Below are 69,971 nucleotides of genomic sequence, written 5' to 3' on the forward strand. Positions count from 1 at the left end.
AGGCAAGCTAAGGCAAGGCAAGGCAAGGAAAGCAAAGGCAAAGCCAGGCAAGCCAGGCCAGGCCAGGCAAGGAAAAGCAAAGCAAGGCAAGGAAAGGCCAGGCCAGGCCAGGCCAGGGCAGGCAACACAAGGCAAGGCCAGTCAAAGCCAGGCCAGACCAGGGCAGGCAACACAAGGCAAGGCCAGTCAAAGCAAGGCAAGGGAAGGCAAAGCAAGACAAGGCCAGGCAGACAATGCCAGGCCAGTTCATACAAAAAAAGGCAAGGCCATGCCAGGCCAGACATGGCAAGGCCAGACCAGGCAAAGGCAATCAATGCACGGCCAGGGCAGGCCAGGAAATGCCAGGCAAGGCAAAGAAATGAAAGGCAAGGCCAACGAAGTGCAGGCCAGGCCAAAAAATGCAAGGCCGGGAAAGGCAAGGCCAGGCCAGGCAGGGCAAGGCAATGCAATGTAGGCAAGGCAAGGTAACGAAAGACAAGGCAAGGCAAGGCAAAACCAGGCCAGGCCAGGCCAGACAGGGCAAGGCCAGTCAAACCAAGGCAAGGCAATGTAAGGCAAACCAAGGTCAGGCCAGTCCAGAACAGTGCAGGCCATGCTAGCTATGCAATGGAAGGCCAGGCAAGGCAATGCCAGGGAAGGCAAGGACAGGCAAGGCAAGGCAAGGCAAGGCAAGGCAAGGCAAGGCCATTCCAGGCAAGTCAAAGCCATTCCAGGCAAGGCTAGGAAAAGAAAGGCAAGGCAAGGAAATAGAAGGCAAGGCAAGGCAACGCAAAACTAGTCCAGGCAAGGCACGGACAGGACAGGCAAGGACAGGCAAGGCAAGGCAATTCAAAGCAAGGCAAGCCTAGGCCAGTGAAGGACAGGCAAGGCAAGGGAAGCAAGGCAAGGCAAGGCAAAACAAGGCCAGGCCCGGCAAGGGCAAGCAAGGCCAGGCCAGGCCAGGCAAGGGCAGGCAACACCAGGACTGCCAAAACAAGGCCAGATAATGCAAGGGCAAGTCAGCACAGGCCAGGCAAGGAATGGTCAGGTAGGCCAGGCAAGGCATGCCCAGGCCAGGTCAGGCCAGGCCAAGCTAGTCCAGACCAGGCCAGGGCAGGGAAGGCAAGACAAGGCAAGGCAAGCAAAAGCAAGGCAAGCAAAGGCAAGGTTCTCAAAGCAAGGCAAGGGAAGGGAAGTCCAGGACAGGCAATGCAAGGCCTAGTAAAGCCAGGCAAAACCAGGCCAGGCAAGGCCAGGCCGGGCAAGGCCAGTCTAGTCCAGTCCAGGCCACGTCACACAAGGCCAGTCCAGGCCAGGCCAAGCAAGACAAGGCAATGCAAGGCAAGTCCAGTCAATGACAGGTAAGGCCAGGTTGGGAAAGCAAGTCAAGGCCAGGACAGCCCACGAAACGCCAAGCCACGCCATGATAGGAAATGCAAGCCCAGGCCAGGCAAGAGCAGGTAAGGGCAGGCAAGGCCAGGTGAGGACATGCAAGTCCAGGCAAGGCCAGGGCAGGCAAAGGCAGGCAGGGCAAGGCCAGGCCAGGGCAGGCCAGGCAAGGCAATGCCAGGTAGGCCAGGCAAGGAAGGCCCAGGCCAGGCCAGGCCATGGCAGGGCAGGCAAGGCATGGCAAAGTAAGGCAAGGCAAGGCAAGCAAATGCAAGGCTAGGCAAGGCAAGGCAAGGCCAGGCCAGTCAGGGCCAGGCAAGGCAAGCAAGGGAAGGGCAGGCCAGTCAACGCCAGGCAAGGCAAGGCCTGGCCAGGAGAAGCCAGGCCACGCGAGGCAAGGCCAGTCAAGGCAAGGCAAGGTAAGGCAATGCAAGGTAAGTCTAGGACAGGCAATGCAAGGCCAGGTAAGGCCAGGAAAGGTCAGGCAAGGCCAGGCAAGGCCAGGCAGACTAGGCCAGCCCAGTTCATGCAAAACCAGGCCAGACCAGGCCAGGCCAGGCAAGGCCAGGCAAGAAATGGCAAGGTCAGGCAATGCAAGTCCAGGCCAGGCTAGGCTAGGCCAGGCCAGGCAAGGCCAGGCAAGGCAAGGCCTTGAAAATCACGGCAAGGCAAGGCAAGGCCAGGCCAGGCCAGACTAGGCAAGGCAATGTAATGCAAGGCAAGGCCAGGGGAGGGCAGGCCAGGCAAGAAATACAAGGCCGGGAAAGGCAAGGCCAGGCCAGGCAATGAAAGGCATGGCAATGCAAGGCAAGGCCAACGGAGGGCAGGCCAAAACAAGAAATGCAAGCCCAGGAAAGGCCAGGCCAGGCCACGCCAGGCAGGGCAAGGCTGTGAAATCGAAGGTAACGCAAGGTAAGGTAAGGCAAGGCAAGGCAAGGCAAAGCAAGGCAAGGCAAAGCCAGGCAAGCCAGAAAAGGCAAGACCAGGCAAACCAAGGCGAGGCAATTTAAGGCAAAGCCAGTCCAGGCCAGGCAAGGCCAGGTCAGTCCAGGCCAGGACAAGCCATGTCAGGCCATGCAAGGAAAGGCCAGCCAAGGCAAGGCCAGAAAAGGCAAGGACATGCAAGGCAAGGCAAGGAAAGGCAAAGCAAGGCAGGTCAAGGCAAAACACAGCCAAGCCAGCACAGGCCAGGCAAGGCAAATACCAGGCAATCCAGGCCAGGCACGGCAAGGCAAGGCAAGGCCATTCCAGGCAAGGAAAGGCAAGGAAAAGCCAGGCCAGGACAGTCATGCCAAGGCCATGAGAAAAAAAGCAAGGCAACGTAAAGCAAACCAAGGCCAGGGCAGGAAAGGTCAGGCCAAGAAAGGCCAGGCCAGTCCAGGGCAGGGCAGGCCATGCCAGGCCATGCAAGGAAAGGACAGGCAAGGCAAGGCCAGAAAAGGCTAGGCCAGGCAAGGCAAGGCAAGGCACGGAAGGTCAAGGAAAAACAAGGCTAGGACAGCAAGGAAATGCAATGCAAGTACAGGGCAATCCAAGCAAGGCAAGGCAAGGCAAAGCAAGGCAAAGCAATGCAAGGCAAGGTAAGGCAAGGTAAGGCAAGGCAAGGCAAGGCAAGGCAAGGCAAGGCAAAGCAAGGCAAGGCCAGGCCAAGCAAGGCATGGCAAGTCCAGGCCATAAAATGCAAGTCAAGTCAAGTCAAGCCAAGTCAAGGCAAGGCAAGGCAAGGCAAGGCAAAACCAGGCCACGACAGGCAAGGACAGGCCAGATTAGGCAAGGCAAGGCAAGGCATGGCAAGGTATGGCAAAGCAAGGCAAGGCAAATCAAGGCCTGGCAAGGCCAGGCAAGGCAAGGCATGGCAAGGTATGGCAAAGCAAGGCAAGGCAAATCAAGGCCTGGCAAGGCCAGGCAAGGCAAGGCAGGCAAGGCCAGGCAAGGAAAGGCAGGCAAGGCAATGCAAGGCAAGTCAAGGCCAGGCCAGGCAAGGCTAGGCAATGCAATGGAAGGCAAGGCAAGGCAAAGCTAGGCAAGACAAGTCCAGGAAAGGCCAGGCCAGGCCAGGCCAGGTAAGGCCAGGCAAGGCAAGGAATTGCCAGGCCAGGGAACGCAAGACAAGGCCATGCCATGCCAGGGCAGGCCAATCCAGGCAAGGCCAGGAAAATGAAGGAAAGGCAAGATAAGGCAAGTCAAATCAATGCAAGGCAAGGTAATGCAAGGCATGGCAAGGCAAGGCAGGGTAGAGCAGAGCAGGGCAGGTCAGGGCAGGTCAGGGAAAGGTAAAGGCAAGGCCGGAGAAGCCAAGGCAAGTCAATGCAAGTCAAGTCGGCAAGGCAAGGCAGGGCAAGGCAAGGCAAGGAAAGGCTAGAGAAGGCAAGGCACGGTCAGGACGGATAAGGCATGTCAGGTCATGTCAGGTCAAGGCCTGGCCAGGGCAGGCCAAGGCAGTCCAGGCCAGTCCAGGCAAGGAAAGTTATGACAAGGTCAGGACAGGCCATTAAAGGCAAAACAAGGCAAGGGAAGTTAAAGAAAGGCCAGGCAAGGCAAGTCAAGGGAAAACAAGGCCAGGGCAGGTAAGGCCAGGCAAGGCCAGGGAAGACAAGGCCAGGTAAGGCAAGGACAGGCCAGGCAAGGCGAGGTCAAGCAAAGCCAGGCCAGGCAATTCCAAGCAAGGCCAGGCTAGACCAGTGCAGGCCTGGCAAGGCCAGCCCATGCCGTGCAAGGCAAGCCCAGGGCAATCCGGGCAAGGCAAGGCAAGGCAATGCAATGCAAGGCAAGTCAAGGCCAGGCCAGGCAAGGCTAGGCAATGCAAGGCAAGGAAAGGCCAGGCAAGGCAAGCCAAGAGAAGGGAAGACAAGGCAAAACCAGGCCAGTCCAGGCAAAGCCAGGTCAGGCAAGGACAAGAAAGACAAGGCAAAGCAAGAGAAGGCAAGTCGAGGCAAGGGAAGGGAAGACAAGGCAAAACCAGGCCAGGCCAGGCAAGGCAAGAAAAGGCCAGGCCAGGGAAGACAAGGCAAAGCAAGGCCAGGCCAGGCAAGTTATGGCAAATCATTGCAAGGGAAAGCAAGGAAAGGCAAGGCAAAACAAGGGCAGGACAGACAAGCCCAAGCAAGGCTAGACAAGTCAGGGCAGGCCTGGCCAGACTAGCCCATTCCAGGCATCCCAAGCCCAAAGCAATCCAGGTAGGCTAGGCAATGCAAGGCAAGGCAAGGCAATGCAAGGCAAGGTAAGGCAAGGCAAGGCAAGGCAAGGCAAGGCCAGGCCACGAAAGACAAGGCAAGGCAAGGCAAGGCAAGGCAAGGCAAGGCAAGGCAAAGCTAGGCAAGGCAAGACAAAGCTAGGCAATGCAAGGCCAGGCCAGGCCAGTCCAGGCAAGGCAAGGCCAGGGAGGGCCAGGCATGGCCAGCCCAGGGAAGGCAAGGCAAGACCATGCCAGGCCAGGTCAGGCCAGGCCAGTCCAGGCAAGGCAAGGCCAGGAAAATGAAGGCAAGGCAAGACAATTCAAGTCAAGTCAACACAAGGCAAGGAAATGCAAGGCAGGGCAGAGAAGGGAAGGGCAGGTCAAGGCAGATCAAGGCAAGGCAGGACAAGTCAAGGCAAGCCAACGCAAGTCAAGTCAAGGCAAGGCAAGGCAAGGCAAGGAACAGTCAGGATGGATATGCTAGTCAGGTCATATCAGGTTAGGCCTGGCCAGGCTGGGCCAGGGCAGTCCAGGAGAGGCGAGTTAAGACAAGGTCAGGCCAGGTCACTAAAGGCAAAATAAGGCAAGGCAAAGCAAGGCAAGGCAAGGGAAGTTAAGGAAAGGCCAGACAAGGCAAGTCAGGGAAAAACAAAGCCAGGCCAGGCAAGGCCAGGCAAGGCAAGGCAAGGCAAGGCAAGGCAAAACAAGGCCAGGCCAGGCAAGGCAAGGCCAGGCCATGCAGGGACAGGAAACACAAGGCAAGGCAAGACAAGGCAAGTCAAGGCAAGACAAAGCAAGGCAAGAGAAGGCAAGGAAAGGCCAGGCCAGGGAAGACAAGGCAAAGCAAGGCCAGGCCAGGCAATGTATGGCAAGTCAATGCAAGGCAAGACAAGGCAAGGCAAGGCAGGGCAGGGCAGGGCAAGGCAAGGCAAGGCCATGCAAGGAAAGGCCATGCAAGACAAGGCAAGGCAAGGCAAGGCAAGCCCAGGGCAATCCAAGCCAGTCAAGGCAACTCAAGGAAATGCACGGCAAGTCAAGACCATTCCAGGCAAGGCTAAGAAATGCATGGCAAGGGAAGGGAAGGCAAGGCAAGGCAAGGCAAGGCAAAACCAGGCCAGGCCAAGCAAGGACAGGCCGGGCACAGACAGGCAAGGCAAGGCAAAGCGAGGCAAGACAAGTCTAGGCCAGGCGAGGACAGGCAAGGCAAGGAAAGCAAGGCAAGTCAATTGAAAAGAAGGCCAGGCCAGGAAAGGGCAAGCAAGGCCAGGGCAGGCGAGGCAAGGCCAGGCAGGACCAGGACTGCCCATACAAGGCCAGATGAGCCAAGGCCAGGCCAGGCCAGGCCAGGCAATGAAATGTCAGGGAGGCCAGGCAAGGCAAGGCAAAACCAGGCCACACCAGGCAAAACAAGGCCACGTTAGGAAAGGCAAGGGAAGGCAACTCCAGGCCAGGGAAGGCCAGGGAAGGCAAGTCAGGCAAGGCAAGGCAAGGCAAGGCAAGGCAAGGCAAGGCAAGGGAAGGCCAGGCCAGGCCGGGCCAGGCCAAGCAAAACATGGCAAGGCCAGGCCATGAAAGGCAAGGCAAGGCAAGTCAAAGCCAGGAAAGGAAAGGTCATGCTAGGCCATGCCATTTAAGGGCCAGGACAGTCCGGGCAAGGCAAGGCCAGGAAATTGAAGGCAAGGCAAGATAAGTCAATGCAAAGCAAGGAAATGCAAGGCATGGCAAGGCAACACAGGGCAGGGCAGAGCTGGGCAGGGCAGGGTAGGGCAGGGCAGAGCAGGGCAGGGCAGGGTAGGGCAGGGTAGGGCAGATGGAGGAAAGGCAGGAGTTAAGGGGTGTCAATGCAAGTCAAGTTAAGGCAAGTCAAGGCAAAGCAAGGAAAGAGAAGGCAAGGCACGGTGGGGACGGATAAGGCATGTCAGGTCATATCAGGTCAAGGCCTGGCCAGGCCAGGCCAAGGCAGTCCAGGCCAGGCAAGGCAAGGGAAGTTAAGGTCAGGCCAGGCCATTAAAGGCAAAACAAGGGAAGGTAAGGCAAGGCAAGTTAAGGAAAGGCCAGGTAAAGCAAGTGAAGTCAAAACAAGGCCAGGCCAGGCAAGGCCAGGGAAGGCAAGGCAAGGTAAGGCAAGGCCAGGCACGGCAATGCAAAACAAGGCCAGGCCATGCAAAACAAGGCCATGCCAGACAAGGCAAGGCAAGTCAAGTCTAGGCCAGGCAAGGCCAGGTAAGGCAAGGCCAGGCATGGCAAGGCAAGGCAAGGCCATTCCAGGTAACTCAAGGCCATTCCAGACAAGCCTAGGAAATGCAAGGGAGGGAAGAGAAGGGAAGAGAAGGGAAGGGAAGGGAAGGCAAAACCAGGCCAGGCAAGGAGAGGCAAGGCAAGGCAAGGGAAGGTAAGGAGAGGCAAGGCAAGGCAAGGGAAGGTAAGGCGAGGCAAGGCAAGTCTAAGCTAGGCAAGGACAGGCAAGGCAAGGAAAGCAAGGCAAGACAAGGGAAAACAAGACCAGGGCAGGCAAGAGCAAGCAAGGCCAGGCCAGGCCAGCCAAGGCCAGGCCAGACCAGGACTGCCAATACAAGACCAGATAAGGCAAGGGCAGGCCAGCAGAGGCCAGGCAAGGAATGGGCAGATAGGCCAGAAAAGGCAAGACCAGGAAAGGCCCAGCCAGGCAAGGAAATGGCAGGTAGGCCAGGCAAGACAAGACAAGGCCAGGCCAAGCTAGTCCAGAGCAGGCTAGGGCAGGGCAAGCAAGGAATGGCAAGGCAAGGCAAGGCAAGGCAAACAAAGGCAAGGCTAGGAAATGCAAGGCAAGGCAAGGCCTGTCCAGGACAGGCAATGCAGCCCAGGCAAGGCCAGGTAAGACCAGGACTGCCAATGCAAGGACAGATAAGGCAAGGCCAGGCCAGGCCAGGCCAGGCCAGGCAGTACAAGGCCAGGTAATGCCAGGAAAGGTCAGGTCAAGCAAGAGAAGGCAAGGCCAGGACAGCCCATGGAAGGCCAGTCCAGGCCATGACAGGAAATGCAAGGCCAGGCCAGGATAGGAAAAGCTAGGGAAGGCCAGGCAAGGAAAGGCAGGGCAAGGCAAGGAAAAGCAAGGCAAGGCAAGGCAAGGCTAGGCCAGAGAAGGCAAGGCAAGGCCAGAGAAGGCAAGGCAAGGCCAGAGAAGGCAAGGCCAGGCCAGGCCAGGCAAGATAAGGCAAGCTAAGGCAAGGCAAGGCAAGGCAAGCAAAGGCAATTCCAGGCAAGCCAGGCCAGGTCAGGAAAGGAAAAGCAAGGCAAGGCAAGGCAAGGCAAGGCAAGGCTAGGCAAGGCAAGGCTAGGCCAGGCCAGGCAAGGCCAGGGAAGGCAAGGCCAGGCCAGGCCAGGCAAGACAAGGCTAAGCCAGGCAAGGCAAGGCAATGCAAGGCAAGTCCAGGACAAGGAATGCAAGACAAGGTGAGGCCAGGTAAGGCCAGGTGAGGAAAAGCAAATCCAGGAAAGGCCAGGCCAGGCAAGGGAAGGCAGGGCAAGGCCAGGCCAGGCCAGGCCAGGGAAGACCAGGCCAGCCCAGGCCAGGATAAGGCATGCCAGGCAAAGGAAGGCAAGTCAGGCAAGGTAAGGCAAGCGAAGGCAAGGCAAGGCAAGGCAAGGCAAGGCAATCAAAGGCAAAGCAGGCAAGTGAGGCCAGGCCAGGAAAGGCCAAGCAAGGCAAGGAAAGGCCAGGCCAGGCAATGCAAGGGAAAGCCAGGCCAGGCCAGGCCAGGGAAGACCAGGGCAGGCCAGGCCAGGCCAGGCCAGGCAAGGCAAGGCAAGTCCAAGACAGGAAATGAAAGACAAGGTGGGGCCAGGCAAGGCCAGGCCAGGCCAGACCAGGCAAGGCAAGGCCTGGAAAATGAAGGCAAGGTAAGGCAAGGCCAGGACAGGCCAGGCAAGGTAATGCAATGAAATGCAAAGTCAGGGGAGGGCAGGCCAGGCTAAGAAATGCAGGGCCGGGAAAGGCAAGGCCAGGCCAGGCAATGAAAGGCATGGCAATGCTATGCAAGGCAAGGCCAAATGAGGGCAGGCCAGACCAAGAAATGCAAGCTCAGGAAAGTCAGGGCCCAGCAAGGCCAGGCAAGGCAAGCCCAGTTCAATCCAGGCAATGCAAGGCAAGACAAGGCCAGGGCAGGCAAGGCTAGGCAATGAAAGACAATGCAAGGCAAAGGCAAGGAAAAACCAGGCAAGGCCAGGAAATGCAGGAGAGGAAAGACAAGGCAAAGCACGCAAGGAAAGGCCAGGCCAGGGAAGGCAAGGCAATGCAAGGCCAGGACAGGAAAGGTATGGCAAGTCAAAACAAGGCAAGGGCAGGCAAGGACAAGCAAAGCAAGGCCAGGCCAGTCCAGGCAACACAAGCCCAAAGCAATCCAGGGCAGGCAAGGCAATGCAAGGTAACTCAAAGCAAGGCAAGGCAAGGCAACACAAGGCAATTCAAGGCCAGGCAAGGCAAGGTTAGGCAATGCAAGGCAATGCAAGGCAATGCAATGTAAGGGAAGGCATGGCAATGCAAGGCAAGGCATGCAAGGGAAAAACACGGCAGGACAGGAAAGGCCAGGCCAGGAGCGTCAAGGCAAGACAAAGCAAGGCCAGCTAAGACATTGCAATGCAATGAAAGGCCAGGCCACAGGAAAAAAGGCCAGGCCAGGGGAAAGAAGGCCAGGTCAAGAAATGGAAGGCTGGGAAAGGCAAGGCCAGGCCAGGCAATGAAAGGCACGCCAATGCAATGGAAGGCAAGGAAAGGTAAGGCAAGACAAGGCAAGGCAAAGCCAGGCCAGGCCAGTCCAGACAGGGCAAGGCCAGGCAAACCAAGGCAAGGCAATGTAAGTCAAAGCAAGGCCAGGCCAGTCCAGGCCAGGGCAGGCCATGCCAGGCCATGCAAGGAAAGGCCAGGCAAGGCAAGGCCATGGAAGACAAGGCCAGGCAGGGCCAGGCAAGGCAAGGCAAGGCAATGCAAGGCAAGGCCATTCCAGGCAAGTGAAGGCCATTCCAGGCAAGTGAATGCCATTCCAGGCAAGGCTAGGAAATGCAAGGCAAGGGAAAGCAAGGCAAGGCAAGGCAAGGCAAAACCGGGCCAGACCGGGCAAGGACAGGATAGGCAAGGACAGGCAAGGCAAGGACAGGCAAGGCAAGGCAAGTCTAGGCCAGGAAGGACAGGCAAAGCAAGGAAAGCAAGGAGAGTCAAGGGAAAACAATGCCAGGCCATGCAAGGGCAAGCAAGGCCAGGCCAGGCAAGGCAAGGCAAGACCAGGACTGCCAATACAAGGACACATAAGGCAAGGCCAGGCCAGCACAGGCCAGGCAACAAATGACCAAGCCAGGCCAGGAAGGCAAGCCAGGGCAAGGCCAGGCCAGGCCTGGCCAGGCAAGGAAATGACAGGTAGGCCAGGCAAGTCAAGCCCAGGCCAGGCCAGGCCAGGCCAGGCCAAGTTAGTCCAGACCAGGCCAGGGAAGGGCAGGGCAGGCAAGGCACGACTAAGCAAGGCAAGGCAAGGCAAGCAAAGGCAAGGCTAGGCAAGACAAGGCAAGGCAAGTCCAGGACAGGCAATGCAAGGCCAGGTAAGGACAGGCCAGGGAAGGCAAGGTAAGGCCAGGAAAATGAAGGCAAGGGAAGGCAAGGCATGTCAACTCAAGTCAAGTCAATGCAAGGCAAGGCAATGCAAGTCATGGCATGGCAAGGAAAGGCAGGGCAGAGCAGGGAAGGGCAGGTCAGGGCAGATCAAGGCAAGGCAGGACAAGTCAAAGCAAGTCAACGCAAACCAAGACAAGTGAAGTCAACGCAAGGCAAGGCAAGGCCAGGCAAGTCAAGTCATCAAGGCAAGGCAAGGCAAGACAAGGCAAGGCACGGTCAGGATGTATAAGGCATGTCAGGTGATGTCAGGCCAAGGCCTAGCCAGGCCAGGCCATGGCAGTCCAGGCCAGACCAGGCAAGGCAAGTTAAGACAAGGTCAGGCCAGGCTATTAAGGCAAAACAAAGCAAGGCAAGGCAAGGAAAGGAAATGCAAGGCAAAGCAGGTTAAGGAAGGGCCAGGCAAGGCAAGTGAAGTCAAAATAAGGCCAGGCCAGGCAAGGCCAGAGAAAGCAACACCAGGTAAGGCAAGGCCAGGCACAGCAAGGTAAGGCAAAGCAAGACCAGGCAAGGCAAGGCAAGGTAAGGCAAGGCAAGTCCAGGACAGGCAATGGAAGGCCAGGGATGTCCAGGCAAAACCAGGGAAGGTAAGGCCAGGTCAGGCAAGGCCAGTCAAGGCCAGGTCAGCCCATGAAAGGCCAAGCCAGGCCATGATAGGAAATGCAAGGCCAGGCCAGGCCAGGCAAAGCCAGGGAAGGAGAGATGAGGTGAGGCAAGGCAAGGCAAGGCAAGGCAAGGCAAGGCAAAGCAAGGCAAGGCCCTTCCAGGACAGGCAATGCAGGCCAGGTAAGGCAAGGCCAGGCTAGCCCAGGCCAGGCAAGTCTAGGCAAGGCCAAGCCATGCAAGGCCAGGGAAGGCCAGGCAAGACCAGGACTGCCAATGCAAGGACAGATAAGGCAAGTCAAGTCCAGGACAGGCCATGAGAAGCAGTGCAAGTCCAGGTAAGGCCTTGCCTTTCCTTGCCTGGCCTTGCCTTGCATTGCCTTTCCTTGTTTTGCCTTGATTTGCCTTGCCTGCCTTGCCTTGCCTGTCTTAGACATGCTTTGCCTTGTCTTGCCTTGCCTTGCCTTGCTTGGTCTGGCCTGGCCTTGCCTGGAATGACCTGGTTTTGCCTTGCCTTGCCTTGCCATGCCTTGTCTTGCCTTATCTTGCCTTGCCGTCCACTGCATTGCCTTTCCCTGCCTGGCCTGGTCTGGCCTTGCCTTTCCCGGGCTTGCATTTCTTGTCCTGGCCTCCCCTACCCTGGCCTTGCCTTGCATTGCCTAGCCTTGCCTCGCCTGGCCTTGACTTGCCTTGCATTGCCTTGCCTGGTCTGGATTGCTTTGGGCTTGTGTTGCCTGGACTGGGCTGGCCTGTCCAGGCCTGGCCTTGCTTGGCCTGCCCTGGTCTTGCTTGGCCTTGCCTGTCCTGGCCTTGTCTTGCCTTGCCTTCATTTTCCTGGCTTTGCCTTGCCTGGAGCGGCCTGGCATGGCATGGCATGGCATTGCCTTGCCTGGACTGGCCAGGCCTGCCCTGGCCTTGCTTTGCCTGGCTTTGCCTTACCTTGCCTTGAATTGCCTTGCCTTGCCTTTCATGCTCTGGCCTTGCCATGCCTTGCTTGGCCTGGCCTTCCCTTGTCCTACATGGCCTTGCCTTGCATTGCCTGGCCTAGACTTGCCTTGACTTGACTTGCCTTGCCTTCATTTTCCTGGCCTTTCCTTGCCTTGCCTTGCCTGGCCTGGCCATGCCACGCCTAACCTTGCCTGGTCTTGCATGGCCTGGCCTGGCCTTGCCTTGCCTTGCCTTGCCTTAGATTGCCTTACCTTGCCTGACCTGGCTTGCCTTGCTTTTCGTGGCTTATCCTGGCCTGGGCTGCCCTGGAGTTCCCAAAACTGGCTTGGTCTAGCCTGGCCTTGACCTGCCTGATCTTTTCTGGCTTGGCCTTGCGTGGACTTGCATGTCTTCACCTGGACATCCCTCTCCTTACCTGCCCTTGCCTGGCCTGGGCTTGCCTTGCATTGCCTTACCTGGCCTTGCCTTCCCTGGCATTGCCTTGCCTGGCCTTTCATTGCATGGCCTGGCATGGCCTGCCCAGGCATGGACTGGCCTGGCCTTGCCTGGCCTGACCTTGGTTTGCCTTACATTGCCTTGCCTTTCATTGCATTGCCTTGCCCTGCCTGGCCTGGCCTGGCCTTGCCTTTCCTGGCTTTGCATTTCTTGGCCTGGCCTTCTTTCCCCTGGCCTGGCCTTTCATTGCACTGCAATGTCATGGCTGGCCTTGCCTTGCCTTACCTTGCCTTGCCTTGCCTTGCACTGACTTGCCATACCTTGCCTGGCCTGGCCTTGCTTTGTGTGGTCTTCCCTGGCATGGCCTTTCCTTGCCTGGCCTTGCTTTCCTGCTGCGTTTCCTGTTCTTGCCTTGCATTGCCTTCCTTGACCTGCCTTGTCTTGCCTTGCCTTGCCTGTCTTTGCCTGGCCTGGTATTGCCTCTCCTGTCCTGGTATTGCCTTGCCTTGCATTCCCTTGCCTTGCCTTGCCTTGCCTTGCCTTGCATTGCTTTGCCTGGCCTTGCATTGCCTAGCATTGCCTAGCCTTGCCTCGCATGGCCTTGACTTGCCTTGCATTTCCTTGCCTGGCCTGGATTGCTTTGGGCTTGTGTTGCCCAGCATGGGCTGGCCTTCCCTGCCTTTGCCTAATCCTGGCCTGTCGTTGCATTTCCCGGCATGGCCTGGCCTAGCCTTGGCTTTCCCAGCCTTGCATTTCTTGGCCTGGCCTTCCCTCCCCTGGCCTTGCCTTGCCTTGCCTTGATTTTCCAAACCTTGCCTTGCCTAGCCTGGCCTGGAGTGGACAGGCCTGGCCTTTCCTGGCCTGGCCTTGATTCTTTGCATTGCCTGGGCTTGGTTCTTTACATTGCCTTACCTTGTTTTGCCCAGCCTTGCCTTGCCTGGCCTGGCCTGGCTTTGCCTTGTCTCGCCTTGCCTTGCCTTACCTTGCCTTGCTTTTCATTGCATTGCCTTGCACTGGCCTGGGCCTGGCCTGGCCTTGCCTTTCTTGGGCTTTCATTTCTTGGTCTGGCCTGCCCTCCGTTGGCCTTGCCTTGCATTTCATTGCCATGCCTTTCATTGCCTGGCTTGGCCTTGCATTTCATGGGCTTGCATTTCTTGGCCTGGCCTGCCCTCCCCTGCCCTTGTCTTGCATTGCATTGCCTTGCCTTGCATTGACTTGCCTTGCCTTCATTTTCCTGGCTTGGCCTTGCCTGTACCGGCCTTGCCTGGCCTAGCATGAGCTGGCTTGGCCTCCCCTGTCCTAATCTGGCATTGCCTAGCCTTGACTTGCCTTTCTTGATTTTGCCTGGCCTAGCCTTGCCTTGTTTGGCTTTGCCTTGCCTTGCCTTGCTTTGCCTTGCATTGCCTTTCCTTTCACAGCCTGGCCTTGCCATGCCACGCTTGGCCTGGCCTTGCCTTGCCTTGCTTTCCCTGCCTTGCATTGCCTTGCCTGACATTGACTTGACTTGCCCTGTCATGCCTTGCCTTGCCTTGCCTTCATTTCCTTGGCCTTGCCTTACCTGGACCGGCCTGGCCTGGCATGGTATTGCCTTGCCTTGCCTTCCCTGCACTGGCCATGCCTAGTTTTGCCTGGCCTTGCCTGGCATGGCCTGGCATGGCCTGGTCTTGCCTTGCCTTTCTTGATTTTGCCTGGCCTAGCCTTGCCTTGTTTGGCTTTGCCTTGCCTTGCCTTGCTTTGCCTTGCATTGCCTTTCCTTTCATGGCCTGGCCTTGCCATGCCCCGCTTGGCCTGGCCTTGCATTGCCTTGCTTGGCCTGGCCTTGCCTTGCCTTGCTTGGCCTGGCCTTGCCTTGCCTTGCTTTCCCTGCCTTGCATTGCCTTGCCTGACATTGACTTGACTTGCCCTGTCATGCCTTGCCTTGCCTTGCCTTCATTTCCTTGGCCTTGCCTTACCTGGACCGGCCATGCCTAGTTTTGCCTGGCCTTGCCTGGCATGGCCTGGCATGGCCTGGTCTTGCCTTGCCTCGCTTTGCTTTGCCTTGCCTCGCCTTGCCGTGCCTTGCCTTTCATGGCTTGGCCTTGCCATACCTTGCCTTCCCATGCCTTGCATTGCCCTTCCCTGGCCTGGCCTTGCCTGGCTTTTCCTTGTTTTGCCTTACTTTGCCTTGCCTTGCCTTTCAGGGCCTGGCCTTGTGTTGCCTTTCCGGGCCTGGCCTAACCATGCATTGCTTGGCCTGGCCTTGCCTTGCATTTCCTGGCCTTGTCTTGCATTGCCTTGCCTTGCCTCGCCTTGACTCTCCTTGCTTTTCCTTGCCTAGGCTTCCCTTCCCTTGCCTTGCCTTGCCTGGTCTGGCCTGTCCTTGCATGGTGCGGCATGGTTTTGCCTTGCCTTGCCTTGCCTTTCTTTGCATTTCCTAGCCTTGCCTGGAATGTCCTTGCCTTGACTTACATCGCCTTGCCTTACATCGCCTTGCCTTGCCTTGCCTGGCCTGGATTACTCTGAACTTGCCTTGCCTGGCCTGGGCTGTCCTGTCCTTGATTTGCCTTGACCTGCCCTGCCTTGCCTTGCCTTGATTGCCCTGGCCTGATTTGGACTGGCTTGGCCTGGCCTGGCCTGGCCTGGCCTTTCCTGGGCTTTCATTTCTTGGTCTGGCCTGCCCTCTTTTGGCCTTGCCTTGCCTGGTCTTGCCTTTTCTGGCCTTGCCTTGCCTGGCCTTTTCATGCATTGCCTGGCATGGCCTGCCCTGGCCTGGACTCGCCTGGCCTTTCCTGGCCTGGCCTTGCTTTGCTTTACATTGCCTTCCCTTTTTTTGCCTGGCTTTGCCTTGCCTGTCCTGGCCTCGCCTTTCCTTGTCTTGCCTTACCTTGCCCTGCCTTCCATTGCATTGCCTTGCCCTACCTGGCCTGGCCTGGCCTTGCCTTGCCTGGGCTTGCATTTCTTGGTCTGGCCTGCCCTCTTTTGTCTTTGCCTTGGGTTCCATTGCCATGCCTTTAATTTCTTGGCCTGGCCTTGCCTTTCCTGGTCTTGCATTTCTTGGCCTGGCCTGCCCTCCCCTGGCCTTGCCTTGCACTGCATTGCCTTACCTGGCCAGGCTTGGCCTGGCCTGGCTTTGCCTTACCTTGCCTTGATTTTCCCAGCCTTGCCTTGCCTGGCCTGGCCTTGCCCTGCCTGGCCTGGCTTGGCCTGAACTGGACTTGTTTTGTATGAATTGGTCTGGCCTAGTCTGCCGAGCCTTACTTCGCCTTGCATTGCCTGTCCTAGACTCACCTTGAATTGCCTTTCCTTGCTTTGCCTTGACTCGCCTTGCTTTGCATTGCCTTGCCTGGCCTAGACTGCCCTGGCCTGGCTGTGCCTTCCCTGTCCTGGCCTCACTGGCTTTGCCTTGCCTTGTTTTGCGTTGCCTTCTTTTCCTTGCCTGGCCTGGCCTGGCTTTGCGTTTGCTTGCCTTGCCTTAGCTTGCCTTAGCTTGCCTTACCTTGCCTGACATGCCTTGCCTTTCCCGGCCTTGCATTTCTTGGCCTGGCCTGCCTTCCCCTGGTCTTGCCTTGCCTTGCATTTTCTGGCCTGGCCTGGCCTGGCCTGGCCTTACCTTGCCTTGATTTTCCAGGCCTTGCCTTGCCTGGGCATGCCCAGCCTTGCCTGGCCTGGCCTGGCCTGGCCTTGCATTGCCCGGCCTTGCCTGGCCTGGCCGGGCCTGGCAAGGCCTGGTTTTGCATGAACTGGACTGGTCTAGTCTGCCTGGTCTTGCCTGACCTTACCTGGCCTTGCATTGCCTGTGCTGGGCTTACCTTGCATTGCCTTGCCTTGACTGGCCTTGTCTTGCCTTACCTGGCCTGGCCTGGCCTTGTTTTGCCTTACCTGGCCTGGCCTGGCCTGGCGTGTCCTGGCCTGGCTTGGCTTGTCCTTGCCTTGCCTGGCTTTGCCTTTGCTTCCCTTGCCTTGCCTTGTTTTTCTTTGCCTTGCCTGGCCTGGCTTGCCTGGCTTTGCCTTTGCTTGCCTTGCCTTGCCTTGTTTTTCTTTGCCTTTGCTTGCCTTGCCTTGCCTTGTTTTTCTTTGCCTTGCCTGGCCTGGCTTGCCTGGCTTTACCTTTGCTTCCCTTGCCTTGCCTTGCCTTAGCTTGCCTGACCTGCCTTACCTTGCCTGACCTGACTTGCCTTGCCTGGCATGGCATTTCCTGGCCTGGACTTCCCTGGACTGGCCTGGCCTTGTCTTGCCCTCTCTGCCCCCCCCGGCCTGGTCTTGCCTGGCTTGGGCTTGCCTTGCCTTGCTTTACCTTGCCTTACCTCACCTGCATTGCCTTTCCTTGCCTGGCCTTCCCTGGCTTTGCCTATCCTGGCCTGGGCTTGCATTTCCTATCATGGCCAGTCTTGGCCTTTCATGGGCTATCTGGGCCTTGACTGGCCTTGCCCTACCTGGCCTTACCTGGCCTTAGATGGCCTTACCTGTCCTTACCTGTCCTTGCATTGCCTGTTCTGGCATGTCCTGGACTGGACTTGCCTCGCCTGGTCTGGCCTTGCCTTGTCTTACCTGGCCTGGCCTGGCCTTACCTGGCCTGGCCTAGACTGGCCTGGCCTGACCTGGCCTGGACTGGACTGGCCTTTCCCGGCCTGGCTTTGCCTGGCCTGGTTTTGCCTGGCCTTACCGAGCCTTGCATTGCCTGTGCTGGACTTGCCTTACCGAGCCTTGCATTGCCTGTGCTGGACTTGCCTTACCTTTGCTTTCCTTGCCTTACTTAGCCTTGCCTTTGCTTTCCTTGCCTTGACTTGCCTTGTCTTTGCTTTCCCTGCCTTGCCTTGCGTTGTCTTGCTTTGCCATGCCTTGTCTTCCCTGCCCTGGCCTGGTATGGACTAGCTTGCCCTTGCCTGGCCTTGCCTTGCCTGGCCTACCTGGCGTTTCCTTGCCTGGCCTGGCCTGGCCTTGACTGGGCTTGCCTTGCCTGGCCTACCTGGCCATTCCTTGCCTGGTCTGTGCTGGCCTGGCCTTGCCTTATGTGTCCTTGTATTGGCCTTGCCTGGCTTGACCTGGCCTTGCTTGCCCTTTCCTGGCCTGGCCTTCTTTTCAATTGACTTGCCTTGCTTTCCTTGCCTTGCCTGTCCTTGCCTGTCCTAGACTTGCCTTGCCTTGCCATGCTTTTCCTTGCCTTTCCTTGCCTGGCCTAGACTTGCCTTGCCTTGCCATGCTTTTCCTTGCCTTTCCTTGCCTGGCCTTGCCTGTCCTGTCCTTTCCTGGCCTGGCCTGGTTTTGCCCTGCATTACCTTGCTTTGCTTTCCTTTCCTTTCCCTTCCATTGCCTTGCCTTGCATTTCCTAGCCTTGCTTAAAATGGCCTTGACTTGCCTAGAATGGCCTTGACTTGCCTGGAATGACCTTGCATTGCCTAGCCTTGCCTTTCCTTGCCTTCCCTGGCCTTGCCTTGCCTGGCCTTTCCTTGCATGGCCTGGCATGGTCTGCCGTGGCCTGGAATGGCCTGGCCTTGCTTTGACTTACATTGCCTTGCCTTGGTTTGCCTGGCCTTGCCCTGTGTGTCCTGGCCTGGCCTGGCTTTGCCTTGCATTGCCTTGTCTTGCCTTGCATTCCCTTACCTTCCATCGCATTGCCTTACCTTTCATTGCCTGGCTTTGCCTTTGCTTGTCTTGCTTTGCCTTGTCTTACCTTGCCTTACCTTTCCTGACCTGCCTTGCCTTGCTTGTCATGGCTTATACTGGCCTGGGCTGGTCTGGACTTCCCTGGACTGGCCTTGCCTGGCCTTGCCCTGCCTTCCCTTGCCTGGCCTGGCCTTGCCCAGACTTGCTTGTCCTCACTTGGCTTTACCTGGCCTTACCTGCCCTTGCTTGGGGCAGGCCTGGGCTTCCTTGCCTTGCCTTACCTGGCCTTGCCTTGCCTGCATTGCCTGTCCTGGACGGGCCTTGCCTTGCCTTGCCTTACCTTGCCTTGCCTGGCCTTCTCAGACTTCCATTTGCTATCATGGCCTGCCTTGGCCTTTCATGGGCTGGTCTTGCCTTGACTGGCCTTGCCCGACCTGGACTAACCTGGCCTTACCTGTGTTTGCATTGCCTGTCCTGGCCTGGACTGGACTGGACTTGCCTTACCTTGCCTGACCTTCCTTGGCTTTGCTTATCCTGGCATGGCCTGGTCTTTCCTGACCTGGCTTTCCTGGCCTTCCCTGGACTTGCACTGCCTGTCTTGGCCTGTCCTTGACTGGACTTGCCTTATCTGTCCTTGCAATGGCAGTCCTGGTCTTACCTGGCCTTGCCTGTCCTTGCCTGTCCTGGTCTGGCATGTCTTTGCCTGGCCTGCGGTGGCCTGGCATTGCCTTACCTGGCCTGCACTTTCTGTCCTGGACGTGCCTTGCCTTGCTTTGCCTTGCCTTTCCTTGCCTTGCGTTGCCTTTCCTTGCCTGGCCTTGCCTGGATTGCCCTGGGATTGCCTTGCCTGGCCTTGCATTTCCTATCATGGCCTGGCATGGCTTTTTGTGGCCTGGCATGACCTGTCCTGGCCTCTCCTTCCCTGGCCTCTCCTTCCCTGGCCTCTCCTTCCCTGGCCTTGCCTTGCCTTGCCTTGCCTGGCCTTGCCTGGATTACCCTGGGATTGCCTTGCCTGGCCTGGCATGGGCTGCCATGGCCTGGCCTTTCCTGGCCTGGCCTTGGTTTGCTTTACATTGCCTTGCATTGTTTTGTCTGGCCTTGCCTTTGCTGGCCTGGCCTGGCTTGGCTTTTCTTTGCCTTGCCTTGTCTTGCCTTACCTTGCCTTGCCTTCCATTGCATTGCCTTGCTCTGCCTGGCCTAGCCTGGCCTGGCCTTGCCTTTCTTGGGCTTGCATTTCTTGGTCTGGCTTACCCTTCGTTGCATTGGCCTGGAATTGCAATGCCATGCCTTTCATTGCCTGGCCTGGCCTTGCCTTTCCCAGTCTTGCATTTCTTGGCCTGGCCTGCTCTCCCCTGGCCTTGCTTTGCATTGCATTGCCATGAATTTCATTGCCTGGCCTGGCCTGGCCTGGCTTGGCCTTGCCTTACCTCGCCTTGATTTTCCAGGCCTTGCATTGCCTGGCCTGGCCTTGCCTTGTGTGGCCTGGAATGGTTTTGCATGAACTGTGCTGTCCGAGGCTGCCTGGCCTTGCCTGGCTTTACCTGGCCTTGCCTTGCATTGCCTTGCCTTGCATTCCCTTCTTTGCCTTGCTTTCCCTTGCCTTGCATTGCCTTGCCTTGCCTTGCCTTGCATTGCCTTGCCTTGCCTTGCATTGCCTTGCCTTGTCTTGCCTTGCCTTGCCTTGTATTGCCTTGCCATACCTATCCTGTCCTTAGCTTGCCTTGCCTTGCCTGTCCTTGTATTGCCTAGACTAGCCTGGAATGGCCTTGCCTTGCCTTGCATCTCCTTGCCTTGTCTTTACTGGCCTCGATTGCCCTGGACTTGCGTTGCCTGGCCTGGGCTGCCCTGGCCTTGCCCTGCCTCTCCTGGCCTTGCCTTTTCTGGCCTTGCCTTGCCTGGCCTTTCTTTGCATGGTCTGGCATGGCTTGCCCTGGCCTGGACTTGCCTGGCATTTCCTTGCCTGGCCTTGATTTGCTTTACATTGCCTTGGCCTGTTTTGCCTGTCCTTGTCTTGCCTAGCCTGGCCTGGCATTGCCTTACCTTACCTTGCCTTGCCTTGCCTTGCCTTGCCTTGCCTGCCTTGCCTTGCCTTGCCTTGCCTGGCCTTGCCTGGCCTTGCCTGGCCTTGCCTGGATTGCCCTGGGCTTGCCTTGTCTGTCCTGGCATGGCCTGCCGTGGCCTGGACTGGCCTCACCTTTCCTGGCCTGGCCTTGGTTTGCTTTACATTGCCTTGCCTCGTTTTGCCTGGCCTTGCCTTGCATGGCACGTTATGGCCTTGCCTTGCCTTGCCTTGTCTTGCCTTGCCTTCCATTGTCTTGCCTTGCCCTGCCTGGCCTTGCCTTTCCTGGCCCTGCATATCTTGGCCTGGCCTATCCTCTCCTGGCCTTGCCTTACATTGCATTGCCTTGCCTGGCCTGGCCTGGAATGTCCTGACCTTACCTTGCGTTGTTTTTTTACACCTTGCGTTGTTTTTTTACACCTTGCCTTGCTTGACCTTGCCTAGCCTTGATTGGTCTGGCCTGGCCTGGCCTTGCATTGTCTGGCCGTGCCTGGCCTGGCCTTGCCTGGCTTGGTTTTGCCTTGCCTTGTCTTGACTTACCTTACCTTGCCTTCCATTGCATAGCCTTGCCCTGTCTGGCCTGGCCTGGCCTTGCCTTGCCCGGCCTTCTTTCCCCTGGCCTGGTCTTTCATTGCATTGCAATGTCTTGCCTGGCCTTGCCTTGCCTGGCCTTGCCTTGCCTGGCCTTGCCTTGCCTTGCCTGGCCTTGCCTCGCACTGACTTGCCATACCTTGCCTTGCTTGGCGTGGCCTTGCCTGGCCTTGCCTTGCCTTGCCTTGATTTGTCTTGCCTTGTCTTGCCTTGCCTTTTGCCTTGCTTTGTAGTGCCTTGCCTTGCCTTGTCTTGCCTTGTCTTGCCTTGCCTGGCCTGGCCTGACCCTGCCTTGCCTTGCATTGCCTTGCCTCGCCTTGCCTTGCCTGGCCTGGCCTGACCCTGCCTTGCCTTTCATTGCCTTGCCTTGCCTTTCATTGCCTTGCCTTGCCTTGCATTGCCTTGCCTTGCCTTTCCTGGTCTGGCCTGTCCCTGCCTGGCTTGTCCTTGCCTGGCGTGGCTTGGTTTTGTCTTGCCTTTCCTGGCCTTGCCTTGCCTTGCATTGCCTAGCCTTGCCCAGAATGGCCTTGCATTGCCTTTCATCGCTTTCCCTTGCCTTGCATTACCTTGCCTTCCCTTTCCTGGCCTGGATTGCCCTTGACTTGCCTTGCCTGGCCTGGGCTGGCCTGGCCTTGTTTTGCCTTGACCTGCCTTTCCTTGCCTTCCGTTGCCTTGCATTGCCTTGCCTTTTCTGGCATTGCCTTACCTGGCCTTGCCTGTCCTTTCCTGGCCTGGCATTGTTTTGCCTTGAGTTGTCGTGCCTGGGCTTTCCTTAACTTGCCTTGCTGTTCTTGGCTTTGTTTTGCCTTTAATGGCCTGTCCTTGTCTTCTGGGCTTTGCCGTGCCTAGCCTTTCCCTGCATGGCTAGCATGGCCTACCCTGTCCTGGAGTGGCCTGGCTTTGCCTGACCTAGCCTTGGTTTGACTTGCATTGCCTTGCCTTGGTTTGCCTGGCCTTGCTCTGTCTGGCCTGGCCTTGCTCTGTCTGGCCTGGCTTTGCCTTGCCTTGCCTTGTCTTGCCTTACCTTGCCTTGCCTTCCATTGCATTGCCTTGTCCTGCCTGGCCTGGCCCAGCCTTGCCTTTCCCGGCCATGCATTTCTTAGCCTGGCCATCTTTCCCCTGGCCTGGCCTTTCATTTCATTGCAATGTCTTGGCTGGCATTGCCTTGCCTGGCCTTACCTTGCCTTGCACTGACTTGCCATACTTCTCCTGGCCTGGCCTTGCTTTGCCTGCAATTCCCTTGCATGGCATTTCCTTGCCTTACCTTGCCTTGCTTTGCCTTGCCTTGCCTTGCCCTGACTGGCCTTGCCTTGCGTCACCTGCCCTGGCCTGCCCTACCTGGACTGGCCTTGCCTGGACTTGCATGTCCTCACCTGGCCTTATGTGGCCTGACCTGCCTATGCCTGGCCTGGGCTTGCCCTGCCTTGCCTTGCCTTGCCTTGCCTGGCCTGCATTGCCTGTCCTGGACTGGCCTTGCCTTGCCCTGCCGTGCCTTGCCATGCCTTGCCTTGCATTGCCTTGACTTTCCTTGCCTGGTCTCTGGGTTCAGCAGTAGCAGTCATGTTTCTCCTTCGTGGTAGCTGGTGCAGCGCTGGTTTTTGATTTCCAGCCTGGGAACAGTGTTGGTGATATCGATGTTTTCAGTTGTTGCTAAGTGATGTTTACCCTGACCAAGGACTTTGTGAGGCTCATGCTCTGCCAGGGAGGAGGGGAAGCCATGAGGAAGCAGAGATGGGGCGCCTGACCCGGGCTAGCCAGGGAGGTATTCCATACCACAGCACGTCATGCCCAGGGTGGGGGGTGACTGGGAGTTACCCGGAAGGACACGGGCTTCCGGGTGGGACTCGTTTCTTGGCCGGTGGTATCGTATTCTCTTCCCTTGTTATTTTCTCTTATCATTGTTGTACTTGGTGGTAGCGGTGGTGATTTGTGTTGTACATTGGTTGCTGGACTGTTCTTGTCTCAACCCGTGGGAGTTGCACTCTTTCGATCCTCCTCCCCGTTCCGCCAGGAGCTGGGAAGGGGAGAGCCTTGGGGGGGGGGGGGGGGGGGGGGGGGGGGCTCGATTGTTGTCAGCCCAGCACCACTCACTGGGAGTGAGTGAACAAGTTGCCTGACAGGGTTTAAACCACGACAAACATCTTTGTTGCTGACATGGACAGTGGGATTGAGTGCTCCCTCAGCAAGTTTGCCGATGACACCAAGCTGTGTGGTTCGGTTGATACCCTGGAGGGAAGGAATGCCACCCAGAGGGACCTCGACACACTTGTGAGGTGGGCTGATGGCAACCTCATGAAGTTTAACCATGCCAAGTGCAAGGTCCTATACCTGGGTCGCAGCAGTCCCAGGCACAGCTATAGGTTGGGTAGTGAAGGGATTCAGAGCAGCCCTGCGGAGAAGGACTTGGGGGTGTTGCTCAATGAGAAAATGAACATGAGCCAGCTTCAGTGTGCGCTCGCAGCCCAGAAACCAACTGTATCCTGGGCTGCATCAAAAGGAGCGTGACCAGCAGGTCAAAGGAGGTGATCCTGCCCCTCTACTCTGCTCTTGTGAGACCTCACCTGGAGCATTGTGTGCAGTTCTGGTGTCCTCAACATAAAAAGGACATGGAACTGTTGGAACAAGTCCAGAGGAGGCCACGAGGATGATCAGGGGACTGGAGCACCTCCCGTTTGAAGACAGGCTGAGGAAGTTGGGGCTGTTCAGCCTGGAGGAGAGAAGGCTGCGGGGAGACCTCAGGACAGCCTTCCATTATCTGAAGGGGGCCTATAGGGATGCTGGGGAGGGACTCTTCATTAGGGACTGTATTGATAGGACAAGGGGTAACGGGTTAAAGCTAAAACAGGAGAGGTTTAGACTGGATCTAAAGAGGAAATTCTTTCCTGTTAGGGTGGTGAGGCACTGGAATGGGTTGCCCAGTGTCGTGGTTTAAACGCAGTCAGGTAACTTGTTCACTCACCCCCCCCCCCCCCCCCCCCTTCTTTCCTTCCCCCTACTCTCGGAGGGACGGAGAGGAGAATAGAAAAGAATGCAACTCCCACGGGTTGAGATAAGAACAGTTTAGTAACTAAGGTATAACACAAATCACTACTGCTACCACCAATGATAATAATGATAAAGGAAATAACAAGGGAACAGAATACAACACCTCACCACCAGCTGACCGATAACTCCCCCCCCAAGCCCGACCAAGCTCCGACCAATACCTCCTCCAACCCTGCAGTCTCCCAGCCCTTCCGGCTAACTCCCAGTTACATCCTGGGCATGACGTGCTGTGGTATGGAATACCTCTTTGGTCAGTTTGGGTCAGGTGTCCTGTCTCTGCTTCCTCCCAGCTTCCCCTCCTCCCTGGCAGAGCATGAGGCTCACAAAGTCCTTGGCCAAACCAAAACATCACTATCAGTTCTGTACCCAAGCCGAAAGTCAAAACACTGCACTGCACCAGCTACCAAGAAGGAGAAACATGACTGCTACTGATGAACCCAGGACACCCAGGGAGGTTGTGAATGCTCCATCCCTGGCAGTGTTCAAGGCCAGGTTGGATGAGGCCTTGGGTGATATGGTTTAGTGTGAGGTGTCCCTGTCCATGGCAGGGGGTTTGGAACTTGATGATCTTAAGGTCCTTTCCAACCATAACTATTCTATGATTCTATGAGGATTTGTCTAAGAGGCTGTGGAGCCCCCACCCATGGACATGTTCAGAAGCTGCCTGAATGAGGCCAGGAGCAACCTGATGCGGCCATGGCTAGCATGACCATGACTAGTCACTGATGTGACTATGACCAGCAGGACATAGTTATTGCTCAGAAAGGACATCTAGGAGGTCTCTGTTCCTATGACTGGCAAATTATACACATAAACACATATGTATGTGTGTATGTATATCAAAACACAATATTAAATGCATCCTAAACAATATATTTATATATAGCACAGTATATTCTTGTGTTAAATGTCAACTCCAACACACACGATACTAGTTTTCCTTGCCTCAGTTTAGTTGGGGTCTCAGTGATTCGTTGGGTGGGGAGGGCCCAGCTGCTATGGGCTTTTCCCAGGAAGGATGGAAACCCAAGATCTAAATGGATGAACTGATTTTTTAATGCAGTTATGGAGCAATGGGATATCGTGCGTGAGCCAAGTGAGTGAAATGCAAATTCTTCAACAGGTCTGTGTTTGGAACCAGGCTGCTGAGTTAAATCACAGTCAAATTGGGCTTTGCCACCTCTTTTCAGGCAGCTGTAGAACTTCACCCTTTCAGTTTTCCTCCTCAAGTTCTGCCTTTCTCAAAGCCTTTAAGAGGAGCTCTAAGGAGTTTTCTAATTTATACCCACAGTGGTTTGTTAAAAACAAAGGCAAGAATGTTATCAGTAGAGTTTGCTGCAGGAGAGTTGCACTTTGGTTTGAGGCAATGGGGATTAAAGAAACCCAAAGCAAACATGGAAACACAGCAGGACCCTGAAACAACTGGATAATCGAAGGTAATGAAAAAACCCAACCGAAAGTCTTTATTTCCTATGCAAGAAGTCATTCCTGGCACAAACTGCAGCTCCCCCATATCTTGGTTGCTATAAAATCGCAATGCCACCAGGGAAAACAGTCACCACAGGGTTTCCCCACACACCCAAAACTTCCCTATTTCTTTAGCAGCTCATCACTCCAAGGTGTGAGATGTCCCTGATCCAACTGTGTTAACAAGCTCCTCTGGGAATGGATTTGGAGCTGATGGGCTGATAGGAAGGAGAAGGCTTGGCTGAGTCCTGGATGGGGATTTTCCACCTGTGGTCACCTGAGCTGAGGCATCTCCAGTGGGAAAAACACTCTTTAATCCAGGGGAAAATAACCCAAACAGGGATCTGACCCTGGCCAGCACTAAGAAATAAATCTTTATTCTTTTTTTAAACTTTATTCTTTATTTATATTCTTTATCCTTTGCATTTTATTTTTTATTATAGATATATTTATTATATATATTATATATATATTCTTATTCTTTATTTTTATTCTTTGTTCCTACTGTTTACTAAAGTTACCAGCCTGACGCTGACTCTTACTATTGCCAGCAGGACATGACAGTATCCACATATGCCTGCTCTTTAGATGCCCATTTCCCCTTCAAAGCTGCATTTCATCTACCTCTGAACAAAATCCACTCCTTTTCCTATGTGATTTTTGTTCCTTCTTGGTACCATTGCTCTCTGTGGTCACCTCCAAGAGGTGCAAAATGGTCACAGGAGTCCCTTTAGGTATCAAAAGGCAGAAGATTTGAATAACCGTCTAGAAAATCATGGATCAGGATTTCTTATACAACACCACCATCTAATGGACGTTTCTGGAATAGTCACTCCTTTCATTTAAGATAAAACCACCTTTTTCTTACGTGCTGGGAAGCTTTGGGTAGCCAAGTGGCTTGTTCTCAGAAAACTGAGAAATAATAGATAAATAAACTAAGACCATCATGTTGCCTCTACAGTTGGCTGATCCTATGTAGACAGTTTATTTCCTGACCCTCTTAAGGCAATGTCAGATGGTTTAACAGCTTCAAAGTCCCCTCACATTTAGAAATGATGCTTTAAACCCCACTTTTCCTAGTGCAGTTTTTGGCTGAGGCTTCAGGTTGTATGAAATGTAGATTATTGTAGAATCATAGAGTGGTTTGGGTTGGAAAGGAGCTTGGTTCCAACCCCCTGTCATGTTCAGCGACACTACACACTAGACCATGTCACCCAAGACTGTCTAACCTGTCTTGAACACTGCTAGGGATGGGGCAGCCACAGCTTCTCTGGGCACCCTGTGCCAGTGCCTCAGCACCCTCACAGGGAAGAGCTTCTTTGTTATCTGTAACCTGAACTCCCCCTGTTTCAGTTTGAACCCATCACCCCTTGTCCTGTCACGCCAGTCCCTGATGAAGAGTCCCTCTCCAGCATCCTTGTAGCCCCCTTCAGACACTGGAAGCTGCTGTGAGGTCTCCACACAGCTTCTTTTCTCCAGACTGAACTGCCCTAACGTTCTCAGCCTGGCTCCATATGGGAGGTGCTCCAGCCCCTGATCATCCTTGTGGCCTCCTCTGCACTTTATCTATGTCCTTCTGATGTTGAGGATATCAAATTCACTCTGCCTTTTAAATGTTTTCTTTCATTAAATAGCCTGTGCTATCCATACACAATTTGAAGTGCTAATTCCTGGTGTTTTATGATTCCCTTCTCCATCAGTTGTTTCCTATAGATCCACAGATCCCTCTCAGACAGTGTCCCCTTTGCACATCTTTACTCCTGACAAAGCCATTTCAGATTTTATAGTGAAAGCAAACAAAAAAAACATCAGATCTCAAATCAGGTAAGGTCTCAACCTTTATCCCATGGAGGTGAAGGATTTAATTCCTTGTTGTTGATGTATGTAAATCACACCCATCACCACCTAAATAATCCCAGGGGAGCAGCTGGGCTTATTTAGGTGCTCTCTGATGCTGAATTGAATGGGTGAGGATGCCTATACAGTAACCAAGTTCCTGGGTTACTGGTGGATCCATCCTGGTAACCTGCATGGGGTAGGAAACTCACCTTTTGTTGCAGAACATTAAGTTCTAGGCAGGAATAACCAGGGTCATTCCCTACTAGGGCTTTCTGGGAGTAAAGAGGTGACTTCTGTCCTTTCCTGGAAGGCCCTGCAGCCCCCTCTCATCTTTGGGAGCACAGTAATGGAAGCATTTCTGATTGAAAAGTAAAGGCATTTGCATCAAAATGAAAAAGAAGTTGTGCTTTTATTTTTCATTCTAAGTAACAGCATGAACTGAGATAAAGGAGAGCTGGATTGTACCTACACAGAGGGTTGAACACTTCCAAGAGTGCTTCTCAAGAGGTAATCTTGTTTTTGAATACGGATATGACACACTACATACTGCTATGTACTAAACCACCTCTGGGGATTTTTGAAGGCTGGATAAAACTCTTAAAGGGGCTGATATTGTTCAAATAAGACCTTCTGGTGCCATTAATTTTAAAACCTGTCGGGTGTATCCTGACCTGGCTCTTGGGAGCCCTTTGGGCTGACCCTTGCCTGGTCTGACAGCTCCCTGGCGGTTAATGTGTAATCCCCTGACTTGTTTTACCCCTGGCTCTGTGAATACCACAAAGGACAAGGCTCTGGAAGGATGGGTAGATGCTGCATGGGAGAAGACAGGCAGCATTACCCTTCTAGCTGGAGCCTGGAGAAGCTGGGAGTATTAAAACCCATTTCAAGTGGATCTGAGAGCAAAGAGGAAGAAATCCCTGATATGAAAACCCTGCTTTGTCCTGTGGCATCCACAGTATCCACAGGCCTTGTAGCAAACCTTCCCTCCTCTGCTTTATTTCAGGGCAGCAGAAACCATCCCCTTGAGGAATCAGAGGGATGCTGGTGCTGTGAGCATGGGGCTCTTTTGCTTCCTATTTTAAACGATCCTTTTCTTCACTCATTAGACAGTTTGTGCTGTAAGACTCTTGAAAGAGCAGGTAACCAAGCAGTGTGTTATGACTTTATATATCTGGCACCTTCCCCTTGCTCCTGTACTGAGATCTTGAGGATAACATCCACTATGATGGCTTTGGACTGCCAGACTGGAAATCGAGATGAGTTCTTAGGCAGAAGCTCTTCTCTGTGAAGGTGCTGAGGCGCTGGCACAGGGTGCCCAGAGAAGCTGTGGCTGCCCCATTCCTGGCAGTGTTCAAGGTCAGGTTCGATGGGGCTTGGAGCAAGCTTCTCCAGTGGAATGTGTCCCTGCCACGGGAAGGGTTGGCGCGGGATGAGCTTTAAGGTCCCTTCCAACACAAACCTGTCTGGGATTCTATGGTTCCATGAGAGCAAGGTAACTGCTACCTAACCAGGAGGTTATGCTGCAAGGTTTGCTTGGCTGTAGGATCATAACAGCATCTGGATGTTCTCCTATCCATAATGTCAAGAGTTACATCTTGGATAATACTAGCAACAGTCTGCTTGGTGAGTCCTAGGGCAGCTTGTTGAAAGCTTGGCCAAAAAGCAAGATCTTACCAATTGGAGTAGGAAAGCCACAAATGGAGGTCCTTTCCCCAGGAATACAGGGATAAATGTTCAGTTAACTCTTCAGCAGAGTGTGGGCCCACAACCTGCATGGATAATATCTAAACAAAGTGAGCAAGGTATGGGTTTTTAGTTTAATTTTTCTCCATTCCAGTGAGCATGCTCAAGCTGCAGGGAGATGTGATCGCTGGGAGGAAGTTGTCATGTATAGCACAAGCTGCACCCTTAGACACATCCCAGGTTTCATATCTGCCCTTGGATCACGTCAGACCAAGCACTTGGTTTGTCAAGCAAGAAAAAGCAAGGGTGAGCCTTTGTTAATTGTGAGCTTCAGGTCAATTCTCCCCTGGCAGGAGATGTGTGTGTCTGGGCAGGTGGATGCTGCCTCAGGGGGAGGATTGAGCCGCAGACCCAAACAGTTGGATTTTCATTACTTGGGTCACATCTTCCAGCTCCGTGGTGATGGCTCAGGAGCTGCTTTGCCTCCGGCATCTCTATGTGAGCAGTGAAAAGCAGCTCTAAATCCCCATTAATAACACCAGGAGACACATGTGTTGCTCACAGGACATCTGAACTGAGGAGTCTGGCTCTGGAGGGGGAGCTCACCCCTTCAGCAAAAGGTCATCAAATAATGATGACTCTTAAGCATGGCTCTGCTTGTCAGATACCAGCCACGCGCACTCCTGCTTTGCTCTCTGGTGTAACTCTGTCAAGTGATGATTAATGTTAGGCAGGAAAAATCAATGAAGATTTATTCTGCCTGTTGTAAGCTGTGATTTTAGGAGCTGCTGGTTTCTCCCAGGCAGAATTTATCTTTGATCAAGCCTGAATGTATCTTTTGTCTCCATGTTAGGCATCGTGTCTAAAGCAAAGTGAGGTGAGAAATCCTGGCTCTGCACCATCCTACCCTAAGGAAAGCCACATTTGCTCTCAAAGAGCTCCTCCTGGGTCACAGAGAACAGCCATTTATTCCTCATGTACTCACCCTGGACTGGCAGCACCCAAAAGATGAGAAGTAATTCCTTTTTCCCAGCAGTTACTCAGGAATTCAAGGACTTCCATGTGTGAATGGCTTGAGAGGAACTATGAGGAACCCTGCAGTTTATTTATTCTGGTGTTGCCCTCCCTCCTTGCCTTAAAATACCTACTTGCTTCCAAGTGTGTTGGTGGTGGTTGTGGTGTTCAGCCAAGACTGGCCTTGGGAACTTGGTGTTTTCCTCTCTCGAAAAGAATTTACCTCCTATTGACTTATATATATGTATGTGTGTGTATATATATGTATATATACACACTTCATATTGACTTAAAGTGATGTAACTGACTGATAGACAAAACGTGACATTCTTAATATTATTGAGGGATTTGGGCCTATTCAGAATTTTCAATTTAAAGACATAAAGCAGGTAATCTGCTTTTAGGTTCACTATGGTTGAAGATAATTATATGTTCCCCTCTGGGGCTTCACAAACAGGGAAAACCTGTGGGTGATGTGCTTTGCCTTATTCCTTGCCATCTATGTGTTCAAGGTAGTGAGCACCACGGTCTTCATCCTCATTTCCTACTTGTCAGTCCTTTCCACTGTCATGCGGATGCGGTCTGTGGCTGGTCAACGTAAAGCTTTCTCCACCTGTGCTTCTCACCTCATCTCCATTGCTTTGTACTACGGCAGCTCCCTCTTCATGTACCTGCACCCTAGGTCCCGGCAGTCCTCAAAGTATGACGAGGTGGTCTCCATGCTGTACTCTGTGGTTGTCCCCATGATGAACCTGCTCATCTACAGCCTAAGAAATGCGGATATGAAGAATGCCATGAGGAAAGCAAAAAGTAGAGTCCTCTGCTCTTTGTCCATTCATGGTTCCTAGTCAGCTGAAAGGAGAGGGCTACCCTGCCCTGGTGAGGAGAAGCAGGCTGGATTTTGCACCTTCAAGGATGGCTGGATATTGCACATTGAAGAGGATGGCTGGATATAGCACCTTCAAGGATGCGTGGATATTTACCTTCAAGGACGGGTGGATATAGCACCTTCACAAAGCAGGAACCTAAACATACTTGGAAGCATGACAGCTGGAAAACATGCTTCTCCTTAAACCAAGGCTACATTCTGTGCTGGCATGGACAGGACTTTCTCTGTCTGCAGCATGAAACCTGACAGTGACTGTGTACTGGAAGGAAAGTTGTTGTCCAAAGTGATTGTTACTTAAATAGTACTTGAAGTTAATATATTTTATTATTTAAATGCTATTAAACATAACAATAAACTTCAGGCTTCAAAGAGCAAAAGGGAGAAGGTGATGGATTTGCCCTGCTGGCATCAAACCAACTGGTATCTGAGCTCATGTTTTATATTAGCAAATGATTTCTGGTGTTATTTCTGTTTTTAAGGAAATATTAACTGGTATTTCCAGGTATTTCAACTCCAGCCCACAAGGTTTGGTCACGTGAAATGACAGAGGGGATATTGAGGTGAGCTCTTAGGCAGAAGCTCTTCCCTGTGAGGGTGCTGAGGCGCTGGCACAGGGTGCCCAGAGAAGCTGAGGCTGTCGCATCCTTGCCAGTTTTCAAGGCCAGGTTGGACACAGGGGCTTGGAGCGAGCTTCTCTAGTGGAAGGGGTCCCAGCCCATAGCAGGGGTTGGAGCTGGATGAGCTTTAAGGTCCCTTCCAACACAAACTAGGATGCGATTGTAAGAAATAAAGCTTTGACAGTCTGTTGGTCAACAAAGCCCTTGTGCTAAATGGGGACATGTCATATCTGAGCCTCTGCTCTGCTGCAAATTTAAGTAGGGGGGTAAAGAGCCTGAGTGCTTTTAGGAGGGAGGATCAGGGGTCTTCCTCCCTCCTGAAAAGCCAAGGTGCTGCTGGCCTGGGTATCCTGACAAAGCTCATAGGACTGTCTGCTTCTGGGACTTCAAGCTGCATTATTCACCCTGCACAAGTGCACCCACGTATTCTTAGTGCCTGGTTTTGAATTCATGTAGTTCTTTTCAATAATCTTTGAATTATATATTGTTCTTTTCTAAATTTGGTTGAGGGTTATTTCTCCCTCTGTTATATTGATTTTCCCATGTCACAAGCCTTGGTTTTCGCCCAGTACCCAATGGGGAAGAAAGACATTCAAAACCACTCAGAAATCCTTTTCTACCCTCCTCCAGTGCATCTCCTGGACTGTCAGTCTGGTGCCTTCCAGCAGAAAAACAGGTTGACATTGAAAACATCTAAAGCCATCTACATTCTACTCTTTCTTGCTTCCCCACATTTTCATACCTTGGTTTTCTCTTCTATCTGCTCCATCCTTTGTCATTTCTAAATGTCTGGGACAAGGTTATCATTTAATATTTCTACTAAGGGTTTTATCATGTCTCTTCATCTAGGAGAAATATTCGGGACACACCAACACTCAGAATTCTTCAGATGAAGACTGGGAAATCTGACTTCATCCTGATAGATCCTCAAAGCAGCCACGTTTTGAGCCAATGCTTTTGACCAAAGTGGTGTACATTCACTAGTCAACTGTATGGAAATAAATGTATGTGATGGAAAGGACTCCTCATGACCAGCACAAACCATCCACACAGATGATACTTTGTTGTGCTTGTTTTCAGCTCCCTCCAATGCAATATTAGATGAACCCTGTGGATGTAAAGGGCTTCCTCAGGGAAACACTGAAAGGAAGAGGTATGTGATAGATGGGGAAATACAAAGCAAACTGTCCTGGGCCTGTCTTCCTGGATAGGTCTCTACAGGAGAACTGGTCTTGGAGGTGTTGATGCAGCCAGAAGGAGTCTGGGGAGAGAGGAATTGAGAGGTTGTTTTGCTGATCAAGTCAAACTAATTATCCGATGGGGGAGGGTCCTTTGGGAGAACAGTTTGCACAATACAAGCCTCTGAGGTAATGCCTCCTGTGAGATAAAACCCCTCCAGCAGCCAGCCTGGAGCATCCTGCTCCCAAGCATCTCTCCTTCAACCCATCGCATGGTCTCCAGGAGGAGCTGCAGGCACTGCATCCACCACTACCTTCCTCTTTAACCAAGCAGGTACAAAAGGGTTTGATGGGTGGTGGGTCCAGTTTGACCCTGGTCATGCTACCTCTCCCATGCTTTGATGGCATGTTGAATTTCACTGTTCTTCAGGGACTGTATTGATAGGGCAAGGGGTGATGGGTTTAAACTAAAACAGAGGAATTCAGGTTTGAGTTAAGGGAGTTCTTCCCTGTGAGGGTGCTGAGGCACTGGCACAGGGTGCCCAGAGAAGCTGTGGCTGCCCCATCCTTGTCAGTGTTCATGGCCAGTTTGGACACAGCGGCTTGGAGCAAGTTGCTCCAGTGGAAGGCATCCCTGCCCATGGCAGGGCTTGGAGCTGGGTGAGCTTTAACCTGCCTTCAACCCAAAATATTGTCTTATATCCGATGATGTGAATAAAAGTGCCCTAGTATGGGGTAGGTTTGCTTCAAAAACACCAACCTTCCTGACCCCATCTACAACTGATTTAGCGATATTTTAGCATGAGAATATCCAAGCTAAAGCCTTAAAAATTTGATTGATATATGGTATATTTTGTATTTTACACTCTTAGATGGATATTTGGGTTGGTCATAGGAAGCTCACTGCAATCCCAGCAAAGCTCTGCTAGAGCTAAGACCACTGTATTCCCTTAACTTTATGCAGGGTGGGGGTTCTTGGCAGGAGGCTGGGACTGGATGAGTTTTAAGGTCCCTTCAACCCAAAGCATTCTATGATAGTATGTGGTTTGAATAAACGTGCGCTAGTACGGGGTAGCTTTGCTTCAAAAACCCACGTTCCTGACCCCATCTACAACAGATTTAGGGGTATTTTAGCACTGATGTAGCCATTCATAGATTGATATTCCATCAAGTAATTCATCTGCAGAGGAATTGAATTGTGGAGAATATCCAAGCTAAAGCCTTAAAATTTTGGTTTATATATGATATATTTTACACCCTTAGATGCATATTTGAGTTGGTCACAGGCAGCTCACTGCAATCACAGGAAAGCTCTGCTAGAGCTAAGACCACTGCTTTCCCTTAACATTATGCAGGGTGGGAGTCCCTCAAAAGCAGATAAACTTAGAACTTAAAGCAAATTTCAAGTACATGGCTTTGTGTTGTGATGAAAAGGATGCAGCACAAGTAATGAATCTACAGAAGAGCACTGATCCACTCTGAAAAATACAGAAAAAGAGAGAAAAAAAGGTCCTTAAAATTCCCAGAAATCAGAAAAGGCAAAATGTTTTCTGTTTTCCACATTTGTGGACGTACTAATTTGATTTTATTGCATTACATTTGGATAGACATGATGTTTCCCAGTGTTTCATTAGTGCAGTGTATATCAATCATCGTAGAATTATTCTCTTTTAATTTCAGGTTGTGTAATGAGCTCATTCACCTCTTTGACTTCAGATCTTGGGCTACACACAGAAATACACCATTACAAATACACCATTTTCCATTGCATTTACTTTGTGGATTAAACTCTAACTAAACTTCCACATTATTTATCTCTAAGGGATGTATTTCACTGATTCCTTTCATTTCAATCCAAATCCATCAACTTGTTGAAATGACAGATACAGGAAACCTCACTGTTCTCTCCAGCTTCATCCTCTTGGGTTTCTCTGATGCCCCAGAGCTACAAACCACCATCTTCACAGTCTTCTTATCCCTCTATGTTTTAATGGTGCTGGGGAACCTGACGATGATCCTACTGATCAACACTGACCCCCACCTCCACATCCCCATGTACTTCTTCCTGAGCCACTTATCTTGCATGGATTTTTGCCTTTCCTCCGCTATCATCCCAAAAGCTCTGGAGACCTTCCTGCTGGGGAGAAGCCACATCTCCTTTTGGGGTTGCTTTGCCCAGATGTATGTTTTCATGGCTCTGGCTGTCTGTGAGTGCTTCCTGCTTGGGGTAATGGCTTATGACCGATACACGGCTGTGTGCAAGCCCCTGCTCTACACCACTACCATGACCAGGGCACGTTGCTATGGCATGATGGTGCTGGTGTACACCATCGGGTTCCTCACCTCCCTGGTGCACATCATGCTGGCAGGGAGGTTGTCCTTCTGTCAGGCCAGGAGCATCAACCACTTCTTCTGTGAGCTGCCCACCCTCCTGCAGCTCTCCTGCTCAGACACAAGCACAAATGAGGTCTTGCAGGTTTACAACACTGTGTTTATTGCCATGGTCTCTCTCCTGATGATCCTGGTGTCCTACACCTACATCCTCCACACTGTCCTGCAGATCCCTTTGGCCACGAGGAGGCTGAAGGTCTTCTCTACCTGTGCTTCCCACTTGGCTGCCATCACCATCTTCTACGCACCTGCGATCCTCGCCTATGTCCAGCCTCATGAGGCATCCTCATGGGATCAGGCAAAGCTGGTGTCGCTGTGTTACTCCATCCTCACCCCAACCCTTAACCCCCTCATCTACAGCCTGAGGAACAAGGAGGTGAAGGCGGCTCTGAGGAAGCTGTGGGAGCGAAAGCTGCTGCCACATCTATGCAGGGTTTGAAAGCACATTTGGAGCCCTTCAGTACTGTGGAGGTAAGGAAGGAATATGTGGAATATGTGATTATGGAATTGAGCATTACTGGCCATTTTTGGTCATTATAGCTCACTACTGGTCATTATTACAGCAAGTGCAGGGTATGGAGAACCAGCACAACGAATGGTTCTCTTCAAACAGCTTCAGATTGTTTTAAGCGAGGCCTGAGCCTTCAGTAATCCGTCCAAATAAGTATCAGGTATTTAATAACAGGCCTGAGACAGCACCATGTGTTTTGTGTCTAAATTGTGCTAAATGAAAGTAGAGCCCACAAAAAGGAGGCTCAGGCTTGAGGTAAGCCACTGACCACTGTCTCCATTGCCTACTTTATAAGCATTTCCTCAATGATGAACTGGTGGAAGGTCAAGAGGATTTGATACAGCTCTGGTGTCCCCAACACAATGAGGACATGGAGCTTCTAGAGCAAGTCCAGAGATGCAACAAGGATGCTCAGGAGCTGGAGCACCTCCCATATGGGGCCAAGCTGAGAACATTGGGGCTGTGCAGCCTGGAGAAGAGAAGCTGCTTAGAGTCCACAGAGCAGCTTCCAGTGTCTGAAGGGGACTACAAGAAACCTGCAGGAGGGCTTTGGCCAAGGGCCTGTAGAGACAGGCCAAGGGGAATGGCTTGAACCTGCCCGAGGGGAGACTGAGCTGAGCTCTTAGGCAGAAGCTCTTCCCTGTGAGGGTGCTCAGGCACTGACACAGGGTGCCCAGAGAAGCTGTGGCTGCCCCATCCCTGCCAGTGTTCAAGGCCAGGTTGGACACAGGGGCTTGGAGCAAGCTGCTCCAGTGAAAGGTGTCCCTGCCTGTGGCAGAGGTTGGAGCTGGAGGAGCTTTAAGTTCCCTTCCAACACAAACCAGGCTGGGATTCTGTGAAATAAAGCTGTGACAGTCTGTTGGTCAACAAAGCCTTTGTGCTAAATGGGGACGAGTCATATCTGAGCCTCTGCTCTGCTGAGAATTGAAGTAAAGGTGTAAAGAGCCTGAGTGCAGATGAGAGGGAGGATCAGGGGTCTTCCTCTCCCCTGAACACCCAAAGTGCTGCTTGACTGGCTATCTTGACGAAGCTGATGGAGCAAGTGTTATACTCAGTTGTCCGCTTCTGGGACCTCAAGCTGCATTATTCACCCTGCACAAGCACACCCAGGTATTCTCAGTGCCTCTTTCTGGATTCATGTAGTTCTTTTCAATAATCTTTGAATTATATTATTCTTCTTTTCTAAATTAGGTTGAGGGTTATTTCTCCCTCTGCTATACTGATTTTCCCACTTCACAAGCCTTCGGTTTAGCCCAGTACCCAGTGTGGAAGAAAGACATTCAAAACCAGACAGAAATCCTTTTCTTCCCTCCTCCAGTGCATCTCCTGGACTGTCAGTCTGGTGCCTTCCAGCAGAAAAACAGGTTGACATTGAAGACATCTAAAGCCATCTACATTCTTCTCTTTCTTGCTTCCCCACATTTTCATACCTTGGTTTTCTCTTCTATCTGCCCCATCCTTTGACTTTTCTAAATGTCTGGGACAAGGTTATCATTCAATATTTCCACACAGAGGATGCTTTGTTATGCTTGTTTTCAGCTCCCTTCAATGCAATATTAGATGATCTCTGGTGATGTAAAGGGCTTCCTCAGGGAAACACTGAAAGTAAGAGGTATGTGATAGATGGGGAAATACAAAGCAAACTCTCCTGGGCCTGTCTTCCTGGGTAGGTCTCTGCAGGAGAACTGGTCTTGGAGGTTTTGATGCAGCCAGAAGGAGTTTGGGGAACAAATGGTTTTCTTCAAAAAGCTTCAGGTGATTTTAAACGTGGACTGAGTCTTCAATAATTCGTCCAAATAAGTATCAGTTATTTAATAGCAGGACTGAGACAGCACCATGGTGTTTTGTGTTTAAATTGTGCTAAATGAAAGTAGTTCCCACAAAAAGGAGGCTCAGCCTTGAGGTAAGGCAGTGACCACTGTCTCCATTTCCTGGTTCATAATTGTTCATCCCAAACAAGCTTGAAGTCCTGAGGGAAGGACCAAAGGTTCAATACAGCTCTGGTATCCCCTGCAGTTCTGATACAGTTTTGGTGTGTATAGAATCCTAGAATCATAAAATAGTTAGGGTTGGAATGGACCTTAAGATCATCCAGTTCCAACCCCCTGCCATGGGCAGGGACACCTTACGCTAAATCATATCACCCAAGGCTTTGTCCAACCTGGCCTTGAACACTGCCAGGGATGGAGCATTCACAGCTTCCTTGGGCAACCCATTCCAGTGCCTCACTACCCTCACAGTGAAGAACTTCTTCCTTAGATCCAATCTAAACTTCCCCTGTTACAGTTTTAAAACGTTACCCCTTGTCCTATCACTACAGTCCCCAATGAAGAGTCCCTCCCCAGCATCCCCATAGGCCCCCTTCAGATACTGGAAGGCTGCTCTGAGGTCTCCACGCAGCTTCTCTTCTCCAGGTTTAACAGCCACAACTTTCTCAGCCTGTCTTCATACAGGAGGTCCTCCAGCCTCTGAACATCCTCGTGGCCTCCTCTGGACTTGTTCCAACAGTTCCATGTCCTTTTTATGTTGAGGACACAAGAACTGCACACAATGCTCCAGGTCAAGTCTCACAAGAGCCCATCCCTGGCGGTTTTCAAGGCCAGGATGGACACAGGGGCTTGGAGCAAACTGCTCTAGTGGAAGGGGTCCCTGCCCATGGCAGGGGTTGGAAGTTGAGAGCTTTTAGGTCCCTTCCAACATAAACCAGTCTGGGATTATATGATACCTGATATGAACATCCAATACATTTATCCCGTGTAAGTGAGCTGGAGCAGTGCTAAGGACTTGTGATAGGCACACATAGGTTAGCATGTGGCCAGAAGTGTGTCCCAACTAAAATCTTCCTGGGATGTGTGGTCCTTACATCTTTTCCTTTCTGGATGCTCAGTACCAGGTCTGTGCTTTGTGGATTTGACCATGTCACATCCCCTTCTGTATGTCATCACATTATTGAGGGGGAGGATGCTCTAAATGAAACAGTAGATGGAGGGGTTTTAACATTTAATCCAAACACACCATTTCTGTTTAATGAACTGTACAATTGCTGGAAGAACATGTACATGTATAATGACAAAATGAATAAATCTGTGGTATAAATAAGTACCTTTGGAAACCGTGGTCTTCCGCAAAGAACTGTGATGAATAATGAATGAATGCAATGGCAACCAGTCAAAATCTAATTTAAGTTGGTGTGAAGTGAAATGCTCACTTTATAAGCTTTTAATCAAAGTTTCTGATGGAGTTTTCATGAAAAATAAAGACATTTGGACAATTCCCTCAAGAAAAGAGAACACAACATGTGAAGCAACTTATTCAGATAGAATAAGAGAGGGACTCTTCATCAGGGCCTGTAGGGACAGGCCAAGGGGAATGGCTTTAACCTGCCCGAGGGGAGACTGAGATGAGCTCTTAGGCAGAAGCTCTTCCCTGTGAGGGTGCTGAGGCACTGGCACAGGGTGCCCAGAGAAGCTGTGGCTGCCCCATCCCTGGCAGTGTTCAAGGGCAGGTTGGACACAGGGGCTTGGAGCAAGCTGCTCCAGTGGAAGGTGTTGGTGTTGGAGCTGGAGGAGGAGCTTTAAGCTCCCTTCCAACACAAACCATTCCATGATTCCATGATTTTGCATAACTGAGGAGGGGTGATTCTCATTAACACAATAAAGGAGCCCTTTGCTCCTTTCTGCTCCATTCTTTCATCCTCTGCACACAGGAATACACCAGAGGAGGCTGAATGCAGAGCTGCCACTGTGTTTAGGGCATTGGGTGGTGGAAAACCCAGTTCCCCTCTCCTTGAGACATCAGGGAGTGCAGCCACAGTAATTGCCATGGCCAGCATCACTTGGATCCTTCTCACACATCCTCTGCCATAGGCTCAGGCTCTATTTAAGCTCAGTCCTGGCACTGGGCCCACTTCCAGGGCTGTGCTTTAACTGGGCTTGCTCCTGGTCTTTAACAACCATGAACATGACTCTCAGTTTCCCCTGGGCTATCAGTGGAAGTTGCTGCTGTGCTCAGGCACACGGGGACTGTGCTCTGCTTTGTGGCCACTTTCAGCTCCCAGCTTGCCTTCCCATTGGGAATAACTGGTCCTGGCTGCTCCCTTGAGGCACCTTGCATCATGCAAACAGCACAAACAGCTCTTAATGAGAGGCAAGACCCTCTGGTGTCCAAGCTAGGGACAAGGCAAGCTCTAATGGAAACTAAGCGTTATAAACATCTCCCTCTCCTTGTCTGTGTCTGTCTCTTAGGGAAAATGACCCCTGTTCAACTGCGTGCTCCAGATAGATTTTGGTTTACTCTACATCAGGCATCCAAATGCAAACTCCTACATCCGAGGGGGAAAAAAGAAGTTACAATTCTAGGTATAGCCTACAGTGGGTATGCTTAGTCATGTTTTCCATGTCCAACTAACAGAAAAGATGCTGGGAGTCTTTTTTATTTTTAGCTATGAAGAACACGTCAGCAGCTGCTCAAACTTCGACTGTAACGGACAGCGCGGTTACCCCAGCTCCAAGCACAGCAGCCACACCACCCCCAGCAACAAGTACAGTTGCTACTCAAACCACAGTGATAATTACTGCAGCCAAACCAGAGGACCAATTCGTACCAATATCGGTTGCCCCTGTACACAAGAGAACATCAAAAAGGAGGCAAGAAGGGTGAAGTGAGATGAAGAAACAATGAATTCACCACCCACTCTAGCATCTGATCAGGAGTCATCATCACATGACAAAGAAGAAGAAGAAGAGGTAACTTCTCGACCTCGAACCTCAACCGAGCTGCGGAATATGCGAAAAGATTTTACCCGTCAACCAGGGGAGCACATCATCACCTGGTTACTCCGATGCTGGGACAATGGGGCCGATGGTCACGAACTAGAAGGTACAGAAGCCAAGCAGCTGGGATCACTTGCTAGAGAAGGGGGAATTGACAAAGCAATTGCAAGAGAGAAAAAGTCCCTCAGCCTTTGGAGGAGGCTCTTGGCAGCTGTGAAAGAAAGGTTTCCGTACAAGGACGATGTTACGAGTCGTTCGGCCAAGTGGACTACTATAGACAAAGGCATCCAGTCTCTGAGGGAATCGGCCATCGTAGAGATGATCTATCACATCAAGCCGAATAACGGGGATACACCTATAGATCCAGATGAAGTTGAATGTACACGACCCATGTGGCGAAAACTTACACGGAATGCACCGTCATCATATGCCCATTCATTGGCAACAGTGACCTGGAATGACATAGTACCACTAACAGTGGATGAAATGGTTCATAAACTCCGAGAGTTCGAAGACAATCTCACTCCTTCCATCATCTCAGCTGTGAAAAAACTGTCCCAGGACCTCGACAAATTGAGGGACGATGTATCTGATTTATCCAGCTCCTCACGTGTACCAACACACGTCTCAGCTATTAACAAAAGACGTCCTATTATTCAAGAGAGGAGATACAGAAGGTATACGCCACGGGGTACCCTATGGTTTTACCTGCTGGATCACGGAGAAGACATGACAAAGTGGGATGGAAAACCTACTTCAGCTTTGGAGGAACGGGTGAGTGAACTGAAGAGGGGAGCAAGGGCCAAGACTGATCGTCCCATGAGAGCTACGGCTTCAGTCTCTGGTGAGCAGTTTCCCAGATGGAGTGGAAGAGCTGATTTTACTCCAGCTCCTGTGATAACGAAGAATAATCCCTTTCAACACGACTTAAGTGTCCAATGTTGTGACGACCATTAGAGGGGCCCTGCCTCCAGCCAGGTGGAGGTAGGGGACAATCGGATTTGCTGGACTGTGTGGATCAGATGGCCTGGCACATCAGTCCCACACAAGTATAAGGCTCTAGTAGATACCGGTGCACAGTGTACCCTGATGCCATCAAGCTGTCAAGGGGTGGAACCCATCTATATTTCTGGAGTAACAGGAGGATCCCAAGAGTTGACTGTGCTGGAGGCTGAAATCAGCCTGACTGGGAGGGAGTGGCAAAAGCACCCTATTGTGACTGGTCCAGAGGCTCCATGCATCCTCGGCATAGACTACCTCAAGAGAGGGTACTTCAAAGACCCAAAAGGGTACCGGTGGGCTTTTGGTATTGCTGCTTTGGAGACTGAGGAAATTGAGCAGCTGTCCACCTTGCCTGGTCTCTCAGAAGATCCCTCTGCTGTGGGGTTGCTGAAAGTTGAAGAACAACAAGTGCCAATTGCGACCACAACAGTGCACCGGCGGCAATATCGCACCAACCGAGACTCCCTGATTCCCATCCATCAGCTGATCCGTAGACTGGAGAGTCAGGGGGTGATCAGCAGGACCCGCTCACCCTTCAATAGCCCCATATGGCCAGTGCGAAAGTCTAATGGAGAATGGAGACTAACAGTAGACTATCGTGGCCTGAATGAAGTCACACCACTATTGAGTGCTGCCGTACCGGACATGCTAGAACTTCAGTATGAACTAGAGTCAAAGGCAGCCAAGTGGTATGCCACGATTGATATTGCCAATGCATTTTTCTCCATTCCTTTGGCAGCAGAGTGCAGGCCACAGTTTGCTTTTACTTGGAGGGGTGTCCAGTTCACTTGGAACCGACTGCCCCAGGGGTGGAAACACAGCCCTACCATTTGCCACGGACTGATCCAGACTGCACTGGAACAGGGGCAAGCTCCAGAACACCTGCAATACATTGATGACATTATTGTGTGGGGCGATACAGCGGAAGAAGTCTTTGAGAAAGGGAGGAAAATAATCCAAATCCTGCTGAAAGCCGGTTTTGTCATAAAACGGAGTAAGGTCAAGGGACCTGCACAGGAGATTCAGTTTTTGGGAATAAAATGGCAAGATGGACGTAGACAGATCCCCACAGATGTGATCAACAAGATAACAGCAATGTCTCCACCAACTAATAAGAAAGAAACGCAAGCTTTCTTGGGTGCAGTGGGGTTCTGGAGAATGCACATCCCAAATTACAGTTCGATTGTAAGCCCTCTCTATCATGTGACCCGGAAGAAGAATGATTTTAAATGGGGCCCTGAGCAGCAACAAGCCTTTGAGCAAATTAAACGTGAGATAGTTCATGCAGTAGCCCTTGGACCAGTCCGGACCGGGCCAGATGTAAAAAATGTGCTGTACACTGCAGCTGGGGAGAACGGTCCTACCTGGAGCCTCTGGCAGAAAGCTCCAGGGGAGACTCGAGGTCGACCCCTCGGCTTTTGGAGTCGGGGATACAAAGGATCTGAGGCCAGCTATACCCCAACTGAGAAAGAGATACTGGCAGCGTATGAAGGGGTTCGAGCTGCTTCGGAAGTGATTGGCACTGAAGCACAGCTCCTCCTGGCACCCCGGCTGCCCGTGCTGGGCTGGATGTTCAAAGGCAGGGTCTCCTCTACACATCATGCAACTGATGCTACATGGAGTAAATGGGCTGCACTAATTACACAACGAACTCGAATAGGAAATCCCAGTCGTCCAGGCATTCTAGAAGTCATCATGGACTGGCCAGAGGGCAAAGATTTCAGAATGTCACCAGAGGAGGAGGTGGTGCGTGCTGAAGAGGCCCCACCATATAATAAACTGTCAGAAAGTGCAAAGCAGTATGCCTTGTTTACTGATGGCTCTTGCCGTATTGTGGGAAAGCATCGGAGATGGAAGGCAGCTGTATGGAGTCCTGGACGACAAGTTGCAGAAACTGCTGAAGGAGAGGGTGAATCGAGTCAATTTGCAGAGGTGAAAGCCATCCAGCTGGCCCTGGACATTGCTGAACGAGAAAAGTGGCCAGTACTTTATCTCTATACTGACTCACGGATGGTGGCAAATGCCCTGTGGGGGTGGTTGAAGCAATGGAAGCAGAACAACTGGCAACGCAGAGGTAAACCCATCTGGGCTGCTGCACTGTGGAAAGATATTGCTGCCAGGGTGCAGAACCTGGTGGTGAAGGTACGTCATGTAGATGCCCATGTACCCAAAAGTCGGGCCACTGAGGAACACCAGAACAACCAACAAGTGGATAAAGCGGCTAAGATTGAAGTGGCTCAGATGGACTTAGATTGGCAACATAAAGGTGAATTATTTTTGGCCCGGTGGGCCCATGACACTTCAGGCCATCAGGGCAGAGATGCAACATACAGGTGGGCCCGTGATCGAGGGGTGGACTTAACAATGGACACTATTGTCCAGGTTATTCATGAGTGTGAAACATGTGCTGCAATTAAACAAGCCAAGCGGTTAAAGCCTCTTTGGTATGGAGGACGATGGTTGAAGTATAAATATGGGGAGGCCTGGCAGATTGACTATATCACACTGCCACCAACCCGCCAAGGCAAGCGCCATGTGCTTACCATGGTGGAAGCAACCACCGGGTGGCTGGAAACATACGCTGTGCCCCATGCCACTGCCCGGAACACTATCCTGGGCCTTGAGAAACAGATTTTGTGGCGACACGGCACCCCAGAGAGAATTGAGTCAGACAATGGGACTCATTTCCAGAATAACCTTATAGATATTTGGGCCAAAGAGCATGGCATTGAGTGGGTATATCACATCCCCTACCATGCACCAGCCTCTGGGAAAATCGAACGGTACAATGGGCTGTTAAAAACTACACTGAGAGCGATGGGCGGGGGAACTTTCAAGCATTGGGATACACATTTACCAAAGGCCACCTGGTTGGTCAACACCAGAGGATCTGCCAACAGGGCCGGCCCAGCCCAGTCAGAACTTTTACATATTGTAGAGGGGGACAAAGTTCCCGTGGTGCATATGAAGAATTTGCTGGGGAAGACAGTCTGGGTAATTCCTGCTTCAGGTAAAGGCAAACCCACTTGTGGGATTGCTTTTGCTCAGGGACCTGGATATACTTGGTGGGTAATGCGGGAAGATGGGGAAGTCCGATGTATACCTCAAGGGGATTTGATTTTAGGGGAAAACAGCCAGTGAACTCAATTGTATGCTGTTGCCTGCTGTGTAATACTTTTATAGCCCATCAACTAGATGTCTCCAGGTCACCAGCGACTGGCCCTGACTTCCCTCCAGCCATCATCCCAACAGAGAATGAACTTGGAACATCATGGACCGAATGGACTCGGCAGCATTATAGGGATTGGTCCATGCACTAGGAAAATGATTTTTTCCTCTTGGCCTGTATGTATATGGATGTATATATGTGGGAGAGCGATGGTATATTGAAAATGTGGGATCTGAGCACGACGTGAATGGTATGGAATAAGGGGTGGATAATGTCCTGGGTTCAGCAGTAGCAGTCATGTTTTTCCTTTGTGTTAACTGGTGCAGTGCTGTGTTTTGACTTCTAGCTTGAGAACAGTGTTGGTGAAGCCGATGTTTTCGGTTGTTGCTAAGTGGTGTTTACCCTGACCAAGGACTCTGTGAGGCTCATGCTCTGCCAGGGAGGAGGGGAGGCTGTGAGGAAGCAGAGACGGGGCGCCTGACCCGGGCTAGCCGGGGAGGTATTCCATACCACAGCACGTCATGGCCGGGGTGGGGGGGGTAACTGGGAGTTACCCGGAAGGACAGGGGCCTCCGGGTGGAACTCGCTTTCTTGGCCGGTGGTATCATATTCTCTTCCCTTGTTATTTTCCCTTATCATTGTTTTAGCTGATAGTAGCGGTGGTGATTTGTTGCTGGACTGTTCTTGTCTCAACCCGTAGGAGTTGCACTCTCTCGATCCTCCTCCCTGTTCCTCCGGGAGCGGGGAAGGGGAGAGCCCCGGTGCGGGGAGGGGGGGGGGGAGACGGACACGGACCTCGATTGTTGTCAGCTCGGCACCACTCACTGGGAGTGAGTGAACAAGTTACCTGACTGGGTTTAAACCACGACAGGGAGTTGTTCTTATTTAAGGACAAGTAAATACAATAATGTCATGCCTTAATCTGCCACAAGAATTAGTGTTGCATTAAATAGATAAGAAATCAAATTGGAATGATTTTCTGACTCTGTAGTGATGTTTGAGTCAATTAAAGTGAGACCAGAATCCCTGAATGCAATTCCATGTACTTGTAGCTTCAAGGGAAAAACCAACCCCTTCTCATCTGAATTATTCTTGCATATATTTCTTCCTCTGTTCTTCCTTCTATTTAAAGAACATGTATGTATATATAGATGTACACGAGATGACTGCTGTTCATGTTAACCTGAAATATGGAGGCCTTAAAAAGATGAGATGACCTTCAAATCAACATGTTGCCTGTTGAGAAATGAGCATTCATCCTCCTTCCCCTACCACTCCCTCTTTCCATCAGCCGCTTTTCAAGCAAGATGACCATTTCTTCAGCACAATTCATCTTCTCCCTCCACCCTTCCCAAAGCAGCTTTTACTTCCCCATTCCCCAGCCTGTGCTCAGATGTTCATTGCACAAGGTCCCTTGACTCACCACCAGTGCTCTTCTCATGTTGCTGGTGGGTGCCTTTGCTGCAAGGACACATTGATGGCTCATTTCAACTCGGTGGACAACACAAGAGCCTCGTCCCTCTCTGATAAGGTGCCCCCCAGCCTGTCTTAGTGCTTAGAGCAAGTCCTCCTCATAGGCAGGACTCAGCATTTTCTCTTTTTGAAGTCTGTCTGATTCCACCTGCCCATTTTGGACCCAAAACTGGCCTTTGAAACATTTTGCATTATATGCCTCCAAATTTAAATAACCTCAGGGTGGCTTTTTACTGCTTGCAAAAGGAAGAGTGGGACTTGTTCCTTGTAGAAAAAAGCAGCTGACAGGAGCCAGGGCTTTAACACCTTCAAATGGGTTCAGAAGATCCAGCTGAAGTTGTCTACACCCACCTCAGGCAGGAGGATGAAGACAGTTGCTGTTTCCCATTGCTAAGGGCTCACACACTCAATGGTCATCTCCTCATCCTCATTCTCCTCCTTCCCCTTGTGTAGTACTTACATAAGTAAGTTGCAGATACATAAAGAGTAGACATATCAAACACACACCTTGCATCTAACACCACTGAAACCAGCCATTCTCAATACCACAGCTTGTCTAAACAAAGGGCAAAACATCACCCATCCCACATCAAATACCGGCATCTTATCACACACACAAGCATGCTTTTCTCTGTGGTCTCTGCTTTACACACACATGCTGACACTGCAGGTGGCTAAAGATTGATGACTTACTTTAAAAGCCAAACACAAGAGTCTCTCCTTATCTATTTATGATCCGAAGTCCAATTACAGAAGATGAGACTCAGGCCAATGCAATGAGCAGAGCTCATTAAGATCTCTTCAGCTGGAGCAATGGAGGTGTCTGCCTTGCAGTGAGAGGCATGAACCACACCAAATCTCCCTCAACACTAAAGGGAGCTGATGGACCCAGTAAACACATAGGGGTGACATGGTGCATTCAAATGTAAGGAGATAAGTGCTTGCCCAAGGACATAGGAGATGATTCCCAAATCCAATCACTAAGTACCCAAAACGGGGAGGTAGCTCCTACCCAGCATTTGCTCAGTTGCTTTTAAACCAGTTTTAACTACAATGAAAGCAGCTCCACCTGAGAGTGGGGAGCTAAAGCCATTAGGAGCTTCTCAGCAGGAATGCCAGAAGCCAGGCACCTCATTGCCTGCTCATCATGACCCAGCAGGAAGACGCATTGCAATGCTGGCTGCTGCTTCTGCTTCCTAGAACCTCACTTGGTGTTTCTTCTGCTCTCATGATCAGATGATAACACCATTGAAGGCAATGGCAGCTATTAGCCACAGCAAACCACTGGTTTCATTAAACATACACAACAAGGAGCAAAAAGCTTTCGGTTTTGAGAGCAGCAGCTCCAATGTGAAGCCACAATGAGCAGAGTGATAGGGTTGTAACCACAGACTTGTGTTTTCAAGCCATTAACTGTTCATGTTCCTATTTAAACACTTGGTGATGATGAAGGAGAGACCAGCTGGACATAAAGCCATTGATTATTCTTGTAGAAGGCACGTATTCTTAGCGCCTCTTTTTGCCTTCATGTTGTTCTTTTCAATAATCTTAAAATTATGTATTTTTCTTCTTTTCTAAATTTGATTGAGAGTTATTTCTCCCTCTGTTATATTGATATTCCCACTTCACAAGCCTTGGTTTTAGCCCAGTACTCAATGGGGAAGAAAGACATTCAAAACCACACAGAAATCCTTTTCTACCCTCCTCCAGTGCATCTCCTGGACTGTCAGTCTGGTGCCTTCCAGCAGAAAAACAGGTTGACATTGAAAACATTTAAAGCCACCTGTGTACTTCTCCTTCTTCCTTTCCCACACTTTCATAGCTCGGTTTTCTCGCCTGATTGCTCCATCCTTTGTCTTTTCTAAATGTCTGGGACAAGGTTATCAGTTAATATTTCCCCTAAGGGTTTTATAATGTCTCTTCATCTAGGAAAAGCATTCAGTACACACCAGCACTCAGGATTCTTCAGATGAAGACTGGGAAATATGACTTCATCCTGATATATCCACAAATCAGCAATGTAGAACAATGCTTTTGACCAAACTATTGTACAATCACTAGTCAAGTGTATGGAAATAAATGCATGTGATAGAAAGGACTCCCCATGACCAGTGCAAACCATCCACACAGAGGATACTTTGTTGTGCTTGTTTTCAGCTCCCTTCAATTCAATATTAGATGATCTCTGTGGATGTAAAGGGCTTCCTCAGGAAACACAGAAAGGAAGAGGTATGTGATAGATGGGGAAAGACAGAGCAAACTGTCCTGGGCCTGTCTTCCTGGATAGGTCTCTGCAGGAGAACTGGTCTTGGAGGTGTTGATGCAGCCAGGAAGAGTTTGGGGAGAGAGGACTTGAGAGGTTGTTTTGCTGATCAAGTCAAACTAATTATCTGATGGAGGAGGGTCCTCTGGGAGAACAGTTTGCACAACACAAGCCTCTGAGGTAATGCCTCCTGTGAGATAAAACCCCTCCACCAGCCAGCCTGGAGCATCCTGCTCCCAAGCATCTCTCCTTCAACCCATCGCATGGTCTCCAGGAGGAGCTGCAGGCACTGCATCCACCACCACCTTCCTCTTTAACCAAGCAGGTACAAAAGGGTTTGATGGGTGGTGGGTTCAATTTGACTCTGGGCATGCTGCCTCTCATATGCTTGATGGCATGTTGAATTTCACTCTTCTTCAGGGACTGTACTGATAGGGCAAGGGGTGATGGGTTTAAACTGAAACAGGGAAATTCGGGTTGGAGATTAGGAAGATGTTCTTCTTTGTGAGGGTGCTGAGGCACTGGCACAGGGTGCCCAGAGAAACTGTGGCTGCCCCATCCCTGGCAGTGTTCATGGCCATGTTGGATAAAGGGGCTTGGGGGCTTGGGGCAAGCTGCTCTAGTGGAAGGGGTCCCTTCCCATGGCAGTGGGTTGGGGCTGGGTGAGCTTTAATTTCCCTTCAACCCAAAGAGCTCTATGATAGCCCATGGTGTGAATAAAAGTGCCCTAGTACATGGTAGCTTTGCTTCAAACCCAACCCCCCCTCCCCCCCGCCCCCATTCCTGACCCTATGCACAAGTGATTTGGGGTTATTTTAGTAGCTATGTAGCCATTCATAGATGGATATTCCATCAGATAATTCATATGCAGAGGTATTGAATGGCAGCGATGATAATATCCAAGCTAAAGCCTTAAAATTTTGGTTTATATATCATATATTTAACACCTCCAGGTGGATATTTGGGTTGGTCATAGCACGCTCAATACAATCAAAGCAAAAGCTCTGCTGGAACCAAGACCACTGCTTTCCCTTAACCTTATGCAGGGTGGGGGTTCTTCAGAAGCAAATAAGCTTAGAACTTAAATGAAAGAAAATTTCAAGTACTTGTCTTTCTGTTGTGATGAAAAGGATCCACCCCAACTAATGAAGCTATGGAAGAGCACTCATCCAGTTGGAAATATACAAAAGAGAGAGAAAAGAATTCCTTAAAATTCCCAGAAATAAAGAAAATACAAAAAAAGAGAAAAAAAATTCCTTAAAATTCCCAGAAGTCAGTGAAGAAAATACAACATCTTTTCTGTTTTCCACATTTTGTGATGTATTTATTTGATTTTATTCTATTATATTTTGATGGACATGATGATTCTCAGTGTATCAGTTGTGCAGTGTATATCAATCATGGTAGAATTATTCTCTTTTAATTTCAGGTTGTGTAATGAGCTCCTTCACTTCTTTGACTCCAGACCTTGAGCTACAGACAGAAATACACCATTACAAATACACCATTTTCCATTGCATTTACTTTATGGATTAAACTCCAACTAAACTTCCACATTATTTCTCTCATAGGGGTGTATTTCACTGATTCCTTTCATTTCAATCCAAATCCATCAACTTGTTGAAATGACGGATACAGGAAACCTCACAGTTCTCTCCAGCTTCATCCTCTTGGGTTTCTCTGATGCCCCAGCGCTACAAACCACCATCTTCACAGTCTTCTTATCCCTCTATGTTTTCATGGTGCTGGGGAACCTGACGATGATCCTGCTGATCAACACTGACCCCCACCTCAACATCCCCATGTACTTCTTCCTGACTCACTTATCTTGCATGGATTTTTGCCTTTCCTCTGCTATCATCCCAAAAGCTCTGGAGACCTTCCTGCTGGGAAGAAGCCACATCTCCTTTTGGGGTTGCTTTGCCCAGATGTATATTTTCCTGGCTCTGGCTATCTGTGAGTGCTTCCTGCTTGGGGTAATGGCTTATGACCGATACACGGCTGTGTGCAAGCCCCTGCTCTACACCACTACTATGACCAGGGCGCGTTGCTATGGCATGATGGTGCTGGTGTACACCATCGGGTTCCTCACCTCCCTGGTGCACATCACACTGGCAGGGAGGTTGTCCTTCTGTCAGGCCAGGAGCATCAACCACTTCTTCTGTGAGCTGCCCACCCTCCTGCAGCTCTCCTGCTCAGACACAAGCACAAATGAGGTCTTCCAGGTTTACCACGCTGTGTTAAACACCGTGGGCCCTCTGCTGATGATCCTGGTGTCCTACACCTACATCCTCCACACCGTCCTGCAGATCCCTTTGGCCACGAGGAGGCTGAAGGTCTTCTCTACCTGTGCCTCCCACTTGGCTGCCATCACCATCTTCTACGCACCCGGGATCCTCACCTATGTCCAGCCTCATGAGGCATCTTCATGGGATCAGGCAAAGCTGGTGTCGCTGTGTTACTCCATCCTCACCCCAACCCTCAACCCCCTCATCTACAGCCTGAGGAACAAGGAGGTGAAGGGGGCTCTGAGGAGGCTGTGGGAGCGAAAGCTGCTGCCACATCTATGCAGGGTTTGAAAGCACGTTTGGAGCTCTTCAGTACTGTGGAGGTAAGGAAGGAATATGTGGAATATGTGATTATGGAATTGAGCATTACTGGCCATTATTGGTCATTATAGCTCACTACTGGTCATTATTACAGCAAGTGCAGGGTACACAGAACCAGCACAATGAACGGTTCTCTTCAAACAGCTTCAGGTTGTTTTAAGCGAGGCCTGAGCCTTCAGTAATTCATCCAAATAATTATCAGGTATTTAATAGCAGGCCTGAGACAGCACCATGTGTTTTGTGTCTAAATTGTGCTAAATGAAATTAGAGCCCACAAAAAGGAGGCTCAGGCTTGAGGTAAGGCACTGACCACTGTCTCCACTGCCTACTTTATAAGCATTTCCTCAATGATGAACTGGTGGAAGGTCAAGAGGATTTGATACAGCTGTGGTGTCCCCAACACAAGGAGGACATGGAGCTGCTAGAGCAAGTCCAGAGATGCAACAAGGATGCTCAGAGGCTGGAGCACCTCCCGTATGGGGCCAGGCTGAGAACATTGGGGCTGTGCAGCCTGGAGAAGAGAAGCTGCTCAGAGTCCACAGAGCAGCTTCCATTGTCTGAATGGGACTACAAGAAACCTGCAGGAGGGCTTTGGCCAAGGGCCTGCAGGGACAGGCCAAGGGGAATGTCTTGAAGCTGCCAGAGGGGAGACTGAGATGAGCTCTTAGGCAGAAGCTCTTCCCTGGGAGGGTGCTGAGGCGCTGGCAAAGAGTGCCCAGAGGAGCTGTGGATACCCCATCCCTGCCAGTGTTCAAGGCCAGGTTGGACACAGGGGCTTGGAGCAAGCTGCTCCTGTGGAAGGGGTCCCTGCCTGTGGCAGGGGTTGGAGCTGGAGGAGCTTTAAGGTCCCTTCCAACACAAACCTCTCTGGGATTCTGTGAAATAAAGCTGTGACAGTCTGTTGGTCAACAAAGCCTTTGTGCTAAATGGGGACAAGTCATATCTGAGCCTCTGCTGTGCTGCGAATTTAAGTAGGGGTGTAAGGAGCCTGAGTGCTGCTGGGAGGGTGGATCAGGGGTCTTCCTCTACTGTGAACAGCCAAGGTGCTGCTTGCCTGGGTATCTTGACGAAGCTGATGGAGCAAGTGCTGTACTCAGCTGTCTGCATCTGGGACTTCAAGCTGCATTATTCACCCTGCACAAGCACACCCAGGTATTCTCAGTGCCTCTTTCTGGATTCATGTAGCTCTTTTCAATAATCTTTGAATTATATTATTCTTCTTTTCTAAGTTAGGTTGAGGGTTATTTCTCCCTCTGTTATATTGATTTTCCCACTTCACAAGCCTTCGGTTTAGCCCAGTACTCAATGGGGAAGAAAGACATTCAAAACCACACAGAAATCCTTTACTTCCCTCCTTCAGTGCATCTCCTGGACTGTCAGTCTGATGCCTTCCAGCAGAAAAACAGGTTGCCATTGAAAACATCTAAAGCCATCTACATTCTTTCTTGCTTCCCCGCATTTTCATAGCTTGGTGTTCTCTTCTATCTGCCCCATCCTTTGTCATTTTTAAATGTCTGGACAAGGTTATCATTCAATATTTCTACTAAGGGTTTTATAATGTCTCTTCATCTAGGAGAAGCATTCAGGACACACTGGCACTCAGGATTCTTCAGATGAAGACTGGGAAATATGACTTCATCCTGATACATCCTCAAAGCAGCCACATTTTGAGCCAATGCTTTTGACCAAAGTGTTGTACAATCACTAGTAAAGTGTATGGAAATAAATGCATCTGATGAAAAGGACTCCCCATGACCAGCGCAAACCATCCACACAGAGGATGCTTTGTTGTGTTTGTTTTCAGCTCCCTTCTATGCAATATTAGATGATCTCTGTGGATGTAAAGGGCTTCCTCAGGGAAACACTGAAAGGAAGAGGTATGTGATAGATGGGGAAATACAAAGCAAACTGTCCTGGGCCTTTCTTCCTGGGTAGGTCTCTGCAGGAGAACTGGTCTTGGAGGTGTTGATGCAGCCAGAAGGAGCCTGGGGAATGAATGGTTCCTTCAAACAGGTTCAGGTGATTTTAAGCGTGGACTGAGTCTTGGATAATTCATCCAAATAAGTATCAGTTATTTAATAGCAGGACTGAGACAGCACCATGGTGTTTTGTGTTTAAATTGTGCTAAATGAAAGTAGTTCCCACAGAAAGGAGGCTCAGCCTTAAGGTAAGGCAGTGACCACTGTCTCCAGTGCCTGGTTGATAACTGTTCATCCCAAGCGAGCTTGAAGATCTGAGGGAAGGACCAAAGTTTCAATACAGCTCTGGTATCCCCTGCAGTTCTGATACAGTTTTGGCGTCTATAGAATACTAGAATCATAGAATAGTTAGGGTTGGAAAGTACCTTAACATCATCTAGTTCCAACCCCCCTGCCATGGGCAGGGACACCTCACACTAAACCATGCCACCCAAGTCTCTGTCCAACCTGGTCTTGAACACTGCCAGGGATGGAGCATTCACAGTCTCCCTGGGCAACCCATTCCAGTGCCTCACCACCCTCACAGGAAGGAATTTCTTCCGTATATCCAACCTAAACGTCCCCTGTTTCAGTTTTAACTCGTTACCCCTTGTCCTGTCATTACAGTCCCTAATGACGAGTTCCTCGCCAGCATCCCTATAGACCCCCTTCAGATACTGGAAGGCTGCTCTGAGGTCTCCATGCAGCCTTCTCTTCTCCAGGCTGAACAGCTCCAACTTTCTCAGCCTGTCTTCATACGGGAGGTGCTCCAGTCCATGAGCATCCTCGTGGCCTCCTCTGGACTTGTTCCAACAGTTCCATGTCCTTTTTATGTTGAGGACACAAGAACTGCACACAATGCTCCAGGTGAAGTCTCACAAGAGCAGAGCAGAGGGGCAGGATCAACTCCTTTTACCTGCTGGCCACTCTCCTTTGGATGCTGCCCAAGATACGGTTCGTTTCTTGGCTGCAAGCACACACTGCTGGCTCGTGGTCCTTTTCTCATTGACCAGCACCCCCAAGTGCTTCTCTGCAGGGAACATAAGAAGGCCACGGAGCTGCTGGAGTAAGTCCAGACGAGGCCATGAGGGTGCTCAGGGGCTGGAGCAGCTCCCGTATTGCGCCAGGCTGAGAACACTCGGGCTGATCAGACTGGAGAAGAGAAGCTGCTTGGAGACCTCAGAGCAGCTTCCAGCGTCTGAAGGGGGCTACAGGGATGCAGGAGAAGGACTCTTCATCAGGGAGTGTAGGGGTAGGACAAGGGGTGGTGGGTTCAAACTGAAGCAGGGGGATCCAGATTGGATTTGAGGAAGGAATTCTTCACTATGAGGGTGCCGAGGTGCTGGCACAGGGTGCCCACAGAAGCTGTGGCTGCCCCATCCCTGGCAGTGTTCAAGGCCAGGCTGGACACAGGGGCTTGGAGCAAACTGCTCTAGTGGAAATTGTCCCTGCCCATGGCAGGGGTTGGAAGTTGAGAGCTTTTAGGTCCCTTCCAACATAAACCAGTCTGGGATTCTGTGATACCTGATATGAGCATCCAATACATTTATCCCATGTAAGTGAGCTGGAGCAGTGCTAAGGACCTGTGATAGGCACACATAGGTTAGCATGTGGCCAGAAGTATGTCCCAACTAAAATCTTCCTGGGATGTGTGGTCCTCACATCTTTTCCTTTCTGGATGTTCAGTACCAGGTCTGTGCTTTGTGGATTTGAGCATGTCACATCCCCTTCTGTATGTCATCACATTATTGAGGGGAAAGATGCTCTAAATGAAATAGTAGATGGAGGGGTTTGAACATTTAATCCAAACACACCATTTCTGTTTAATGAACTGTACAACTGCTGGAAGAACAAGTACTTGTATAATGACAAAATGAATAAATTTGTGGTTTAAAATAAGCACCTTTGGAAACCGTGGTCTTCTGCAAAGAACTGTGATGAATAATGAATGAATGCAATGGCAACCAGTCAAAATCGAATTTAGGTTGGTGTGAAGTGAAATGCTCACTTTATAAGCTTTTAATCAAAGTTTCCGATGGAGTTTTCATGAAAAATAGAGACATTTGGACAATTCCCTCAAGAAAAGAGAACACAACATGTGAAGCAACTTACTCAGATAGAATAAGACAGGGACTCTTCATCAGGGCCTGCAGGGACAGGCCAAGGGGAATGGCTTGAACCTGCCCGAGGGGAGATTGAGATGAGCTCTTAGGTAAAAGCTCTTCCCTGTGAGGGTGCTGAGGCGCTGGCACAGGGTGCCCAGAGAAGCTGTGGCTGCCCCAACCCTGGCAGTGTTCAAGGCCAGGTTGGACACAGGGGCTTGGAGAAAGCTGCTCCAGTGGAAGGGGTCCCTGCCTATGGCAGGGGTTGGAACTGGATGAGCTTTAAGGTCCTTTCCAACACAAACCTCTCTGGGATTCTGTGATGGGCTTGGGAGCATCCATCAGGGCCACCAGTGACAAGGGCAACCCTAAAGCACTCTTCAGAAGGGCCTTTTTCCCTGTTGCTGCCCATTTCAGTCCTTCACCACACTCCTCACTGTTGCTCCCCATCTCCTTCATTCCACTTTTGGGCACCGCTCCCTCAGGCTCTCCTTTGTCTCTTGTGCTTCCAGCATGATGGGTGGAAGAAAGTGAATGTCATCATCAAGGAGAGCACAAGGACTGGGGCTGCCTCAGGCCCACTGAGGTTAAGATCCAAATTCCCCAGGAAGCCCTGTCCAGGCAGAGGAAGGACAGGAGGGTGACCATGAGCAGCCAGCACAGAGGGACCAAGGCCAAGTCACGCCTGACCAGCCCGAGTGCCTTGGGTGATGTGAGCATTGATGTTTGCATGGACAAGAAGTAGAGGACAGCATTTACCTCGTCGTTAGCAAGGTCACCACGATCTTCTGTTGGCTCCTTTGCAGCCAAAATTGTGAGCTATGGTTTGAGTACAAGGAACTGAAAATGGGTTTAAATCTGGTTCATTGCCTGTGGATTGCTGATGGACCCTGGTACCAGCTCCCATTGGCGAGGTTCCCCTCAGCTCCCTGCCATGATAATGTCAAACATGGCCCTTGTGAAGCTGTAACTGCCTCAGAAATGCTCCAGAAGTGGATGTCAAAGCTGGGCTTGTTCTGTGCTTTGCTCTAAGGGAGCCCAAAGCCCTGTTGCTTGCTCAAGCTGAGGTCATCTCCTCTGGGTACATTTCTTCTCCAAACCAAGCAGCACAGAGAAGAGATAATGACCTGCTTTGGGCTTTGTCACCTCCTGGGGCACAAAGAGATTCACAGTCCCCACATCCCCACATCACTTGAAATAGAAAGGGGGTTTGCTGAGGCTGGCTCATTCCCAGGCTCCCTGCACAGCTCCAGGCACGTTCATCTTCACATCCATCTCCGAGAGCATGAGGAGGGCAGCAGAGACAGAGCTGAGATGTAAGTGAGGGGCAGCATCTTTCAGCCCATCATTCTCCTGTGGTTCTCCCTTGTCAACAGCCAGCAGCTCCTGTCTTCATCTCCTGCCCTGCTGCAGGGTTGTGGGCTTCTTGATGATGCTCTGGGCTTCCCAGGGAGCTTCTTGTGCTGTGTGCTCCCCATGCAGCTGCTGAGAAGGCAGGTTTGGAGATCACCCTGGTGGAGAGCACCCTCAGGAGGCTTCCTCACCTCTGAGCAAAAAAGGTTTCCTGGATGAGCACCAGAAGCTTTCCTGTACAGGACATTCAGGGTGCTCCCCATTGCTGAGATGAGGCAGCTCCAAAAGGTGAGTTTTTTTCCCCAAAACATGTGTGCAAGTAGGGATTGCTGAGCTCTGGGGATTGCCCATTTCTGTTGGAGACTCAAGGAACAGGTTAAAGAACCATGAAAAGGTTTTAGATCTGACAGAGTGTGTCAAGGGGGAGGGAAAACCGATACTAACCACTGTGTAAGGTTGCATCGGATCATAGTATGGCTTGTGTTGGAAGAGACCTTAAATCTCACCCAGTTCCAAGCCCCTGTGATGGCCAGGGACACCTTCCACTAGAGCAGGTTGCCCTGTCCAACCTGCACTTTCCATAGGTCAGGAATTCGTTCCAGTTAGGAAGAAACTCAAGCAGAGAGGGAGGAAGTGGGTGGTTGGGAAAAGCCCAAAAGAGGATGAGGGATCAGCTCTGCAATGTGAAAGCACCACGTTTCTCTGTGTTCCAGGTTGAGCCGGATGGTCTCCAAGCCCCAGGTTCAGCACTATCACAGCAATGAATTGCAGCACTAAGGTAAAGCTACCTGGGTGTGCAACCTTCCCACTGCTTTCCAGAGTGGTCATTGCTCAACATCTCAAGGTGAGCCACAGGAGCAGGCACCACGTTGTGCCATGGTGTTTAACTGCTTGAGCACCCCTTTGTTTTACCTGTGCTGGCACATGACTCTCACCAAGCTCTTCCTCATTGATCTGTGCCTGAACTCTCCCTTTCCATCCTGCAGGACTGTCTCTGAGCAGCTTCAACCACACAGAGGCTTTTCCACCTGGGACATCCCTGCCTCTTGGAGAAGAAACCTCCAGCCAGGAGCTCACACACAAAGCACCATCCAGCCCATGGCACAAAGCAATTGCACCCAAGTGACCGAGTTCAGCCTGGCAGGGTTCACAGAGGACCCGGTGACTCAGGTCTACTTGTTCCTGCTCTTCCTGCTCACCTACCTTGTCACCATTGTGGGCAACCTGGGCATCACCATCTTAATCAGGGCCAGCCCCAACCTCCACTCCCCCATGTATTATTTCTTGAGCAACCTGGCCTTTGTAGACCTCTGTTCTTCCACCATCGTCACCCCCAAGATGTTGGTTGACTTGATGTCAGAGAAGAAGAGCATTGCTTATGCTGGGTGCGTGGCTCAGGTCTTCCTCTTCGATATTTTTGGGATAAGTGATAGCTTCCTGCTGGCTTCAATGGCCTATGACCGTTACGTGGCCATTTGCCATCCCCTGCTGTACCCCCTTGTCATGTCCCCAAAGTGCTGTTTCCAGCTGGTGACTGCCTCGTACCTTGTGGGGCTGACCAATGGCGTGGGACAGACCATCAGCATGTCCACCCTGTCCTTCTGCAGCTCCAGCACCATCGACCTCTTCTTTTGTGACATTTCCCCTCTCATCTCACTCTCCACCTCTGACACCACCCTCAGCCACACCATCCTGACCACTGCAGCATCTCTCTTTGGTGTGTCCAGCAGCCTGGTTATCCTGCTCTCCTACGTGGCCATCATCGCCACCATCCTGAGCATCAATTCAGCTGAGGGCAAGCGCAAAGCCTTCTCCACCTGCACCTCCCACCTCACCACTGTCAGCATCTTCTATGAGGCATGCTTTTTTATGTATTTATTCCCCAGCTCAGACAGCTCAAGAGCAGCAGATAAATGGGCTGTGGTGCTCTACACCGTGGTGACTCCCATGCTGAACCCCATGATCTACAGCCTGAGGAATAAGGAGGTGAAGGAGGCTTCGAGGAGACTCTTGAAAATAAAATGATCTTGAATTCTCCCAGTATAGGACCAGATAGAATGGAGATGTAGAGGGTAGATGCTCAGCTTTTGGTTAAGTATGGATAACATGTTGGGGGTCTTCTGCACCCAGCCTTATGTGATGCACTGGTTGATGTGACTGAGAATACAAATAATTCCATACTCTAAACTTTGATAAATATATTTAGTAGCTAATATCACCTTATTGTTTAATTAGTCATTTATTTCACCTAGTCAAGACACAAGTAGACAACTACAAGCGTGCAATTCTCATCATCATAGGATAAGGGGGACCTTACTGCCCTCTACGCCTACCTGACAGGAGGGTGGAGCCAGAAGGGGCTGGGCTCTGCTCCCAAGGAACAAGGGATGGGACAGGAGGAAACGGCCTCAAGCTGCACCAGGGCAGGTTTAGATGGAGCTGAGGAACAATTCCTGCCCCAGAGGGTGCTCAGGCATTGGAACAGGCTGCCCAGGGCAGGACTGCAAGCACCGGCCCTGCAAGTGCTCACAAACCCTATAGACAAGGCCCTCAGTGCCATGGGTTAGGGGTGGCCTTGACAGTGCTGGGGAACGGTTGAACTTGATGAGCTTAAAGCTCTTTTCCTTTTTGCTCTCCCTTTTGCTTGGCAAATGAGAATAAACAGAGAGCGAATTCTACCATTGCACTGGATCAAACTCCATTTCTAGACAGTGTTGTTAAATTTATTGAGGGCCTTAAGAAAAGGACAAAAGCACCTTTGGCAAGAGAAATAGAGATGACAGCAAGTAAGTGTGATGCTATGCAGGCAGTATTTCTAGGTTTTGATGTACAAACCTCATTCAATGATTTCCAGCACTCATTTCAGACAGCAAAGAATTTCAGTGAAATATGGTACTTGTGTGACCTCTGTTATGAATGAAGTTGCTTTGAAAGTGTTTTAAGATGTGATAGTGATGAATCCCCACCAAAGGGCAGAAACTATAAAGGAATCCCCATCCACTGCTCCTCACCTTTGTTTTTGAGCTCCCTGTTGGCAGCAATAGAAGCCATGATCTCCATGGCAGCTTGATCACAACAGAGCACAGGAGCTGTGGTGTTGCTCATCAGCCTTCAGACCTCCTATGTGTCAGCCCATGGCAGCCTGCATGAATGGCATTGCCTGCCCTGATGTCTCTCCTGTTGCTTTCCTGCACAGAGAGCTGATTGGTGATGGGCAAACATTGCATACATAAATCACCCCAAAATACTCCACTGTGTGCATTACCTCAGCCCATAGAGCTGCAGCCTCTGCCAGGACCATGGTGAAACCTGGAGCCATGGCTGAGCCTTAGGGCTATCCTAGACACACATAATAACCTAGGCTGGAGGGAGAAGCTCCATGGCTGGATTCAGTTAAGTCAGGATCAAAGTGGTTTGGTGATTCCTTAACAACACACAACTCACAGGCACTTAGGGTCAATCAGCTGAATCCTGCTTTGTTCCCAAAGCTTCCTGATAATTCCCTGGCTATTATGTAACCCAGATGACAGTTGTTTTCCTGTTGAGCCTTGGGGACAAGCAGGTGAAGAGGTTTCACACCCTCCCTGGCCCCTATGTCAGTGTTTGACTGCTCTTACAGTGGGGTTTTCTAACTCCCTCTGTTTCTAACTGGAATTTCCCATGCTGCACATTCACAATAGGAAATCTCAGATTTACCCTCATCTGCACGATAAAGCACATGGAGAACTTCCAGATGGCATCAATTCAAAACGAATGGGACACCATTAATCCTTGCATTAATCCTTTCTCTGTCCCTGAAATCATCAAATCATGGAATGGGTTGGGATGAAGGGACCTTAAAGCTCCAACCCCTGCCACGGGCAGGGACACCTTCCACTAGAGCAGCTTGCTCCAAGCCCCTGTGTCCAACCTGGCCTTGAACACTGCCAGGGATGGGGCAGCCACGGCTTCTCTGGGCACCCTGTGCCAGCGCCTCAGCACCCTCACAGGGAAGAGCTTCTGCCTAAGAGCTCATCTCAGTCTCCCCTCGGGCAGGTTAAATCCATTCCCCTTGGCCTCTCCCTACAGGCCCTTGGCCAAAGCCCCTCTCCAGGTTTCTTGTAGCCCCTCTTAAGATATTGAAAGGCCACAATAAGGTCTCTCTGGTGCCTTCTACAACAATATTCAATGACTTTATGTCCTGCTGCTCTCTCCTTCACCATCACCAAGTGTTATAAACAGGAACCTGAGATCTTAGTGTCTTGAAAACACAAGTCTATGTGTACAACCCTATCACTCTGCTTCTTGTGGCTTCACATTGGAGCTGCTGCTCTCAAAACCAGATTTTGCTCCTTGTTGTGTGTGTTTAAGGAAACCAGTGTTTTGCTGTGTCTAAGGGCTGCTACTGCCTTTAATGGGGTTATCATCTGACCATGAGAGCAGAGCAAACACCACATGATGTCCTAGGAAGCAGAAGCAGCAGCCAGCATTGCAATGCATCTTCCTGCTGGGTCATGATGAGCAGGCAATGAGGTGCCTGGCTTCTGGCATTCCTGCTGAGGAGCTCCTAATGGCTTTAGCTCCCCACTCTCAGGTGGAGCTGCTTTCATTGTAGTTAAATCTGGTTTAAAGGCAGCTGAGCAAATGCTGGGTAGGAGCTACCTCCCCTTCTTTGGGTACTTAGTGATTGGATTTAGGAATCACCTCAAATGTCCTTAGGCAAGCACTTATCTCCTTACATTTGAATGCACCATGTCACCTCTATGTGTTTACTGGGTCCATCAGCTCCCTTTATTGCTGAGGGAGATTTGGTGGGGTTCATGCCTCTTACTGCAAGGCAGACACCTCCATTGCTCCAGCTGAAGAGATCTGAATGAGCTCTGCTGATTGCATTGGACAGTCTCATCAGCTGTAATGGGACCTTGGCTCATAAATAGATAAGGAGAAATTTTCATGTTTGGCTTGTACTGTAAGTCATGTCTAATAGAGGGTGAGTGCTGTCCTCTTTGGAGATGTCTGGTATGGCTCCCTTAGCTGGTAAGGTAAAAATGTCATGAAACAAGAGGAACATGTTTTTTTCCATTTTGATTGGAAAGGACTTCAATGCTTGGGTTTTGAATGTGTGGGTTTTACACTGAGGATGTGATTCCTCTCCAGTGTGTGGTATCTAGATGTATAAGAAGAACCAGGAACACGCAATACCAAGCTTTTTTCTCCAGGGTAGCTGGAAACTGAGCTAATTCCCTTCATTACAAGGGGTAATGGGTTAAAACTTAAACAGGGGAAGTTTAGATTGGATATAAGAAGGAAATTCTTTCCTGTTAGGGTAGTGAGGCCCTGGAATAGGTTGCCCAGGGAGGTTGTGAATGCTCCATCCCTGGCAGTGTTCAAGGCCAGGTTGGACGAGGCATTGGGTGATACGATTTAGCGTAAGGTGTCCCTGCCCACGGCAGGGGGGTTGGAACTAGATGATCTTAAGGTCCTTTCCAACCCTAATGATTCTATGATTCTATGTAGAAATGAAAAGGTGAAATTCACTTTGGTTTTACTCCCTTTAAAACTGTTGGCCATGTTATCTTTATTTTCTTTTTGAAAAAGAATTGGGAGATATTAGAATGGCTTCTTTTAGACACTGTTGTTACTTGGAGGAACCCTTCTGAGGTCCTGGTGGAAGAAACAAGGAGATTTTCCTCAAATACTGGTTAGTTCATCTCTGTGTCTGCCTTTACCACTATTGATGGCTTGGAAAGAGATGTTGGTGGCTTGAGATGAGCTCTTAGGCAGAAGCTCTTCCCTGTGTGGGTGCTGAGGCGCTGGCACAGGGTGTCCAGAGAAGCTGTGGGCCAGTTTTAGGTCCAAAATGGGCAGGTGGAATCAGACAGACTTCAAAAAGGGAAAATGCTGAGTCCTGCCTATGAGGAGGACTTGCTCTAAGCACTAAGACAGGCTGGGGGGCACCTTATCAGAGAGGGACAAGGCTGTTGTGGTGTCCAATGAGTTGAAATGAGCCATCAATGTGTCCTTGCAGCAAAGGCACCCACCAGCACCCTGAGAAGAGCATTGGTGGTGAGTCAAGGGACTTTGTGCAATGAACATCTCAGCACAGGCTGGGGAATGGAGAAGTAAAAGCTGCTTTGGGAAGGGTGGAGGGAGAAGATGAATTGTGCTGAAGATATGGTCATCTTGCTTGAAAAGGGGCTGATGGAAAGAGGGGAGTGGGAGGGGAAGGAATGCTCATTTCTCATCAGGCAATATGCTTATTTGAAGGTCATCTCATCTTTTTAAGGCCTGCATATTTCAGGTTAACATGAACAGCAGTCATCTCGTGTACCTCTATATATACACACATGTTCTTTAAATAGAAGTAAGCACAGAGGAAGAAATATATGGAAGAATAATTCAGATGAGAAGGGGTTGGTTTTTCCCTTGAAGCTACAAGTACGTGGAATTGCATTCAGGGATTCTGGTCTCACTTTAATTGACTCAAACATCACTACAGAGTCAGAAAATCACTCCAATTTGATTTCTTATCTATTTAATGCAACACTAATTCTTGTGGCAGATTAAGGCATGATATTATTGTATTTACTTGTCCTTAAATAAGAACAACTCCCACAGACAGCAAAGAAATCATCCGAAACAAGCCTCCTTCTTAAAAAGAATTTGGATGCCCATGGGAAGATGCTTATGTTTTGCAGGACCAATTCTTTGCATAACAGGCCAGCCACAGCTTTAGGATTTAAGCTGTACGATTATTTTTTTCCATATAGGAACTGTTGCCTATTCTTTTATCAAGGTATTATTTTTAATATATTATTTAGGACCTTCAACCATCATGGTTTTCTCTCCCAGGAATTGGGTGCAGTCCTAAAGGAAACCCCAAATCCTGCATTAACCTCATGCACTGTGTGTTCCTGTGAGCTGGGAGAAGTGATTGAACCTCTTCCCATGTTTCTTTGTCTCCTGCTGCCAAGAGAGTGGCTGGAGGAAAGCCCTTGAGTGTGACCATGTTTGTCCTCTTGGGCTTCCCCAGAGTGTAGAAGCTGCTCTTTCTGACTGTTTTACTTATCTCCATCAGCATGGTGGTGGGGAACCTTATGACGACCAGCTCTCAGCTTCATGTGCCCATCTACTTCTTTCCTCATAGGTAGTGTACTTATTTCTTCCATAGGATGTATCTGGGTGTCTTGCTTTCCTGGATTGGCCTGCTTCATGGAAAGCTACCACCATGCTGACCTCGAAACAGAGTGTAACTTCATTCCCTGTGATAAGCAGTCACCCAACTTGGTTCGGGAGCAGCCTTTCAAGGCACTGTCTGAGCAGGGTTGGATTTTCCTTGGATGCCATCTGGTGCTGATGACACAGATGCTCCATGCTTCTGGCCATATGTTGTATGCAGACGTGCCCAACTTGTTTCATGGCTCAAAGATTCTCAGTGTGGTCTGAAACTACCTTATCACTTCTTCATTAAATTATATCTGTCCATCCAGGCAAAGCTTATTTTCCATCCCAGCTGCAGCTTACTCATGATTTCTCATTCCAGGGTTTGATGGTTGATTCACATTGGTCAAAGGAGCAGTAGTATCTAATTGTAGGTTTCCACATCTGAATTAGTCACAGAAGGTTCCCCTTATGGAGACAAGGATGCATCGGGGGCCTTGATTCAGCTTGGCTCTATTTTAAACATGCATATCAGGGATTTCTTCTGGAAAAAGTGGATGGTTCTCTGCATTTGCAGTGAAGAGTGATGGGCAGACACAGCTACACTGTGGGTTGTGTTCAGAGCAGACAGAGGCCATCGCCTGAGGAGTAAGTTTAAGTCTAATGGGAAACATCAGCTCACTGTGCTGATGTGTTGGGGTCCTTCAGAAACCCCACTCAAAAGTGAGGAGGTGCAAGCAGCTTTTCATACAATAATAGAATGGTTTAGTTTGGAAGGCAGATTAAAGCTCATGAAATTCCAGCTCCCTGCCACAGGCAGGGACACCTTCCAGTAGAGCAGGTTGCTCCAAGCCCCATCCAACCTGTCCTCAATCATTTCTGTTAGTCAATAATGTCTAATGCAGTAGAGCCTCAAAGCTCAGCATGCATAAATCACTTCCTGGACAGAATAGGAAAGCAAAATGGATGTCGGCAGCGTTCTGGCTGTGTGTTTGCTTTTATAAAGGTTGCTAATAGCAGATATTAAATTCCTGATGAGGGGTTTCTATTCTGCATGGATGGATAGGAAATTATTGCCTAGAAGATACTAGTGTTGGTTTGCTCTGTTTAGAGCCATAAGAAAGGAACTTTTCCACATAAACCTGTGCCTAAAGGGGTTTCAGGAAACATGGAGAGGGGCTTAGGACAGGTGCCTGCAGGAACAGGCCAAGGGGAATGGCTTTAACCTGTCAGAGGGGAGACTGAGCTGAGCTCTTAGGCAGAAGCTCTTCCCTGGGAGGGTGCTGAGGCGCTGGCACAGGGTGCCCAGAGAAGCTGTGGCTGCCCCATCCCTGGCAGTGTTCAAGGGCAGGTTGGACACAGGGGCTTGGAGCAAGCTGCTCCAGTGGAAGGGGTCCCTGCCCGTGGCAGGGGTTGGAGCTGGAGGAGCTTTAAGGGCCCTTTTAACACAAACCAGGCTGGGATTCTATGAACCTTTCCCATGTAATTGTCCTTACAAACATGACTTACACACTGACCCTCCAACTCCTTGGCTTTGGGCATGAGCCATCTCTGTCAAGCAAGGCAGCTGTAGAAGTGAACTTTGTTGTTAACAAAGAAGAAAGTTTCTTTCTTGTTATCCCCAGCTAATTAATCTCTGATGGCTTGTTATGAAGAATGAGGGAAGTCACATCCAAGTCTTCTGAGAAGCTTTTGTGGTGATGAGGAAACTTCCTTGGTAAACCCCAGAAGGTCTTGTTAAAGCTGATGACTCCTGGAAGGGTGCTTGGTCCCCAAGGACCACTTCTTGCTTTGGCAAAGTGAGCAGCATCACTTGTGATGGAAATAGCTGTGACTGCTTGTATTGTGAAAGCCTGGATTTTGGGCCTGCTGGAGGGCTTTCTGTGTCCATGCTAGCTTGGTCTTACTCTCCCCTTAAAGACACATCCCTGTCTTCATGGCATGTGCAGATCATGTGGATCTTGCTAATGGGGTGCTTTGTCCCTTCCTGCTTTTGACCCCTAATAAAGGGAGCTGGGGAAGCTCATTGCATTTCTCTTCACTTTCGGGCCTCCTCAAGGCCACTTCATACATTGAATTTCTTGTTATTAGTTGCCTTGGGATGGATTTATTCGTGTCTCTCTTTAGTTCTTTACCTGTTACAAATGTTCTTAATCTGTTAAACTGAGGCAAGTTGAAGTCCACTACATCCATCCTCCATGTCTGCCTGGCTTTCATAAATGTGATTTTCCTACCATTATGAATTTGGGATTGGAGAATAAGCATGGCAATGGGGTCACCTGACTCAACATCTGAAATTCATTGTCTAGTTATGAGATAATCAGGTCCCTTCTTGGGTGGTTGGGAATAAAAGGATGTTTTATCACATCTTAGGACAGCTGGTGAGGATGCATGTGGCCCAGAGCAGGTCTGAACATCAGAAGGACTTGTACCATGCACCCTCTCTCCATGGTATATGCATCTCAGAATAGTTTTGTGTGGATTAAACTAATTCCAGTCAGGATCTGAAGGCCTCCTAGAGGTCAAACTGCATCAGTTGCCCCCCTCAAGCCTATTTTCAGTTTGTTTTAATCCAAAACACAGGACAAGAGGAAACGGCCTCAAGATGCACCAGGGCAGGTTTAGATGGAGCTGAGGAACAATTCCTGCCCCAGAGGGTGCTCAGGCATTGGAACAGGCTGCCCAGGGCAGGGCTGCAGGCACCGGCCCTGCAACTGTTTACAAACCCTATAGACAAGGCCCTCAGTGCCATGGGTTAGGGGTGGCCTTGGCAGTGCCGGGGAACGGTTGAACTTGATGAGCTTAAAGCTCTTTTCCTTTTTGTTCTCCCTTTTGCTTGGCAAATGAGAATAAACAGAGAGTGAATTCTACCGTTCCACTGGATCAAACTCCATTTCTAGACAGTGTTGTTAAATTCATTGAGGGCCTTCAGAAAAGGAACTGGGTGAGCTTTAAGCTCCCTTCATGCCAACCTATTCCATGATTCTATGCTTTTAGAAACAGAGAAAGGATGCATGAAAGAATTAATGGTGTCACATTCTTTTTGACTTGATGCCATCTGCAAGTTCTCCATGTGCTTTATTTTGCAGATGAGGTTAAATCTCAGATTTTCTATTGTGACTTTGCAGCATGGGAAATTCCCGTTAGAAACAGAGGGAGGGGGAAAACCCCACTGTAAGAGCAACCAAACCCTGAAATAGGGGCCAAGAAGGGTGTGAAACCTCTGCCCTTGCTTGTCCCCAAGGCTCAGCAGGAAAACAACCGTCAACTGGGTTAAATAATAACCAGGGAATTATCAGGAAGCTTTGGGAACAAAGCAGGATTCAGCTTATTGACCCTGGGTGCCTGTGAGTTGTGTGTTGTTAAGAAATGAGAAGACCACTTTGATCCAGACTTAACTGAATCCAGCCATGGACCTTCTCCCTCCAGCCTAGGTTATTATGTGTGTCTAGGACAGCCCTAAGGCTCAGCCATGGCTCCGGGTTTCACCATGGTCCTGGCAGAGGCTGCAGGTCTATGGACTGAGGTAATGCACACATTGGAGTATTTTGGGGTGGTTTATGTATGCAATCTTTGCCCATCACCAATCAGCTCTCTCTGAAGGAAAGCAACCGGAGAGACATCAGGGCAGGCAATGCCATCGGTACGGGAATCCATGGGCTGCCCCACAGGAGGTCTGAAGGCTGATGAGCAACACCAGAGCTCCTGTGCTCTGTTGTGATCAGGCTGCCATGGAGATCGTGGCTTCTGTTGCTGCCAACAGGGAGCTCAAAAGCAAAGGCATGGAGCAGTGGATGGGGATTCCTTTATAGTTTCTGCCCTTGGTGGGGATTCATCACTATCACGTCTTAAAACACTTTCAAAGCACCTTCATTCATAGTAGTGGTCACACAATTTACCATATTCCACTGAAATTCTTTGCTGTCTGAAATGAAATGAGGTGAATGGTGCTAGAAATCATTGAATTAGGTTTGTACATCAAAACCTAGAAATACTGCCTGCATGGCATCACACTTATTTGCTGTCATCTCTATTTCTCTTGCTAAAGGTGTTTTTGTCCTTTTCTTAAGGCCCTCAATAAATTTAACAACACTGTCTAGAAATGGAGTTTGATCCAGTGGAATGGTAGAATTCACTCTGTTTATTCTCATTTGCCAAGCCAAAGGGAGAGCAAAAAGGAAAAGAGCTTTAAGCTCATCAAGTTCAACCATTCCCCAGCACTGTCAAGGCCACCCCTAACCCATGGCACTGAGGGCCTTGTCTATAGGGTTTGTGAGCACTTGCAGGGCCGGTGCCTGCAGCCCTGCCCTGGGCAGCCCATTCCAATGCCTGAGCACCCTCTGGGGCAGGAATTGTTCCTCAGCTCCATCTAAACCTGACCTGGTGCAGCTTGAGGCCGTTTCCTCTTGTCCCATCCCTTGTTCCTTGGGAGCAGAGCCCAGCCCCTCCTGGCTCCATCCTCCTGTTAGGCAGGCGTAGAGGGCAGTAAGGTCCCCCTTATCCTATGATGACGAGAATTGCACGCTTGTAGTTGTCTACTTGTGTCTTGACTAGGTGAAATAAATGACTAATTAAACAACTAGGTGAAATTAACTACTAAATATATTTATCAAAGTTTAGAGTATGGAATTATTTGTATTCTCAGTCACATCAACCAGTGCATCACATAAGGCTGGGTGCAGAAGACCCCCAACATGTTATCCATACTTAACCAAAAGCTGAGCATCTACCCTCTACATCTCCATTCTATCTGGTCCTATACTGGGAGAATTCAAGATCATTTTATTTTCAAGAGTCTCCTCGAAGCCTCCTTCACCTCCTTATTCCTCAGGCTGTAGATCAAGGGGTTCAGCATGGGAGTCACCACGGTGTAGATCACCACAACCCATTTATCTGCTGCTCTTGAGCTGTCTGAGCTGGGGAATAAATACATAAAAAAGCATGCCCCATAGAAGATGCTGACAGTGGTGAGGTGGGAGGTGCAGGTGGAGAAGGCTTTGCGCTTGCCCTCAGCTGAATTGATGCTCAGGATGGTGGCGATGATGGCCACGTAGGAGAGCAGGATAACCAGGCTGCTGGACACACCAAAGAGAGATGCTGCAGTGGTCAGGATGGTGTGGCTGAGGGTGGTGTCAGAGGTGGAGAGTGAGATGAGAGGGGAAATGTCACAGAAGAAGAGGTCAATGGTGCTGGAGCTGCAGAAGGACAGGGTGGACATGCCGATGGTCTGTCCCACGCCATTGGTCAGCCCCACGAGGTACGAGGCAGTCCCCAGCTGGAAACAGCACTTTGGGGACATGACAAGGGGGTACAGCAGGGGATGGCAAATGGCCACGTAACGGTCATAGGCCATTACAGCCAGCAGGAAGCTTTCACTTATCCCAAAAATATCGAAGAGGAAGACCTGAGCCACGCACCCAACATAAGCAATGTTCTTCTTCTCTGACATCAAGTCAACCAACATCTTGGGGGTGATGATAGTGGAGAAACAGAGGTCTACAAAGGCCAGGCTGCCCAGGAAATAATACATGGGAGAGTGGAGGTTGGGGCTGGCCCTGATTAAGATGATGATGCCCAGGTTGCCCACAATGGTGACAAGGTAGGTGAGCAGGAAGAGCAGGAACAACTTGCCCTGAGTCACTGGGTCCTCTGTGAACCCTGCCAGGCTGAACTCGTTCACTTGGGTGCAATTGCTTTGTGCCATGGGCTGGATGGTGCTTTCTGTGTGAGTTCCTGGCTGGCGGTTTCTTCTCCAAGAGGCAGGGATGTCCCAGGTGGAAAAGGCTCTGTGTGGTGGGAGCTGCTCAGAGACAGTCCTGCAGGATGGAAAGGGAGAGTTCAGGCACAGCTCAATGAGGAACAGGTTGGTGAAAGTCGTGTGCCAGCACAGGCAGAACAAAGGGGTGCTCAAGCAGTTGAACACCATGGCACAACGTGGTGTGCACTCCTCTGGCTCCCCTTGAGATGTTGAGCAATGACCTCTGTGGAAAACAATGGGAAGGTTCCACACCCGAGTGGCTTTACCTTAGTGCTGCACTTCATTGCCTGCGTTAGTGCTGAGCCTGTGGCTTGGAGATCATTTGGCTCAACCTGGAACACAAAGAAACGTGGTGCTTTCACAGTGCAGAGCTGATCCTTCATCCCCTCGTGGGCATTTCCCAACCACCCGCTTCTTCCCTCTCTGCTTCGGTTTTCCTAACTGCAAACTGTAATGAATTTCTGAACTACGTGAAGTGCAGTTTAATGGGAATTGGAGCAGCCTGCTCTAGTGAATGGTGACCCTGTCCATGGCAAGGACAAAAAAAATGACAAGAAAGTCATCTTTCAGACCTGCCTCACCTCATCAATGGGGAGTACTCTGAATGTCCAGGAAAGCTTCTGGTGCTCATCCAGGAGCCCTCTGTGGTCAGTGAGAAGAGGAAGCCTCCTGAGGGTGTTCTCCATGAGGGTGATCTTCAAACCTGCCTTCTCAGCAGCTGCACTGGGAGCACACAGCTCAAGCAGCTCCCTGGGAAGCCCAGAGCATCATCAAGAAGCCCACAACCCTGCAGTAGGGCAGGAAATGGAGACAGGAGCTGCTGCTTGTTGGCAAGAGAGAACCACAGGAGAATGATGGGCTGGAAGATGCTGCCCCTCACTTACATCTCAGCTCTGTCTCTGCTGCCCTCCTGATGCTCTCGGAGATGGATGTGAAGATGAACGTGCCTGGAGCTGTGCAGGGAGCCTGGGAATGAGCCAGCATCAGCAAACCCCCTTCCTATTTCATGTGATGTGGGGATGTGGGACTGTGAATCTCTTTGTGCCCCAGGAGGGTGACAAAGCCCAAAGCAGGTCATTATCTCTTTGTGTTGATTAGTTTGGAGGAGAAGAAGTGTACCCAGAGGAGATGACCTCAGCCTGAGTGAGCAACAGGGCTTTGGGCTCCCTTAGAGCAAAGCACAGAACAAGCCCACCTTTGACATCCACTTCTGGAGCATTTCTGAGGCAGTTACAGCTTCACAAGGGCCATGGTTGACATTATCATAGAATCATGGAATAGTTAGGGTTGGAAAGGACCTTAAGATCATCTAGTTCCAACCCCCCTGCCATGGGCAAG

At 50.7% G+C, this 69,971-nt stretch overlaps 4 protein-coding genes across 4 annotated transcripts; 3 read left to right on the forward strand and 1 right to left on the reverse strand.

Annotated features, from left to right (window-relative positions):
• Positions 1-34,041: 34,041 nt before the first annotated feature.
• On the forward strand, positions 34,042-34,938 carry LOC133283024 (olfactory receptor 8I2-like; the record flags this gene model as incomplete). The annotated part of the gene is made up of 1 exon (XM_061479457.1): positions 34,042-34,938. A coding segment is annotated over one exon (897 nt), but the record flags the coding sequence as incomplete, so codon positions are not given.
• A 14,754-nt stretch (positions 34,939-49,692) lies between these two features.
• Positions 49,693-50,187, forward strand: LOC133283036 (olfactory receptor 5AS1-like; the record flags this gene model as incomplete). The annotated part of the gene is made up of 1 exon (XM_061479468.1): positions 49,693-50,187. A coding segment is annotated over exon 1 (495 nt), but the record flags the coding sequence as incomplete, so codon positions are not given.
• A 6,646-nt stretch (positions 50,188-56,833) lies between these two features.
• On the forward strand, positions 56,834-57,760 carry LOC133283049 (olfactory receptor 5G3-like). Its single transcript, XM_061479476.1, has one exon. The coding sequence runs from the start codon at positions 56,834-56,836 to the stop codon at positions 57,758-57,760; it is 927 nt and encodes a 308-aa protein (XP_061335460.1).
• A 9,892-nt stretch (positions 57,761-67,652) lies between these two features.
• On the reverse strand, positions 67,653-68,579 carry LOC133283037 (olfactory receptor 5G3-like). Its single transcript, XM_061479469.1, has one exon. It carries the CDS (start codon positions 68,577-68,579, stop codon positions 67,653-67,655), a length of 927 nt encoding a protein of 308 aa, XP_061335453.1.
• Positions 68,580-69,971: the final 1,392 nt, after the last annotated feature.

This window comes from Pezoporus flaviventris, unplaced genomic scaffold, assembly GCF_033815535.1.
Source record: "Pezoporus flaviventris isolate CSIRO_AGI_PZ_B2104156 unplaced genomic scaffold, CSIRO_AGI_Pfla_v1 ptg000149l, whole genome shotgun sequence".
Classification (NCBI taxonomy): Eukaryota; Metazoa; Chordata; class Aves; order Psittaciformes; family Psittacidae; genus Pezoporus; species Pezoporus flaviventris.

Coding starts and splice junctions, on each gene's coding strand:
- LOC133283037 (XM_061479469.1), bottom strand. CDS start 68,579: ATGGCACAAAGCAATTGCACCCAAGTGAACGAGTTCAGCCTGGCAGGG.
- LOC133283049 (XM_061479476.1), top strand. CDS start 56,834: ATGGCACAAAGCAATTGCACCCAAGTGACCGAGTTCAGCCTGGCAGGG.